This window comes from Daucus carota, chromosome 9 (assembly GCF_001625215.2).
Source record: "Daucus carota subsp. sativus chromosome 9, DH1 v3.0, whole genome shotgun sequence".
Lineage (NCBI taxonomy): Eukaryota > Viridiplantae > Streptophyta > Magnoliopsida > Apiales > Apiaceae > Daucus > Daucus carota.
In genome coordinates this window covers 30,464,766-30,536,854 of record NC_030389.2, presented here as the reverse complement: position 1 = coordinate 30,536,854, position 72,089 = coordinate 30,464,766, and the positions used below count along the sequence as shown (strand labels likewise).

General features: G+C 34.9%; 5 protein-coding genes and 1 pseudogene across 6 annotated transcripts; 5 read left to right on the top strand and 1 right to left on the bottom strand.

The window, feature by feature from the left end:
* The first annotated feature begins 30,358 nt into the window (after positions 1-30,358).
* On the top strand, positions 30,359-35,134 carry LOC108202434 (pentatricopeptide repeat-containing protein At4g21065). Of its 2 annotated transcripts, XM_064084507.1 has the most exons (3): positions 30,359-32,990; positions 34,231-34,413; positions 34,500-35,134. In XM_064084507.1, the coding sequence occupies exon 1, from the start codon at positions 30,421-30,423 to the stop codon at positions 32,689-32,691; it is 2,271 nt and encodes a 756-aa protein (XP_063940577.1). In that variant the 5' UTR covers positions 30,359-30,420; the 3' UTR covers positions 32,692-32,990; positions 34,231-34,413; positions 34,500-35,134. The 2 variants fall into 2 exon arrangements, with proteins under 2 accessions (XP_063940577.1, XP_063940578.1); XM_064084508.1 differs by lacking the exons at positions 34,231-34,413; positions 34,500-35,134 and adding an exon at positions 33,695-34,195.
* A 427-nt stretch (positions 35,135-35,561) lies between these two features.
* Positions 35,562-37,834, top strand: LOC108201388 (uncharacterized; annotated as a pseudogene).
* A 5,939-nt stretch (positions 37,835-43,773) lies between these two features.
* LOC108202435 (putative F-box/FBD/LRR-repeat protein At4g03220) lies at positions 43,774-46,624 on the top strand. Its single transcript, XM_017370816.2, has 3 exons — positions 43,774-45,004; positions 45,148-45,315; positions 45,844-46,624. The coding sequence occupies exons 1-3, from the start codon at positions 43,871-43,873 to the stop codon at positions 46,489-46,491; spliced, it is 1,950 nt and encodes a 649-aa protein (XP_017226305.1). The 5' UTR covers positions 43,774-43,870; the 3' UTR covers positions 46,492-46,624.
* A 1,978-nt stretch (positions 46,625-48,602) lies between these two features.
* Positions 48,603-50,990, bottom strand: LOC108201387 (G-type lectin S-receptor-like serine/threonine-protein kinase RLK1). Its single transcript, XM_064085355.1, has one exon. The coding sequence runs from the start codon at positions 50,988-50,990 to the stop codon at positions 48,603-48,605; it is 2,388 nt and encodes a 795-aa protein (XP_063941425.1).
* Positions 50,991-52,819: 1,829 nt separating this feature from the next.
* LOC108202436 (beta-amyrin 6-beta-monooxygenase-like) lies at positions 52,820-54,687 on the top strand. The gene is made up of 3 exons (XM_017370817.2): positions 52,820-53,852; positions 53,946-54,133; positions 54,235-54,687. Exons 1-3 carry the CDS (start codon positions 52,889-52,891, stop codon positions 54,532-54,534), a joined length of 1,452 nt encoding a protein of 483 aa, XP_017226306.1. The 5' UTR covers positions 52,820-52,888; the 3' UTR covers positions 54,535-54,687.
* A 1,894-nt stretch (positions 54,688-56,581) lies between these two features.
* LOC108202438 (probable protein arginine N-methyltransferase 6) lies at positions 56,582-62,057 on the top strand. The gene is made up of 13 exons (XM_017370819.2): positions 56,582-56,830; positions 57,424-57,492; positions 57,674-57,742; positions 57,987-58,022; positions 58,333-58,398; positions 58,481-58,555; positions 58,672-58,749; positions 58,906-58,984; positions 59,723-59,817; positions 59,947-60,031; positions 60,588-60,787; positions 61,603-61,724; positions 61,816-62,057. The coding sequence occupies exons 1-13, from the start codon at positions 56,696-56,698 to the stop codon at positions 61,856-61,858; spliced, it is 1,152 nt and encodes a 383-aa protein (XP_017226308.2). The 5' UTR covers positions 56,582-56,695; the 3' UTR covers positions 61,859-62,057.
* Positions 62,058-72,089: the final 10,032 nt, after the last annotated feature.

The following is a 72,089-nucleotide window of genomic DNA, read 5'->3' as shown; positions in this document are numbered from 1 at the left end:
TAGAAGGTGAAGATATGGACTGACACACTCAAGATTGGGCTTGGCAATATGTGGGCGCGCCCACGTATCTGACCACGCCCAGACGGACCTCCATGAGGGCGCGCCCTGATTGGAGGGAGAAGCCACCTTTCAGCATCATAAGTAAATGATTTATATGAAGACCGACTTCATGGGCCAAACCCATGAAAGAAGACTAGGATGGGCTGACAGCTTCAAAATTGGACCAACCCCAAACTAGTCATGCTAGTCAGAAGAGACCACTTAGGGTGCAAAATTATGAAGATTAACTAAATGGGCCGGGCCCACAAAAGAAGGCCTATTTGGGCCAGGAGAATCAAGATCAACACGACTTCAAAGTGACCCTGTTAAAAGATAGGGCACGCCCTATCTTCTGGGCGCGCCACTCTGCCGAGGACAGTCTAGTTAACAGTAATTTAGAAGAACAGAAGGAGATACTTCTTGTTTAGGGGGACGCCCTTAATCATAAGTAAATCCTACTGTTGAATCATCAAAGGCCCTACCTTGTAGTCTGAGGAGTTGTCCTCCTTGGGAGGTAGAGGTTAAAGAGAAGATGCGCCCTGGAAGGCTCTATCTCTGTAGTCTGGCGGGTTGTCCCTGTCGGGGAGTAGAGTAGTGTCCATGCATTTGGGGTAAGTCTTGGGTGCTCGAGAGTCTACAAGGCCCAAGACTAGGCCTCATCGTATTGGGCCTCTTTCGGGAGGAAGATTCTAGAAGGGGAGGCCCAGCCCACATGGGTCTCTTAGGAGAAAGAACTACGTGCCGGCTTGATCCCCTATAAATAGGGGTACGTAGGCAGATTGTAAGCATCGATCATTCTTGAGAGCTATTCCAGTTAGCAATCTTGAACCCTTTGCTTACAATTGCAGCCACCTCCATAACAAACAACTAACCACTTCCTATATTCTCGCCAACAAGAATCTTGATCCACGCCGCGAACCTCAGCTTTGTTAACCTACCAGTTTTCTCCGTTAACAGGTACGATGGGACGTTTGGGTACGATAATATTTTTTTCAATTAATTATATATATAATCTTAAATAAAATATACATTGTAATTAATTTTATAAATATTTATTACAAAATTATTGTGTATTCATTATAAGTTTAATATGATTATTTATGATCTGTAACATTACTAAAATTGAATGATCCAATTGGTTGAACTCAGTGTATATAAAACATTAGATGAGCTTACATAACACTAGTACTGGACTGTTTATAACTTTAAAATAGAGTTTTGGGCCTATACAAGGGCCCAAATTAAGCAGACATTGTTAAAACTAATTTCAACCGCTTATGTAACATAGATACAGATATATACAATCGTTCTCCGTCATGCCCCTCGTCTTCTCTTCTTCCTTTCCCTTCGCCTGCTTCCTCCCAAATCAGTGCAAATCATTCATATCCGTCGGTTCGTCACTACGAGCGAACCGATACGCGATCCCCAGCGAACTGAGACGTGTTTGTTCCCGAATCGGGGACGAAGTATCCGGATCGCAAAACGGGGCTACGTCCCCCGTTCCTTGTTTCTATGGTCTGGATAAGGCCTATGGTTACCGCACAAGTGGTGCTGCCAGTTCAAACTGTATAAACTAGCAAACCTTTTTATTCAAGATCTCCGACAAATATAACGCAAACTATAACAAATTAACATTCATACCTCTGGTTGACCAAAGTTGGCAATCTTGATGACCGCAAGCTAGGAAACACAAGCTTGTCATTGAAGACAGGATTGGCTTCAATAATCTTCTTCAGCTCCGTCATCATTACACCACGAGCTTCTACCATGTCACCGTACTTTGATAGTTGCTCATTCTCCCTACAAACACAAAATACATATTTATTAAAATAAATTAAAAAATCATCAATGTTAAAAATAATAAAAAGCCACCAAGCGAGTACGAAGAAAATAATTTTATATTACCTGAAATTATCAAGAGACATCAGGTGAGTCATTTCTCTATAAATCATTTCTAAGCTGAGAGAATATTTTCAACTTATTCACGAGTATATGAAGAGCTTCTGCCTTGTCTTTCCTGTATATCAAAGCACAAGTACAAAATCTTTAAGTCTGGATATGGCCTATGGTTTCTGCACAAGTGGTTGTGCCACTTCAAACTGTGTACACAAGTAAACCTTTGTTTCAGATCTCCAACAAGTATAACAAAATCTATGAAAAATTGACAGCCATACCTCTAGTTGATCAAAGTTAAAATCATTAATGTTAAAATAACAGAAAACCACAAGGAAAATACCAAAAAATAAAAAATCATCATAATGCTAATAAGAGAATACAATAACATATAGTAAAAGAAAGAGTGATTGACACTTTGCGCCCCTTATGTTTAGGCACTTTTTCAATTTGGTCTCAAATAATTGTTTTTGGAAGTATGCACCCTAAAGTTCGAAAAGCGCTTCGCTTTGCACCCCTTTGACCACTCTCCGTTTAATTGACTGTTAAAGTTAACAGATGTGGGGTTCGCACTTTGCACCCCACAATTTTAATTTTTTTTCATGAGTATTTTGAAATATTTTTTTTCATGAATGTAAGCCCTCACCCTTTGAAGCTGATGGCGCAGCTGTAACTGCTGAAGTAGTGACGGAAGGTAGGGTGGTGGGCTCTTTATAAAAGTGCATCCCTGATCTTCAACTCCTAAACTTATGTTTGAGTATGTATAGAGTAATATAACTATAAGTGTTTAAATGTAAATCGCTTAAACAAAGTATGAGAACATAGAAACTGATCTCTTAATTGCTGAAATGAACTACAAGGAAATGTTTGAATACACCAGTATTCAAACATATGGTGATGAGACACCACATACACAGGATATTGATGTGTGAAATAAGTTATTAGAGGTCGCTGATACTGTTGAGTGGATTACAGAGGCAATCAATTGACTTAGTATAACTCTGGAGTATAGTTTGTTTCTTTAGATATATATGGATTGAGAAGATTCTTTACAGAAGAAAGTGAAAACTTCTATATCCTTCTAATGCAACACCGCAAGCCACATGAGAGGTGAGCAACAATAATATATAATTAAAAACAACGATTGGGAGTGGAGTCTAAAGGTACCTTGATCACCTACAAAAGCAGTTATGTATATGATAAAGTAATGAGCATGCAGCTAACCTTGTTCAGAAGTAAGCAAATCTAATATACTGGCTAGAAGGTCCTGCATATCATAAAACAAATATTTAATTAACATAAACAGCTAGCCATGCATATGCAAAATTATTAGTTCTTGAACACTAAGTTAGTACCATAAAAACAGTAATTATGGAAGTACGCCTATAAAAAGGAAAGCAATATATCTTGGCAACAACAGAAGATAAACGCACCTGAAAAAATATAATTAAACTTATGGGCTGCAAAGTGTAAACCCTACATCTGTTAACTTTAATGGTCAACTTGACCGAAGATGGTCAAAGGGGTGCGTATACTTTTTAAATATTCGGGTGCATATTGAAGAAAAAAATTGTTTGAGACCAAATCGAAAAAGCACCTAAAATTCTGGGGTGCAAAGTGTCAATCACTCTAAAAGAAATTATCAAGAGACATGTGAGTCATTTCTATATATAAATAATTATTGTGCAGCCCGACTACTTTCAACTCAGTCTGTATATTATGAGTTTCGGCCTTGTCTTTGCTGCATATCAAAGCACAATTAAAGTTCACTTAGAAAACCCTAACTAAAGTTCAATTACAAAAAAACCCAAAATTATAATATACAAAACCACAATTAAAGTTCAATTACAAAAAACCCAAATTACGATATTGAAACCTCAATTACAAATCAAACAGAAAACATCCAATTGACCCCAATTTTAAAAAAAACCCAATTAATCCTATATATAAAAACTCTATTTACAAATTATAAGCATGCATAAAAATATGTAAATTAAAAAAACCCATAAAGACATAGATAAATAGACTACAACTATACCTACAAAGGGAAACCCCAAATAGAAATTTAATATTCCTCCAAAATAAAATAGAACATGCGAGTTGACTATTTAGAAAATTGGAGTCGAGACGTGAGCTTCAAGAGATAAGAGAGCATCAAGAAAAGAGAAGCTTCGAGAGTTCGAGAGATGTGATAGTTTCGAGAGTGAAATGGATGAGAATGAAATTTTTATTTAAAGATACACACACACACACACACACACACACACACACACACACACATATATATATATATATATATATATATATATATTCATAATACATCTAATTTTTGTAATTGTTAAATGATCGTCTTTTGCAACAATTTGAGGTGGTGTTTAATGTAATACTTGCAAGTGAAGTTGCATTTATCTCTAATACAATAGTGTAATCATGTCAAATACAGTACTATTTTGTAGATTTGTAAAAATAAAACTCAGAGATGTACTACACTAATTTTCGTGCCAAAGCCAACAATAAATATTGCCTATGAACACTTATGACGTAGAGAGAATGTTGTTTTAAACGTACCTATAACCACTCCAAGGAAAATGGAGGCAGAGATATATCAATCTATTTTGGAGCAATTTCTTCATTGTTTTCTGCAAATATTCCCATATATATATATATATATATATATATATATAAGATTTATACAACTTTATTTCAAGAATATCGTCAAATAATGAATTATTTCAAATGTGCATCGAACGATTGAAGAAAACTCAGATTCAATTAAACAAATATGTCACATGCTATCATGAACCATCGGTGCATCCAAATCATAATATAATAATTATTTATAATTTAAGTCGAACCATAATATTGGTTAAATTCAAGTTCATATAAACGTTAGAAACCATATTCAAAAAAAAAATTAGGTCCAAAATCAAAATATTTGGTTGGGTTTAATCTAATCAAAATATTTATAATACACACCATCCAACTTGTATAAATATTTGATCATTTTTTTATATTTGTGCATTCAGTGTGTAGATTTGTATGGATACAACTTACCGATCCAACATGAACAAAGTGTTTGTATTAATCACTTGAACAGAACGAATAAAATAGTGGAAAACCAATATGAAGAGATCAATCTATATATCAAGCGTAAATTGATAAACAAATGGACATACCCGGGGAAATTATTAGCAATAATATAACATCCTAATTTGAAGTAGTGGATGATTATATTCGTATCGAATTTGTGTAACTGGAAGATTGTTAGGAATCAATAATTTTTGATGATAACATAAACATTTTGTAACATGTCTTACTTAGAATCTTTATCAAATTTCAGTTGTAATTGTTACATTTCTTGTCTTTGGGAATTATCAACGGATGGGTAGAATAGGATGGCTAATTGTAAATATCCAATGCCATGTAATTTTATCTAAGTGAAGGATATTCAACTGATGAGATGTAACTGTTCAACTGATGAAGACTGGATGATGTTCAACTGATGAAAATCAAGCATTCAACTGAAGACAAAGTGTTCGACGGATGATGCTGAGGAATTCAACTGATGAGACTGGAACAGCATTCAACTGATGGAGTTTGTAATTCATTCAACTGATGAGCCAGGCATTCAACTGATAAAGTCAAGAGCAGTTGAAAGCAACCAGAACTTTCAACTGATGAAGCAAAGAGCAGTTGAAAGTGACTAGAGCTTAAGTCTGACAAATCACATGGATCGAATTACACTAAAATAGACATGGAAGCCTAATTAGGAAAATAAAGAAGAAGCAGAAACATACTTATCTCATGCAGTGCAATCTGGATCAAATCAAGGTGATGGTCAAAGATGAAGACATCTTAGAAAGCATGCATAAGACAAAGTTGTGCAGCATTGTTTTTAGATTAGAGTGCATTTTGTAATCTAGCTAAATGCTTTGTAAAACTTGGAGTATATAACCAAGTTAGAAGCATCAGTTGAACTTGTTCAAATTACTTGAGAGAAAAATCTGAGAGTTAGAACTTGTTTGAGTGATGAACCAGCAGCTGTGCGAATTGTAAAACAATCCACAGATTCTTCTATATAAAATCTCACGGGTGGATCATTCAATCCACCCGTATTTTTAATACTTGGTGTTTTTCTGTTTATTGTGTTCTTAGTGTATTGTTCTTGAATCTTTTAAATTTGTAAAAGATTGTATTCAACCCCCCCCTTCTACAATCTTTCTCATAGCTGGTGTAAAATAACAATTGGTATCAGAGCGAGGTTCCCAACAAACAGGGAAAAAGATCAACACTGCTAGAGAAAGATGGGAAAGAAGGATGCTGGAGTGAAGATTCCTGTTCTTGACAAAGACAACTATTTTCACTGGAAAGTGAGAATGCATCTGCATCTGTTGTCCATTGATGAAAGCTATGTGAACTGTATTGAAAAAGGACCTCATGTCCCCATGAAGGTCTGCACAAGTATGGGAGCTGATGGTGAAGACATGGTAGGTAAGATGATTCCAAAACCTATCCATGAATATTCTCAAGAAGATACTGAAGAAGTGCACAAGGACAAGAAAACCATGAATCTTCTGTTCAATGGTTTGGATCAAGAAATGATTGATAGTGTTATTAGCTGCACAAGTGCCAAAGAAGTTTGGGACACCATCAGGACCATCTGTGAAGGGAATGAGCAAGTGAGAGAGAACAAGATGCAGCTTCTGATTCAACAATATGAGTCATTCCATTTCAAGGCTGGTGAAAGTTTGAGTGATACATTTAACAGATTTCAAAAACTGTTAAATGGTCTAAAGCTCTTTGGAAGAGTATATCAAGTTAAGGATTCAAACTTGAAATTCTTAAGAGCTCTTCCTAAAGAATGGAAGCCCATGACAGTCTCTCTCAGAAATACACAAGAGTTTAAAGACTATACTCTAGAGAGACTGTATGGAACCTTAAAAACGTATGAGCTTGAAATGGAGCAAGATGAAGAAATTGAGAAAAGCCAAAAGAAAGGGCATTCATCTGTGGCTCTAGTTGCATCTCTGGAGGATACTGTCAAGGACAAGGGAAAGTCTCAAGTTGAAGAAACTGAGAAGTTGGTCAAAGAGGAGAGCTCAGAGTCAAGCAAAGGAAGAAGAAAGGAGAAAGAAGTAGCTGATTCTGGTGAAGAAAGTGATGGAATTGATGAACATCTAGCCTTCCTGTCAAGAAGATTCTCCAAACTGAAATTCAAAAAGAATCTTAATTCTGCAAAATCTTTTAAAGGCAATCCCAAGTCTGATAGAAGCATGGTAGACAGATCAAAATTCAAGTGCTTCAACTGTGGGAATGCAGGTCACTTTGCAAATGAGTGCAGAAAGCCTAAAGTTGAGAAAAAGTCAAGTGAAAACATTGACTACAAAAAGAAATATTATGAACTTCTCAAACAAAAGGAAAGAGCATTCATCACAAAGGATGATTGGGCAGCTGGAGATGATTCTGATGAAGAGGAGGAGTTTGTCAATCTAGCTCTAATGGCCAACTCCACAGATCAAGAAGAAAACACTGGAAGCAGTAGTCAGGTATTCACTACAAACCTAGTTGAGTTAACTAAAGATGAATGCAATGCTACCATTAATGAAATGTCTACAGAATTGTATCATTTGCATGTTTCTTTAAAATCTCTCACTAAGGAAAATAGTAGAATTAAGGAAGCTAACACCTTTCTTAGTGATAGAAACAGTGTTTTAGAAGCTCAATTTATTGAGTTTGAGAAGCTGAAAATTGAGTGTCAGACAGCCAAGGATGATCTCTTGGTTGTTCTGAAAAGAGAAGAGATCATAAGAAAGCAGCTTGATAAGGAACAAGAGATTATTGCCAAATGGAAATCTGGTAGGGATGTTTCCACCAATATCATCAACATGCAAGGTAGAGAGACCTTTGTAGAGAATGAGTGGAAGAGGAATAAGAAAGTGCTTGAGAAATCTGGGAGCAGTTCAGGTGATGAGAATACTGATGATGATCATCAGTTGAAGAACAAAGTCTCAACTGATGAGAGTCATCAGTTGAACAAAAACTCATCAGTTGACAAGAGTGTTCTCAAGAAGCTTAACAAGAAATATGGTCCTGTTAAAAAGAATTTTGTTAAAGGTGAGAATAGTTCTTCTGAGACCAGTGATAGTGTTAATAACACTCTTCACTCCAGTAACAAGAACAAGAAGAAGTTGGATACTAGTGAGCATAAATCTGAGGAGACTAAAAAGAAGAAAGGAAATAGAAATGGGAAAATAGGAGTTAACAAGCACACCAATTACACTCCCAATGCTAGTGCTCTTAGGAAAACCTGCAGTAAGTGTGGTAGTGTAAATCATTTATCTGCTAATTGTAAAACTGTGGTTGCTCCTAATTTATCCTTGCCTATTCCTATGACTTCTGTTCCTCACATGAATTTATCTTCTATGAATATGATGCCTGGTTTATTGCCTCACAATCCTTATTCTCAGCCTAACATGCCATATATGTTCAATCCTTATTTCAATGCCTTTAACATGCCTCAATTTCATTCAAACTTGCATGGAATGAATAATTTATGCATGTCTCAAAGGCCTGTGTTTAAAAACAGAGTTGATGTTCCAATTTCTCAACCAAAACCAAAGATTGAACCAATCCAATCCAAGGAAAAGGTTGAGAAAGTGGAAAAGGCTGCTAAGACTAACAAATCTGGACCCAAAGCAATTTGGGTACCAAAATCAACTTGATCTGTTTGTAAAATGTGTGCAGGGAAACCACAAGAAGAATTTGTGGTACTTGGATAGTGGATGCTCCAGGCACATGACTGGTGATTCCTCCCTGCTCACAAAGTTTGTGGAGAAAGCTGGCCCTAGCATTACCTTTGGAGATGACAGCAAAGGATATACTATGGGATATGGCTTGATTGCAAAAGAGAATGTCATCATTGATGAAGTTGCATTGGTGTCTGGTCTTAAGCACAACCTGCTTAGCATCAGTCAGCTCTGTGACAAAGGTTACAAAGTCAATTTCACTCCTGCAGCCTGTGTTGTCACCAAAGGAGATGACAACAATGTGGTTCTGATTGGACAAAGAAAAGGAAATGTGTATGTAGCTGACTTCAATTCTGTCAAGTCTGAATCTATCACTTGCCTTCTCAGCAAAGCAAGCTCAGATGACAGTTGGCTATGGCATAAGAGATTGTCTCATCTAAATTTCAAAACCTTGAATGAGTTAGTAAAGAAGGACTTGGTAAGAGGTCTACCAAAGCTGGAATTCTCAAAAGATGGACTTTGTGGAGCCTGTCAGCTAGGAAAGCAAAAGAGAAGCTCTTTCAAAAGCAAGACTCTTTCATCAATTGTGAAGCCCCTTCAGCTCTTGCATATGGATTTATTTGGACCAGTCAACATAATGTCCATTTCAAAGAAGAAATATTGCTTAGTGATTGTTGATGATTTTTCAAAATTTACTTGGACTTTCTTCCTACATTCTAAGGATGAAGCTGGGAAAATCATCATCAATCATATCAAGGCATTAAACAACAATCCAGATGTCAAAGTTGGAAGGATAAGAAGTGACAATGGAACAGAATTCAAGAACTCTGTGATGAAAGAATTTTGTGAAGAAGAGGGAATTATTCATGAGTTCTCTGCACCAAGAACTCCACAACAAAATGGTGTTGTTGAAAGGAAGAATAGAACTCTTATTGAGGCTGCGAGAACCATGATTAATGAAGCTCAACTTCCAACCTATTTTTGGGCTGAAGCTGTGAACACTGCTTGCTTCACTCAAAACATTTCACTAATTACCAAACCTCATAATCTAACTCCCTTTCAACTCTTCAAAGGAAAGAAGCCAACAATTAGCTTTCTTCATGTATTTGGATGCAAGTGTTATGTTCTAAGAAATCAAGGTGAAAATCTTGGAAAATTTGAGGCCAAGGCAGATGAAGCTATTTTTGTTGGATACTCTGATGGAAAATCATTTAGAGTATATAATCTGAGAACCAACATTGTTATGGAATCAATCCATGTGGTTTTTGATGATAAGAAGATTCAAGGATTTTCAGATGAAGGATTTCATGATAATCTCAGATTTGAAAATGAAGGTGAAGGTGATCTGTATGACAGTGATGATGATGATGACATTATTCAAAATGTTGGAATTAATCCTGGAATTAATATTCCAACTGATGACCCTCTGGTGCAAGAAACAACTGCAATTGGAAATTCAACTGAAGCATCAGTTGAAACTACATTGGAGGGATCAGTTGAAACACCTCAAGGATCATCAGTTGAAAGAATGTCTCAAAGTTTCAATCAGTCTAGAAATAATGAGATGACAAATTTAGGGGGAGCTTTCCAACATGGAAACCTGAACTTCAATAATGAAGCCACATCATCAAGACAATCACTTCCACCACAAAGAAAGTGGACAAGGGATCACCCTTTTGAGCTAATTATTGGAGATGCAAATGCATCTGTACAAACAAGAAGAGCAACTCAAGATGAGTGTTTGTACAGTGCATTCCTTTCACAGGATGAACCTAAAGTCATAGAAGATGCTCTCAAAGATGCTGATTGGGTTCTTGCTATGCAAGAAGAATTAAATCAATTTGAGAGAAACAATGTATGGAAGCTGGTACCCAAACCTAAAAACAGAACAATTGTAGGAACAAGGTGGGTATTCAGAAACAAGGTGGATGAGAATGGAGTTGTCACCAGAAACAAGGCAAGGCTTGTTGCTAAAGGATACTCTCAATCTGAAGGAATTGATTTTGATGAGACCTTTGCACCAGTTGCAAGACTGGAAGCAATAAGAATCTTCCTGGCCTATGCTGCTCATGCAAACTTAAAGTTTATCAAATGGATGTCAAGAGTGCTTTTCTAAATGGTGAACTGGAAGAGGAGGTATATGTCAGTCAGCCTCCTGGTTTTGAAGATCCAGAATTTCCAGAGTATGTTTACTTTTTATTAAAAGCTCTCTATGGACTAAAGCAAGCACCTAGGGCATGGTATGACACTCTGTCTCAATTCTTGTTAGATAATCATTTTTCCAGAGGAACTGTGGATAAAACACTATTTTACAGAAATGTAAATGGTGCCTTTATTCTGGTTCAAATTTATGTAGATGATATAATCTTTGGTTCTACAGATGAGAAACTTTGCAAGAAGTTTGCTAATCTAATGAAAAGTCAGTATGAGATGAGCATGATGGGAGAGCTCACCTACTTTCTTGGTTTACAAGTTAAACAAGTAAAGGAAGGTATATTCATAAATCAAACTAAGTACATTTATGATCTACTTAAAAAGTTTGATTTATTGGATTGCAAAGAAGCTAAGACTCCCATGCCAACAGCTACTAAATTAGAATTAAGTCCTAATGAGAAATCTGTGGACATTTCTAATTATAGAGGCATGGTTGGTTCTCTTTTATATTTGACAGCTAGTAGACCAGATATTATGTTTTCTACATGTCTCTGTGCTAGATTTCAATCTGATCCTAAAGAATCACATCTTATTGCTATAAAAAGAATATTCAGATATCTTAAGGGAACACCAAATCTTGGTATTTGGTACCCTAAAGACTCTGGATTTGATCTAATTGGATATTCAGATGCTGATTTTGCAGGATGCAAAATTGATAGAAAAAGTACAACAGGCACCTGTCAATTTCTTGGTGACAGATTGATTTCTTGGTTTAGCAAAAAGCAAAATTTTGTATCAACCTCTACAGCTGAGGCTGAGTACATTGCAGCTGGAAGCTGTTGTGCACAATTATTGTGGATGAGAAATCAATTACTTGATTATGGATTAAATCTCTCAAAAATCCCAATATTTTGTGACAACACCAGTGCTATTGCTATAACTGAAAATCCAGTACAACACTCAAGAACCAAGCACATTGACATCAAATACCACTTCATAAGAGAACATGTGATGGCTGGTACTGTTGAAATGCATTTTGTTCCAAGTGAAGAACAGATTGCAGATATTTTCACAAAGCCTCTTGATGAATCCACATTCACAAGGTTGGTAAGTAAATTAGGTATGTTAAATTTCTCCTAATTTAGAGTGAATTTTTCTGTAATTTGGCAGCCAGAATTTGATTAATTTTGATTTATCAAAATTGAATTAATTCTGGATGAAGTCTATAATATTTCAACTGATGAACTAGTGAAATTGTTTCAACTGATGCTTGAAACAATATCCTCTTGCGTTGTTTTTCATTCAACTGATGACACCAGTTGAAGACGCCTTCAACTGATCTTCATCAGTTGAATAGGAAGTTTAAAGAGGCGCTTATTTCATCCGTTGAAAGTATTATCAGATCTGAGCCGTTGAAATTTCTTTTGTCTCTCACCTACTTTATACACACGATCGTGTGTGTAATTTTTGTAGAGATAAATAAGAGTAATTTCTTCTCAACGGTAATTTCTCAGCCAATCACAGCAATTTTCTGAGAAAGTATTTAAGTGTTTTCATCTATTTTCATTTCTTTTCATCTCACTCTTTCGAATTCTCAAAGCTCTCTTCTCTCTCTGTGCAAAAACAAGTTCTAATTTCTCTTCAAGCTTTCTCTGTAACTGCAATGGCACCAATGAAGAAGTATACTGCACCAAGTGGGTTTATTTATGAGAAGAACAACTTTGCGTCATTTGTGGATACCAAGGCTGTGGAGGAGAAGGAGTATCACAGGATGATGGAGTTCATCAAGTCAAGCCAGCTCTCTTATGCTATGACTGAAGCTCCCACCATCTACCATGAAATAGTGGAGGAGATGTGGACCTCTGCAGAGTTTAATAGTGAGAATGAAATTCTAACTTTCTCTATTAAAAATGAAACTCATTCTGTTAATGCTGATATTATGAAAGCATGCTTTAAGATTCCTGAAGATACTGTTTTATCTTTGCCTAGTGATGTTCAGTTGGTTAATTTACTTTATGCCATGAATTATGTTTTACCAACTGATGCCTTAGGTAAAATAGAAAGAAGGGGTCTTAGGAGAGAATGGAGTTACTTATGTGATGCATTTATTAAAGCATTTTCTGGTAAAATTAGTAATTTTAATGCTCTTACTTCCCAGATTTTACAAATGCTTTACATGTACCTGACTAATGAATATTTCAACTTTGGTGGTTTGATGATCCAAGAAATTGGGGAGAAACTAGGTGATAAAACTGATAGACCTAGGAATATTTATTATGTCAGATTTCTTATGATGCTAGCTAATCATCTCAATGATAAGCTAGTTGTTACTAACAAGGAAGCCAAGCTTCCCAGTTTTGTGCAGGAAAAGAGAGTCTTTAAAGACCTCTTTAGGATGAATTTATACCCCTCCTTGGAGGTGGTGTACCTGCCAACCATGGAGGCTGGAAAGCACAAAGAGGTACATGGCTTTCCTACTACTCTTTCTCAACCCTCACCTTCTTTGCTTTCTGCCATCAGGGCTGTTGAAGAGGCCCATCAACAGTCCACACAAGTGGCAAAACCTTCTAAAAACAAGTCTTCTAAACCAACCTCAGATGCCTCCCAAAAGACATCTGTTGTAAAATCCAAGAAACACAAACCTGAGGGGAGTGTGATTGGAGGTTGTGAGGGGGAGGGAAAGGGTGAACATAAAAGAAGCCCTAAGAATAAGGATGGAGAGATGTGTGTTAACCAGCCAAGCCACTCTGCAGTCTCCCAAAAGACTGTAGATGTTAATATGGAATTAAACTCATCCCTAGCAGCATCCTCCCAAAAGGATGTTGCTATTGAAAATAGTCCTCAACCAGGGACACAGTTAAAAAGGGGGAGGGACACCACTTCTTCACCAGTAAAAGCCTATGGGAGAAAGAAGCTAAGAAGTGACAAACTGAAGCACTCTGCACACACACAGGCATCCATTCTGGATTTTATGCCTTTAACTTCTCAAAGTCAGATTGATGTGACTCCAATAAATGTGGAGTCACAGCCCCCTTCTTCATCTCAACAAATCACCCATATTTGTGATCTTACCATTTCTACTCCTCAAACACAATCCCCAACCTCTTCTGTGGATGTGGAATTAATTCACACCACACTTGTAAATTCTCCATCTTTGGATTTCATGGAGAAGCCCCCATCTGAGATTGATCATCATTTTGATGATTTGTTGGATCTTTCTCTTCCATTTCCTTCTTCTGTGACAGTGTGTTCTGTGGATTTTCCTTTAAAATCAATCACCACAGACTCAACTATCACAGCTTCTAAACCTATTTCTTCATTTTCTTCAACTGATCTCCCTCATCAGTTGACAAGTGTTTGTCCTTCAACTGATCTGCTTAACAGCTCTCATCAGTTGAATGCCTCTTCTACTCATGTTTCAACTGATGTCTCTCATCAGTTGACAACTGCTGCTACTTCAATTAATTTACCTCTTTCTACAGCAGTTGATCACATGGTAGCACAAACATTCTAGGATTGAGTGGAGTGAGCTATGGAGTGGAGAGGCAGCCTAGTGAGCTGGCAAAAGGAGAGGGTGTGGAGAGTCTGGCATTTTCTTCTAGCCAGGAAAAAGGAGAGGATAAGAGTGACCCTTTAGTAAGGGTAAGTGAGGGAGAGGTGAGTGGTGTGGTGAGCCAAGGGGAGCCCTTGATGCAAGAACAGAGAGAAATTGAGAGAAATGCAGGTGTCAATGAAGGGTTTAGTGAACAAGAGTTTCAAGCTGAATACAGATCCATATTGGATGGTGTTTCACTAGACCCTGAGACTTTTACTCATGGGATGTCCTCCATTCAAGACTTTGCCAGATTGGACAATCAAGCAGCTGAGAGGCACCTCAATCTGATTCACACTACATCTTCAATGCTTAGAGCAAAGGAGGCATTAACAGCTCTGCCTGCCAATGCTGGAGATGATTTTCATTATGATGATAGTGATGAAGACCTCAATGATGCTCTTGAGGAATCCCTTGTTGAACAACCTACAACTTCTCTACCTTCATGGCTCTCCATGCAGTCTGCCAATGCAATTGTTGTTAGCATGGAGCTGGAAAGGCAAGCCTCCACCATTCTTCAATCACAACCTGGAAGCTCATCCTCCTCTCCAGCCATCTCTGCCACCATTGCCAGTCAAGCTCTAGAAAACCTCAAGCTTCACAAGTTTCAATCTCTTCATTTTCAGCATGAGATAGAGCATCTCAATTCTCTTATTGCCTCTGTTAAGACTGATCTGACCAAGCAAATTGATGAAAAGCTTCCAGCTCAGGTCAAATCAGCTCTTTCTGCATCTGAGCAAAAACAACTACAATTGGAGAAGCAAGTGGAAGCTCTGGAAGGAAATGTCTACACCTTAAACTCTAGAATGGATGAGATGTTGCAGCATCAAAGAATTCAGACTGGACTGCTTCAACATCTTCTTCTTGCCTCTGGTGTTTCACTTCCCAGTCCATCCCCTACACTTGCTGCTAACAAAAAGGGGGAGAAAGAATTACCAAGTCCTGCAGAATTGATCAGTCAAATTCCTCCCCCTTTCCACACTGAAAGGGAAAAGCAGAAGATTGCAAGGATGAAAGAATTGGACTCCATTGCAAAGAGAGTGGCTCAACTGGGCAAGAAATCATCTACATCTTCTACAGCCACCACAGCTCAAATCTCTTTTCCAACCACAACCACAATTCTCAGGGTAATTACACCTGAGATTGTTATTCCCTCCAAGACAGAAAAGGGTGAGCCATCATTTCTGAATGAGTTCAAGCCAATTCTGTTTTCAAACAATTGTGGTTACTCCAGGCCTGGAAAAGACTCAAGCTCAATCTACTTTCCACTAGCCAGGCCTGACAAAAATGAGTACAAACTTTTGGGCCAAGAAATCAAAAGTTATAAAGATTGTGCAGATGTGGCCTTAAAGGCTCATTTTGCCATCATCTACAGAGAAGGCCAGAAGCTGTTTATTGGAACTGGCCATCCTCACTACTCATTTGCAAAAGCTGAAGAGGTGGCCAGAGAATGTGAAAAAGAGGAGTTTGAATCCCAACTCTCTTTGAACCAAATAGAGGTGGATGAAAGGTATGCTATTGAGCTGGAAGAGGAGTTGGCAGCTGAGCTTTTAAATGAGAAAGGATTGCCTCTTGAATCTTCTCCAAAGAAAAAGAGAGTCAAATCTAAGACTAAGATGCCTGAGGCAGCCAAGAGAAGAGAAGAAGTGCCAGAAAAGCCTATCTCAAAGCCTTCTTCTCCAATCAAGGATACCACAGTAGTACATCCAGATGTCAACTTCCATGATGAGCCAATAATGCCAAAGGAGGAGCCAATTGACTTGGAAGATATCCCAATTCCAGCTTTTCTTGTTCAAGAATCTTCCAAGCCAAAGAAGAAAGTCAAGTCTGTGGCTAAGAGAATGGCTAACCCTCCTAAACCTCCAAAAGAACCTGAAAATCCTGATGACTATCTGATCATTGCTAACATTGAAGAAATTTCTGAGTTGGAGCTGGAGCTGGATGATCTTCAAGAAGTAAGAGGAATAGAAGCAACTTCAAAGTTACCTGAAAGATTGGTATTCTCTTAAAAAAACAAGGGTGATGTCATCTGGCCTCTTCACAGAGTTCTGAATTCTGAGGGATTCAGTTCTCTAACAAAAATATATGGATCTATGAAGAGGACTGGAGGATTTACACCACCTGCAAAGCAAATGGTACTAAAGAGAATCCTTGAGATCAGGAAGGAATGGAACTCAGATGCTAGTCTACAAAGAAGGCTGAAAATTCCCTACACTGGAAAGAAAATTCATCATGAACCTACTCCAGTCATGGAATTTAGGGACAATCAAGGTGTTAGGAGATTTTTCAGACCTAAAGATCAACTCAAGGTTGCTAGCATGAATACTCTGAAGACTCTCCAATCCAAGCTCAACAGACAAGATAGTGATGAAGAATGGTTCTACAGGATCTTTCAGAAGCAGATTAATATTCTTGAAGAAAAACTTAAGTCCAGAAGAAGAAGATCTTCTAGGAACAAGTAACTGCTCAGTCTAGAGGAGCATAATCATCTGTAATCTTTTCTAACTCTTGTATTTAAATTCTGCATTTTATTTTATTAATGTTTTGTTATCATCAAGTGTAGAATTTATGTCTGCATCTTCTCCAGTCATAAATTGGGGGAGATTGTTAGGAATCAATAATTTTTGATGATAACATAAACATTTTGTAACATGTCTTACTTAGAATCTTTATCAAATTTCAGTTGTAATTGTTACATTTCTTGTCTTTGGGAATTATCAACGGATGGGTAGAATAGGATGGCTAATTGTAAATATCCAATGCCATGTAATTTTATCTAAGTGAAGGATATTCAACTGATGAGATGTAACTGTTCAACTGATGAAGACTGGATGATGTTCAACTGATGAAAATCAAGCATTCAACTGAAGACAAAGTGTTCGACGGATGATGCTGAGGAATTCAACTGATGAGACTGGAACAGCATTCAACTGATGGAGTTTGTAATTCATTCAACTGATGAGCCAGGCATTCAACTGATAAAGTCAAGAGCAGTTGAAAGCAACCAGAACTTTCAACTGATGAAGCAAAGAGCAGTTGAAAGTGACTAGAGCTTAAGTCTGACAAATCACATGGATCGAATTACACTAAAATAGACATGGAAGCCTAATTAGGAAAATAAAGAAGAAGCAGAAACATACTTATCTCATGCAGTGCAATCTGGATCAAATCAAGGTGATGGTCAAAGATGAAGACATCTCAGAAAGCATGCATAAGACAAAGTTGTGCAGCATTGTTTTTAGATTAGAGTGCATTTTGTAATCTAGCTAAATGCTTTGTAAAACTTGGAGTATATAACCAAGTTAGAAGCATCAGTTGAACTTGTTCAAATTACTTGAGAGAAAAATCTGAGAGTTAGAACTTGTTTGAGTGATGAACCAGCAGCTGTGCGAATTGTAAAACAATCCACAGATTCTTCTATATAAAATCTCACGGGTGGATCATTCAATCCACCCGTATTTTTAATACTTGGTGTTTTTCTGTTTATTGTGTTCTTAGTGTATTGTTCTTGAATCTTTTAAATTTGTAAAAGATTGTATTCAACCCCCCCCTTCTACAATCTTTCTCATAGCTGGTGTAAAATAACAAAGATGATAGAAGATTTGAATTTGTATGTGATTTCACTAATCATAGATAAATATTGATTTGATTTGATTTGGGTCAGAACGAAGATTGAGATGGCAGTTTGAGAGGGGGGCGGCGGCGGCTCTAATGATGTAAAGAATGAAAATGAGGGTTTTGATTTATTTATAAAAGATTTAGGGAAGATGTGAAACGACAATGAATTACAACAGTTTGAAATAAAAAAAAAACAGTAATTTACACTTTACACCCCATAAGTTTAAGCGCTTTTTCAATTTGGTCTCAAACAAAATTTCTTGTCAATGTGCACCCTAATGTTTAAAAAATGATTCGATATGCACCCCTTTGACCATATTCCATCAAGTTAACTGTTAAAATTAATCACTGCAGGGGTAAAATAGTATTTTTGTATGGAAAGAATCAATAGAAGGAAGTCTACAAAATTACTATTTTACCCTACTACTTACAGGATATCATCATTTCTAACTATATGTCAACATCAACTTTTTAAATTATTGATTGTCATATTATTAACATTATTATATAAAAGCGTCATAAATTTGTTTATTTATATAATCACATTATGTTCGTTTCTCAATTGAAAATTTTAAAGTAGGCATAATAACTATATTTCTATATAGTAATATAATAATTTGAATAATCATTTGACAAGGTTTTGGCATTTCTATCAAATAATAAATCTCTAATAAAACCTTTTAACTATATGATATTGTAAGTTAGAGTCATTTTCCACAGAACTGAGGTTAGAAATGTCCACGTTCATTTTTTTTATTTTTCAAAATTATTGCAAAATTGGATCTCTCTTTCAATCTGGATTCAGATCGAATAAAAGTATAAAGTTCCGTCCACGTCGAAAGTTTTTCAACTTCGACCTGAGTGAAATCTTCGACCTGGATTGAGGTGAATTAGGTCCTCTTCGGATTTTTATTTTCAACTTGAATCGAGGTCAAGTTAAACCGAAAAACTATGTTCCACTGATATTATTTCGACTTCGACCTGGATATGATTTTAATGACTTAAATCGAGGTCGACCATGTCCTTCTAGGATAAAATATTTTTGTTTGGTTTTGACGTGCAATTAGGTCATATACACCTTGAAAACTAGTCGAGGTCGATGTGATTTCGACTTTGACCTAGTCTGAAAAAATTGATCTACAACTAGATCGAACTAATCCTTTTAATAATGGGAAAATTAAATTATAACTCCCTTTACTATTGACGTTTTATAGTATATTTCCCTCAACTAAATTTTTTTGTTTTTTTGGATCACTTAAATTTTCCATTTTTTGATCTAAGTCTTTCCGTCAAAAAGATACTATCGGCGTTATAATTAGAAAACTAGTGGTTGTTGACGTTTATACGAATCAAAGTAATTCTGAAGGTGTTAGTGAAACTCAGAATTAAAATTTAGGTAATAAAATTAAAGCTTGAATCACTAGCAACACCCACATTTCTAAAATTTTCACAAACTAAGTTTAATTCAAAAAACTCAAAATTGGACTGTAAATTTAGGATTCTTGATCGAATTTAGAAAACTAATTTTTTGAATTTTTGAATTGAACCTAGTTTGTGAAAATTGATGTCACATGAGTGTCGCTGGTGATTCAAAATTTCAATTTGACTACTTGAATTTTAAGTTCCGATATATCACTATAAATAAATTGAACTTTAATTTTAATTTCATATGAGTAGAAGCAGTTGCGCCCGCTATAGATACTTGGCTGGAGTATATGAACCAGCCAAGTATATTATATCACCATTGTTAAAATACATGGCCGGGAAGACAAACCATGATTAGGAGAACAACAATGCATGCATTGTTATTTTTGTATTTCTTATTTTTAATTTTGTATCGCATCACTAAGAAACAACATCTTTTCAATCATATATTTACATGATAAAAAACCAAAGAAGAATCGTAATTCAAAGGGTCCTCTCTAAAGGGGAAATGTTATGGGGGTGAGATTCGATTTAATTATGCATATGATTGGTACTGAATATGGTTAAGTAATAAGTATATTATATATATGATAAGTATAAGTAATAATTGGAACTTAAAAATTTCAAGTAATCATGCTGCATCATCAACTTATTAAATTTTATTAGGTGTAGGCCATAACATAGGAGTACCTTATGATAATTCAGTAGATAGTCCAAATTTTACTATAAATATGAACTAGTGATTGTTAGAATTTGAGCCAATGTGAGTACATTTGCAATGGATTAATGTTTACTACTTATTACAAAAGCTAACTACTGCTCTGTTATGTGTTATAAAATAAAACAAAAATATTATACATAATAAGTAAATTTAGTTTATTGCACAAAGTACTCATAATTTCTTTAGATAATGCCTCATGAAATAAAAAATGTATTTGACTATATCAGGTCAGATATTCCCTTAGTTTTATATGGTCAATTCTTGCATATTAGATAGTGTGCTCACATATTTAACTCGCCGATCAAAAAGAGAATTACACAATTGACTAATTTATTGGAGCCAATTAAAAAAGTAGTTAAACATTTTTAAAAGTCCAAATTGATAAATATACTATGATTTCAAAAATGGAAAAAAAAAAATCTTTAAAAATCCTAAAAGACACAGAAACTAGGAACAACATTAAATTCCAAAGATACTTAGTGATGAAGATCAAGGAGATGTTTGAATATGGTTAATGAGTCCAGTTAATTAGAATCGGAACCTCAAACCCATGAATGGAAACCTCATTCCCATTTAGTGGTTGAATTTTTTTCTTCACGGCTCATGGAATACGCATTCCCATACCCGATTCCCATTTCCACCCACAATCCAAAGGCCCCTCAAGTGTTCAAAGTCCACTTAGTTAATGCACATCACTTTCATAGAGTAATGATGTACCTTCTGCGAAAGTGTTAGTTCTTACAAGGTCTGCTTAGAATTAGCTAGTCTACCGTTAGTGTACCGGAATCACTATGAACACAGTCTTACTATGGCCGTGTTTGGAAGTTAGCAGTTTGGGGAAAAATTAGAGGTTTGTGGAGATTTAGAGCTAGGTTTGACCATTTCAATCTGCTCATGATAGTGTTTGATAGTTAGCAGATTGAAATAGCGGTTTGGGCTCAAAAAGCTAATTTTCAAAAACTAGTTTGAGGAGCTTTTTGAGTTAGAGATTTGGGTATGTGTCATAAAAAGCTAATGAAATAGTTATTTACCAAACAGTTTTACAAGAAACTGCTAATTCAATCCGCTAGTCAAAACATCTATTTCAATCAGCTATTCAAATCATCTAATTCAATCCGCTAACAGCTAACCGCTAATTCCGAAACAGGGCCTATATCTCTGAGTCCGAAGTAAAAATTATTTCTGTAAACTAAAATAAGTATGCATGTGGTGAACAAATAACCTTAAAGAACAGTGCGGTCACGTGAGGATCCAAAAAAAGATTATGACATTTTTCAATACTAAAAGTAAAAACAAAATTGTCATTTAGCAAAAAAAAAATAATAATAAAATTGTCGTCATTAAATTTAAAATTATATATATATATATACATATATATATATATATATATAAAAAAAATATAATATATACAGTGTTTCAGAAATTTCCCTGTTTGTGAAATCATGGGTAGGTAATTAAATCGGGCAAAAGACTATACAATAAATGTACTGAAGGCAGAAAATTCTGTAAATCACACATGATCAACTGTAAAACCCAGGGTGCATTGTGTGCTTTGAGGACCCAGCACTGTGAACTTGAGCACACATGCGTTCGACAGTACTCCAGCTGTTGAATTCTGGGACCAGTTTTAGTCAGGGGACGGACTTGTAATTGTTGGCCTACATATAGCAAGTCTGTAGCAGGTATAGATTATAAGAATATAGATGGAAAACTTTGTGCCAATCATCTCAGACTCTCAGTCCCGATGCTGATAAAAAATTCTCCAGTCTGTAGAAGGTATTCCTCTTCCATGGTGAACTAAATAGTAATTCTGGGGAACTTAAAGACCAAAATTTGTCCAAAGTTACATATGCTGAAGGATAGCATAAACGATGTACATTAAGCTTCCTCTTCCATGGTTATATTCTGTGTTACTTGAGGAGTTTCCTGCTGGTGACATGAAGTAAATTTATGATTAGGTTAAGATTATGAGTTCACTAAACATGGTATATATAGTTTAAATAAGTAATAGTTTAGGGCCTACCAACTGATTTGCAGGTGATGCAAGACCTGCTGTTTCTGAACCATACATCATCCACCCTTTTTGTCCACTGCTTACATGCTGCAGACTACTGGCAGTATTAACCCCATTACCTTAAAGTTTGTCTTAAATTCTAAAGTAAAAGTCTGATGTGAAATTGAATGAGAAGAGCACACGTTCCTCGTAAATCACAGCCATCTGATCAAAAGGTCTGAAGTATCTCCTCAAAATCAGAGTCAAAGTTCTGATTGTTGGTGGGATCCTCATCAACGGGTGCAAATTCTACATAGTCAAACTCGACATTGTTAGTAGGATTTTCATTAACTGGTGCAGTCCAATGGTTGTAGTGGCGATTCGGACTTTGTAAAATTATTCGAAAAAATCATTATATATACTTTATGGATACTGCAAGAAAAAAAAGATATAAATTTCTTTATCCCACCTCAGAGAGCTTTGATGCATTCTTTCATGCTCTGGCATGCCTGATTCAAAATTTGTCATAATAGCATGAGCCTCACTATCTGAAAATTGTGGAGTAAATAATAAAAAACAAAATTAACAAAATTAGTTACAAGGGGATCCCAGGACAGACTTCGTCTATAAGAGAATAGTCATTTCTATATATAAATCATTATTGTGAAGCCAATCTACTAATTTCAACTCAGTCACTAATATTTAATGAGTTTCGACCTTGTCTTTTCCGTATATCAAAGCACAATCGAAGTTCGCTTAAAAAACCCGAACTAAAGTTCAATTATAAAAAACCCCCAAATTATAATATACAAAAACCATAAATAAAGTTCAATTACAAAAAACCCAAATTACCAAATGCGAGGAAAAAACCCCAATTAATCCCAAATATAAAAACCCTAATTACAAATTAAAAGCACGCATACAAATTTGTAAAAAAAAATCATAAAGAAAGAGATAGAGAGACAACAACTATACCTACAAAGGGAAACCCCGAACAAAAAATCCAATATTCCAGCAAAATAAAAAAAACATGTGAGTTGACAATTTAAAAATGGGAGTCGAGACGTGAGCTTCAAGAGCATTAAGAAAAGAGAAGCTTCGAGAGTTCGAGAGATGAGAGAGTTTTGAAAGTGAAATGTATGAAAATGAAATTTCAATTTAAAGATATATGTTTTCATAATACATCTAATTTTTATAATTGTTAGAACAATCAAGTCTTTTGCAACAATTTGAGGTGGTGTTTAATGTAATACTTTCAAGTGATATTGCATTTATCTCTAATACAACAGTGTAATCATGTCAAATATTATACTATTTTCGTAGTATTGTAAAAAATAACTCAGAGATATACTGTAATAATTTCCGTGCCAACATCGATAAAAAAATGCCTATGAGCACTTATGGCATAGTCAATATTATTTTAAACGTACCTATAAGCACCGCAAGGAAAATGGAGGCAGAGATTAATCTATCTTGGAGCACTTTCTTCATTGTTTTATGCAAGTATTCCTTGTATACACCTGATTCATACAATTTATTATTTCAAGAATATAATTAAATAAATATTTCAAATATGCAATTGACGATTGAAGAAAACTCAAATTCCATTAAACAAGTATTTCACCTGCTATCATGAACCTTTGGTGCATCCAAAGCATAATACATTAACTACTTGAACAGAACAAATAATATAGTGGGTATTCAATCTGAAGAGATCAATCTATATATCAATCGTAAATTGATAAACAAGTGGACATACCGGGGAAAAACTATTAGCAATATAATATAACATCCTAATTTGAAGTGAATGATTATATTGGTATCCGATTTGTGTAATTGAAAGACGGTGGAAGATTTGAATTTGGATGTGATTTCAATAATCATAAGTTATTGATTTGATTTGGGTCAAAGTACGAAGATAAAGATGGGAGTTTGAGAGGGGTGCGGCGGCCGCTCTAATTATGTAAAGAATGAAAATGAGAGTTTTGATTTATAAAGGATTGTTAGAGATAAAGTTCGAGAAACTTCTCTCAATTTCCTAGTGGTTTTGCACTTTGTGTACACTGTTCACAACATTGGGCCTCGAACGACGAACGTCCATGATCCATGATACTGGATCATGGACCTTACGATTCATGGGCGCAATGTAGAAAATTAAGTAAGCCTTTTTATATGACTTACAAAATTAATTAATACGCCATGGATCAGTCATTGTCAGCACGACCTTCATTTCTTGGATCCATATGAACATCAAAAACATCAAGAACCCTAGTTTTCTGATTCTAATGTCGTTGGTATCTTTTTGATGAAAGGACTTAGATCAAAACGTAGAAAAGTTGACCTAAAAACAGAATTTTTAGTTCACAGAACTAGACAATAAATCATCACTAGTTCAAGGATCTATAATTTAATTTTCCCTTTAATAATTAATTCATCATGTTATTTGACGTGATTTGAGATCGAATTAAACGCAAAAGCTTCATCCAGTTTGAAATCATTTCGATTTTATTCCGGGCCGCTTTTTCAAGTTAGATTCAACTCGAATTACCTGATGGACCACAGATCGTCAAAAACTAATTCTATTTTAGAATTCCCACAAACATTTTGGGATTGGGCCTTGGCCTTTATATATCCTGTAAGTTTCCAAAATTGGGCCTTCTTGAGCTCCCAAGGTTTTTAAGCCAAATTCTAGATGATTTTTTCGAGAAATAGTTCATTTTTAAAATATCTTTCATGGATTTAGACAATTCCACATTATTCTTTTGTAAAAAACAATTTATGTTTGAATTATTTTCTAGGATTCTAGAGAATTCTACAAACTTCACTAGGCTGATTAAGTGAGAGTTTTGTCGACCATTCCCGGTCTTTTGACCCATTTACCGGCAAAAACTATATAAATTTTGAGTGTAGTTTTCGAACATTATTCTTCACTAAGGTTGAGGTGTATTATGTATATAGTTATAATGGTAACTACAGATTCCATATAAAAGAGTATGTTCCAGATTCCCTATAGGTTGCACCTTACAAAAAGAACAAAGAATACTATCCTTATACTTAATTTTTCTTAGGAAATATTTTTTTACATTATAATCACAGAGTTAAACAACAACTAAACTTAATATATCGAATATCACATTGAATCTCATCCAAATTATTAAAATCAAATATTATAGAATCGTAAATAGAATCCCGTAGAATGAAGGATATAACGATATATATATATATATATATATATATATATATATATATATATATATATATATATATATATATATTGGAATAATAATTCATTTAAAGCATAATATTGAAGAACCTTTGAATGGTAAACCAGGATTAACTTACACATATATTAATAATAAGTAGTAAGAGGTAAGTAAATCTATTTAACCACAAATAATGCATGATTATTTTTTGCTTTGTCTGCTGCTGTATATAGCTCCTGTCACTCTTCCTCACAGATACAGTTCAAAAATTGATTTCTGGCGCAATGTCTATGGAGAGTGTGCAAATGAAATCGCCTATAATATCTTTTTTGCCTGTTTACTTTCCAATGTAGTTTCATTTGTCCTTGGCATTATCTTGCTAGACATCTCGAGCACAATTAATTTCATTTATGCTCGAGTCAACATATCAAACTATCAATGCTTAAGTGACTCGCAAGTCACAATCTTCTTTCAGGGGACTTTCCTAACATAAAGTTTTCATACCTGGAGGCTGTAGCAGAAGTTAAGTAGTTCTCAATGTTCTAGAATCCTGCTATAGATAAAGAAATCGCAAAAGTTGGCCTCTCATAGCGACTCCTTACGCTCATCAACATTTTTTCACAGTCGTTAGAGTATGATTAATGAGGAGACATTCAGCGCTTTGCTTCAGTGACATCGACATACATACGCATCAAAAGGAACTGAGAAATGTTTAGAGCTAGGAATTACATACACAATGCAGAAACTGATTCCAGCAGAACCGTCAGACTTTTTTTTTCGGACTGAACATTCCAAATGGTTTTAGTTGTATGACTTTCCAGTGGGATGAGTCTGTTTGAAACGCTATACATTTTCAGTTTCTAATGCAACGAACAAATCATCTGTGGGCCTCGGCAAAGTGGTTTATGATTATGCACACATTTACCAAAATGAAAACCTGATAAAAGGTGTACCTAGGGATCACCAAAATTGTTATCCCAAGTGTGCTCAAGTCCACCCTGGTTAGTCCACAGGATTAATTTGACCGGCTTCTACTTTAATTTACAGAATAGATTTTGAAAAATATCTTCTGTGTCTGTAATACTCTGTCCGTGTATACCTTGTTTACATTTTTAAATTGATGAGATCTGTTTTTTTATTTCTTGATTTGAACACTGAGTTGGAATTTTTTGTGCGTATTGTAGTGTCTGCTATGGTACCTTGGGCAATACAAGATGCATACGAAGACCTGTGTCTGGAGAAGATTACGAGTGAAAGTCTTTTAGCATTGCCTCAACTGGTTTATTTCACTCTCTATGAAGCCGTAGGTAGTCTGCATTCCAAGGAGATATTACTGGTTAAGTTCTTGGCAAGTGTTATAAATACTTTTTGCAGCTGGTAGAGGTACTTTCAGAGCAACCTAGAAGAAAGAGCAGGGTTCTGAATTCTGATTCTTTTTAATGGATTTGTTATACGAGGTTGATTAAAAATAATACATGATAAAAAAAGTGAATAAAAAAAGTAGCAATACAATTATTCTTTTATTAGATATATCTTGTCATCTTGTTATAAGGAACATTTTTGTATAAGTATTATATGTGTATTGTATTATGATATACGATAAATTTATAATATTGGGTTCGGTCGAGTTTCGGTTTGGTTCGGATTCGAATCGGGTATACACAATACACGTATAGCCGTTGTATCGGCCACGTCACAGAGTTAGTTCGGTTACATTCCGTTCTGTCTAAGTCAATGAAGCCACCTAATCTTTCTCGTTAGGTCAACAAAATAAGTTAACGACTCTGTCCTTACTCGTTACTAGAGTGGTGCATTTGAGATGCCAATAACTAGACTGAGTAAATTGATACTTGCCCTTCAGTTTAATGAGCTATTAACCACATACGAATTTTGTACTTATGTTTTAATAACAATGAAGTTAAAATTGTATGGACTATATCAAGTTGTCCAACAACTGAGGTAAATGATCTTCTAAGTTAAATTTTCTGAATATTTGCCAGAAAGTAACTTGATTTTGGATATATTAAGGAGCTAGGACTGAATGCCAGAAATCATGCAGAAGTATTTATCACATTCACCAAGAACTTATCAAAACATAGAAATGACAGACTACCTGCATACACAGTCCTGCCTAACAAATGATACAATCAAATAGAATATGGATAGTATTGGTCGAGGTACAACTGTTTGCTTTAATGTTGTTTTATAATCCACACCCATCAACTGGAATTCTTGCAACTTCAATGAGTCCAATTTAAGTGTGTCGAAAGGAATGGGTTGTAAAACGCTGAAATATAAAACATCATTCTCAGACTTGAACCGTAGGCGGCTGCCAGGTGCTGTTGACTGCAAGATTGGTGGAAACAGCAGGGGATGTCACAGGGTCACTGAATTCGACATAGGACCAAAAAAGCAAACCAGGAAATTTATCTGTCTGTGAAATCATGGATGGGCAATTAAATTGGGCATAAGACTATACAGTAAATGTACTGAAGGCAGACAATTCTGTACATCACACATTATCAACTGTAAAAGACCAGGGTGCATTGTGTGCTCTGAGGACCCAGCACTGTGAACCTGAGCACACATGGGTTCGAGAAGCTAGCTGCTGAATTCTGGGACCAATTTCAGTCATTCCATAGTAAACTCAGCTCAAATGTTATTTTTATTATCTTCCTCGAGAATAGAACTAAATAATCATTTCTAAATGATGGAGAAGAACATAAACTTTAAAATAGTGAATTAAAACAAAATAATATGACAAATAATAACTAAAAAAATAAATGATCCTAAAATGCTCATGATGAATTGAATTACTAATAAACTAAATCTTTTTGTACCAAGTCAATTAATACAATAAATTAGAAATAAGTAACTACAAATATATATCGAAGGTAAACTGTTATTTCAAATTTATCCATAGCGCTATAAGGAGAACTGAGGCCGAGATCAATATATCGGAGTACTTTCTTCATTGTTTGGTGCGAATATTCTATTTTATATACCCTTTTTGTCCACTGCTTACATGCTGCAGACTACTGGCAGTATTAACCCTATCACCAGGTGTATGAGTTGATGCTGGGGAGTTTGGTGAAGGACCCACAGTATTTCCCGCACCAGTACTATTAGCTGGTCCAGAAGACGAGTGTTGTTTTCTTTTTCGGTTATTATTCTGCATGGCGACAACAAGTCAAAATTGTTAACAGACATAACCACAAAAGCAAACGACGAGGGGAGAACAATAGTTGAAAATTGTGCCTCATCACAACTAGCTTCTATGGTAGGGAACTGGAAAGTTTTGCTGGTATATGTACATCTTAGTTATGGCTCTTAAAATTTCTATTAGAGATATAGAAAAGAATCAAACCTGCTGTTGTGATGACTGGTCATGTTGAGAGGATGATTGTTGCATTTGAGTCATCATCTGAGATGCATAAAAAACTGAATCAGATATATATTTAGCTACTACAATCCGGTGATTATCTCATTCTTGGCATGTATTCTAAGCAAGTTGAAGCAGTTCATGCACATAGTTAAGCAGTGAGTTTATAATTTTATGATGAAGATCGTAGGGAAAATGATAAAGAAGTAGAATGGAGCATTCCTTTTAAAATTAGATTTCTAGTTCACATAGTTTAAAATAGAATTTCTAGTTCAAATAGTTTGGAATGTAATGGAATGATTGAAGTAGTGAAATTTATAGACAACCCTAAATAAGAGTACATATTTCATTTTATTCTCCTGAGGTGTCATTTCATTCCATACTAAACCCAGCCCAAATGTTATCTTTATTATCTTTCTCATAATAATAAATTTATAATAAATATAAGCTAGTTTATAGTTAAACACATGTCATATACTTTTATTATTCATAATGAAAGGTTAAATCTTATTCAAATTTTAGATGAGATTTTATAATATATTTTGTGTAATGGTATTCTGCTTTAAGCATGAGTTGCGTTTTATTGAGAACTGTTTGTGTGTGTGGTGTCATGCTTAGATATTTTTCATCGAGAGATCTACTCTTGCATGGATGGGTTTCTGGCCAATGGATTCGGTTCGGAGCTCTCTATAATACTTGCACACGAAAAAGATGGGTCAGCCGGATAAAAAGGTAGTATCTTTTATCCGGCTATTATTGAAGTTTATGTTAATATTACTGCTCTTTCTTTTGTTTGGTCCTGTCAAGTGAATAGTTAAAACGCGGATGCAACAGAGGGGGGCGGCGAAGGGGGGCTGGAGCCCCAGACAGGGAAAAAAAATCAGTAGAATTTTGTTTTTTAAGCGATGTTCTGTGAAAATGATATAAAGAAATTTTTTGAGCCCCGGGTCAATTTCAAAAATCTTTATATTAACTGATATTTTTCTCTCAATCAAATTTTGTTAAATATTTGAGTCCCGAATATTTTTTGAGCCTCGGGTGAGTTTGTCTCCTGGTTCCGCCCCTGCTCTGTACTACATCTAGTGTAGACATAACAGGTGTACTTGAACCAGCCAAGTATATCATATCACCATGTTGTACTCCTTGACATAACAACAGACAATAAGTCAAATTGAGGTTAAAAAACATGGTCGGGAAGACAAACCATGATCAGGAGAGATTATCAGGTATATATGGGCTATTATGGAAAAACATTAATGCGTTGTCATTTTTGTTTCTCTTATTTTTAATCATGCATCACAATATCACATCACTAAGAACAGCATATTCTCAACCATACATATTAAAAAAAAAAAAGGTCGCGGATGGCTGTTGACGAGTTATATAGCACATGTGATGAATATCCGGCAATCATGATTATAATTTACTTTTAATACGTACAGCGCTTTTTAACCGTTGCACGGGGAAATGATCTCATACGGCGATTTTTAAGCGTTAAACGAGTCCCATACAGTGGTTAAAAAACGTTGTACTTGTTTAATAAATGTTATAATCCTGACCGCTAAATATTCATCTAACGACCTAAAAATCATATGCCGTATAACTCGTCCCGGGCCATCCGCGATCCTGAAAAAATATTAGCCATCACGGTCGTATGAATAAAAATTCTTCAATATGCAAAATGCAATTTAGTCAAAAAAATACTAATACGATTTCAAAAATAATGTGGGGCATTGTCTTGCGCTCTCGTATCGAAAGAACAATACCATTTCATTCATTCCATTTGCGTCACTACTCGTCATCACATTCTCAACTCCCAAACTATGTTCATGCCAATTTACTCAAGAACGGGACTTTTGGGGAGTTAAGTGTCACTAATTATGTGCTCAGTCTTTATATAAAGTCTAAAGATTTGGTCTGTGCGTTTCAAGTGTTTGATGAAATGCTTGACAGAGATGTTCGGTCATGGACAATGATCATTTCAGGTTTGGTGCAAGTTGGCTCGTGTCGAATGGCATTAGATATGTTTACTGACATGCACAAGGAAGGCATTGTGCCCAATCATTTTACGTTTTCCAGTGTTCTCAAGTGTTGTTCGACGTTGAATGAGGTTCGAATGGGGAAGTCGGTTCATGGGTGGATAGTGTGTAATGGAGTTTTCGTAGATACTGCATTGGAGAATTCTGTTCTTGATTTTTATGTGAAATGTGGGTCTTTTGATTCTGCGAAGTTATATTTTGAGTTGATGACTGATAAAGACATTGTATCATGGAACATTATGATTAATGCGTATATGCAGATTGGCGATATGGAGACTGCCCTTGGTGTGTTCCGAAGGTTGCCTGTTAAGGATGCTTCAAGTTGGAATACAATCATTAGAGGGCATCTACAAAATGATAACTATGGTATTGCAATGGAGCTTCTGTATGAAATGGTCAAAAGTGGAACTGCTCTTAGCAAAGAAACTTTCTCCATAGCCTTTGGTTTAGTAGCTTCGTTAACAGCATTGGATTTAGGAATGCAAATTCATGGCCGGCTGCTGCGCAGTGGAATTCATCATGATGGCTTTTTGAGAAACTCACTTGTTGATTTTTATTCCAAGTGTGGGGAAATGGAGAAGGCTTCATTTGTTTATCAGGGATTTCCTAAATGTAATGCAAGTGACCGGTGCTCCAAAAATAATAACAAGTCACTGCCTCATTCTTTTTCACAAAGTTTGGTTACTGGTTATGTTCAAAACGGAAAGTTGCAAGAAGCTTTAAAGATGTTCACTACAATGGTCACTGATAGGTTTGAGGTGGACAAGTTTACACTTACAAGCATTGTTACCGGTTGTGCTAATGCTGGTCTTTTGGAGCTTGGCCAGCTGATTCATGCTCAGATCGTGAAAGCCGGTCAACCTTTTGATATTTTCTTAAGTTCCTCGATGATTGACATGTATGCTAAATGTGGAGAACTAGATGATGCTTGGTCAATATTTAGAGAAACAAAAGTTCGGAATACTGTGTTGTGGACCTCAGTTATATCTGGTTATGGCTTACATGGGCGTGGGAGGGATGCTATTCAGATGTTCAATTGGATGTTAGCTGAGGGTATAAAACCAAATGAAATTAGTTTCGTTGGACTCTTAACTGCATGTAGTCATGCAGGTTTGTTAAATGAAGGCATGCACTATTTTATGGTAATGAAAGAAGAATTTGGCATCAAACCTCAAGTTGAACATTTCACTTGTATGGTAGATTTGTTTGGGCGTTCTGGCCGTTTAGACGGCATAAAGGATTTCATTTCAAAGAATAAGATCTCAAATGTCGCTTCAGTTTGGAGATCATTCTTGTCCTCCTGCCGAATTCACAAAAATATAGAGATGGCAAAGTGGGTTTCTGACAAACTCTTTGAACTTGAGCCACCAACAGCTGGATCTTATATTTTGTTATCAAACACGTGTGCTTCTGGTGACAAATGGGATGATGTTGCTCAAGTAAGAGGTTTGATGAAAGATATGGGACTTACGAAGCACCCTGGTCAATCTTGGATCCAGTTGAAAAATCAAGTCCACAGTTTTGTCATGGGGGATAGGTCACATCCAGAAGAAGCTGCAATTTATTCTTACTTGAGCGAGCTAATTCAAAGACTAAAGGAAATTGGTTATTCAACTGAAGCCAATATTGTGATGCAAGATGTTGAAGAAGAACAAAAAGAATTACTTCTTGCATTTCACAGCGAGAAACTTGCTATAGCTTATGCCCTCATGAAAACTAGCACTGGATCACCTATTCGAATTATGAAAAACCTACGAGTTTGTACCGACTGTCATAGCTTCATGAAGTGTACGTCTTTACTTTTAGAAAGAGAAATTGTTGTTCGAGATTTACGTCGCTTTCATCATTTCAAGCACGGTCACTGTTCTTGTGGAGATTATTGGTAAGGTGAGGATGATCTACAATGCGCGTGAACTTTTTCATAAAGTTTCTCAATATTTGGAAACTTGTGGATTTTATTGTCACCAATAAAAACATCTCACCTTGTTCTTGATCTGAGCTGCTACTCAATCTTATGTTTCCGTTATCTGGTGAGCATCATCTGACATATACTTCCATGTAAATTACAACACCAGACGTCGTTTCCCACTAAAAGGTTAATTACCAGCAGTCCTCTGTGGCTCCACTTGACATTTAATGAGTTCAAATTTGATCTTTCTCCAGAGCCACGATTCGATTTCGAGAGGTATGCAATTTCTTAATGATCAAGTGCTATAATATATGTATATTTGCTAGTTCTGAATTGCTCATTTTTACCACCACATATTAGTTTTCTACTTTTCTGCCATGTATATTCTGCTTTCAAAGTCTAAGTATTCTGAAATATTATTGCTTTAGATTCAATTTTCATTTTAAAAATATCTTCGAAATCAGAACTTCTTTTATATTATGTATTCTATTAAGAATAATCACAATATATTTCGAGCATCTGAAAATCTCGGCCTTCTATGATCTATCGAGCTAATTGTAAACTGTTTTTGTCATTTTTACTCATAAAGCATGTGGATATATAACATAGCCCTGATTTTATTTGTCTAATAAGAATAATCCCTATAGATATGCAGTTGTATGCTTCTGAAAATATATGATTTGGAAAAGTTGAATGCACTTTGGGCCCAACATCCACTTAAAAACACATATGTTCTATACCAAACGATTTATTTTTCATTTGAAACTTCCATACAATTAGTGAGACTAGAGACTCAAGGTGTGTCTTACCCTGTCTTCCCAAAGTCGCGATATTAAAGTTATCAGCAGTTAAAACTTAAATTCTTAATGTCAATAAATCTTTCTGTTTATATAGTAGCCAGCAGGATATTTCATTATTGAGCTTTCATATTATTTGTTTCTTAGGGTGTGTTGACTAAGAGATATTTTATTTACCAACAGCATGAAAATTTTGTACCTTACACAGAAAGGGAGGGGACAAGGGGTAAACACAGGCAGTAAACAACTGGCAGTTACAGGAGCATGGGCCTAAAGGACACTAGAAGAGTTTGATAACAAATGGGTTATGTTGGTGAATTTAGAGCTTTACTGTCGGCTTCAGAATCACAACTATATTGGTCATACTTAGTATTGAGTAAATAGTCCTTAATGTTGTCTTAAATAGAGCACTTGGTGCCTATAGAATCACTTCTCGTGTAGTAGAACTGCCTGGCGCCAGACAGGTTTTAGCATTGTTGGAAAGGCTTGCATCCTTGTTAAAAGATGACATCATCAACATGTTTTTCTATACTATGAAAATACAGTATGGCCAGTAGGATATGCTTTTCCACTCTACTTTGTTGGAAAGAACATTTAAACATTACTACATGCTTTTTTTTTTCCTTTATTATTTGCTAAGTTTCACTTATTTGTTTAATTATCATCACAAGCACATCATTTGTTCCTCTTATTTATGTTTCTATAATTGTTATTTTCAGGTAGTTAGTTGTTGATGGGAAGTGGACCACTGATGCCTCTCTAAACCTATATTTTACTTGAAGTATATCAAGTTCAATAATCAATAAGAGCGAAAAAGATTTTTAAGTTGTAAACTCTGTAAATACCTCTCTCGTCTGATCTTTGCAAGACAATGCTTTCTCATGCAACCAAAAACTTATGAGGTTAATCTTTATTCATACTTATAATCCAGTAAACTATTTAAGATATTATGGGTATCTTGACATTGACATTTGAGCTCATATCTCAGGTTGCTCCGGCAACAATGTTCAGAGCTTCAGTAGTTGATCCCCGCTGAGTCCTGAGACTTTTACCACGGGCTGTAAAGAGAATTGAACTTGTTGCAGGAGATGGGGAGGAGGAAGCATTAACCAGATTTACTTTGCCAAGGCAAAGACGACGAAAGATATGTAATACGTGCCTACCTATTTAATAGTCACTTGAAATCATGAGTTATTGTGGAAGCATTATATATGACATACGGGCTAGTTTGCCAGCATGCATGAATCGAAGTTGGAAGTTGGTTATACACCAGATTCACAAACTCATCAAGAAAAATTATGTGTATGAATACACTCTGATTGTAGGAGAGAGAATGATGGACCAGATTGACAAATTATCCTACAAGGTTGATGTTTGAGGCTTAATTTTGTGGTGGCACCATCTTCAAGAAGACGGACCAAAGTGTATGCTAACTTGATAAGGATAATGTTGAGCTCAATGAAAAGGAAATATATACTGTGAATGTGTGAGATTCTGGAAGCCTATGTGTAGTTTTCTTAACTATGCAAATATCACTTTGTAAATTTATTATGTAAAGACAAACTTCCAAGAAAAACTATGCATTCTTGCTGATTTCTTTCAACAAGTTTAGCTATTTATATATAGTTGCTTGTTGAACCAAAGTCAATAGCATAACTCGAGCTCACCCAATCGAACCTGATTCTAACACATACAAACCTCAGTTCGGTTTGTTAAAATTTGTTGGACGAAAACTTGGAGCATACTCAAACTCCATAATTTATTTAACTGATCTTTTCAGGGTTCTAAGTGAGCTGAACTCAAGCTTTTTATTTAACTCCACTGATTTGATTCTTTACCTAATTATCATTCCACTCAAGTGCAATAACAGAACTCAAAATAAAACATGCTATTAAATGCTTATGTGAATTGTATAAAACTTTTAAAAGTACCAAGGAAAATGCTACATTATGTAACATTTTGGTTTGAAAATGTTAGACAAAGTTGCGTATTACCTGAAAACGCTACATAAAGTAGCGTAGCGTTTAGTGTTTTTATTTTTACTGAGAACTCAACACTGGATGTAGAAGAAAAGTTCTACTCTGAGAAGAATAGTGAACTTTCGATTGATGAAAGAGTGTCCTTAATGTACTCAAGTTGGAGTACTTTCCTGAATAAATCAATTGAGGACTTTGAACTTCTAAATAGTAATGGATCAGGCTTACCTAATCCCCCCGATCCCAAAGCTCCTCATTTAGAAAATTGCAAACTGAATGCGGAGGTAAATCAGCAACTTGATAAACGCATGGAAAATGAACTGCTACCACCATGGACAATTTGGAAGGGGACGTTACACAATTACCTACTCTCGTCTGCAGAAGAGCAACTGAGGAATTACAACTTTCGACCAGTACCTGGAGCTTCCTATCCTCCATGGGTACGTTACCAGTTAATTGTGCTAATGTAATATGCTTTTTCTTCTTCTGATATGCAAATTCGGGTGAATATACTACAGGAAAACATGCCAGTAATTACGTAGATATATACTGAGGGAATAAATGTGTGCTGATCTCCTAAATCCTAACTATAGCTACTTTTCAATGTCTCCAGCTAATAAGCAAAGTGGAAGAAAGCCACAGCATATGATTTTAACAGAAAACTATGGTTTATGAACAACTCTTTGCAATTGACTTCTATTTAGTTATTCCTTTTCTTTAAATAGACTAGAGGGGGACCAGAGGTTTTTTCTGAAGTTGGGGTTGGTTGGGGCAGTATATCATAATATTTGGGATATAAATGTTGAAAACTGCTACAGTTAATCAGCAAAAAATGAAAAAGGAAAAAACAGCCACATTTCAAGACATTTAAGGTGTGAATCCTTAACCTGGGCAGGTAGATATCATATACAAGTTAGTTACATATAACATATAAATTATTTGTTGGCACACAATGTTATCTCGATTTTTACTCAAGAATCCCTTTAAGGGTTGGACACACACACACGCACACACATATTTTAATTTTGAATAGTTCATTTGGGCATCATAACTGTCTAATATCGAGAGTAAGGTAGAAGAAAGCATGCTGCTTTTGTCTTTCATGTCGATATTTATCTATATTTTACTCTTAATAACTGTTTCTTTCTCGGTCCTTATTAACGTTGATCATTGAACAAAACAAACTCCATTTACTTTTTTAAAAGAGAGATACTCTAAGATGAGTTGGCCTATATCTATATATACTATGAGATTAAATAGTGTTAGCATGATTACTGATTGTTTGGTCTATTGCACTGGTAACATGAGGTTATGGTTTGGGAACTGTTATGTCCTCGGTTGTTGTATGTAATCTCCTGTTTTGACCTTTATGTTACGAGGCTCCACTTATTGGTATATACAAATTTGTGACTTTGGCAGATCACAGGATCAGATGAAGAAAATTATCCTCTAACTAGGAGAGTGCAAAGTGACATTTGGTTCCGCCAACATCCCTCAAACTGCAGTGATCCTAGCGTAAAGTTTCTTGTAGCTGACTGGGAAAGACTTCCTGGGGCTGGATTTGGGATTGGAGCTCAGTTCGCTGGCATGTGTGGGCTTCTTGCTATTGCAATTAATGAAAGGAGGGTACTTGTCACAAGTTACTATAATCGTGCTGACCATGATGGTTGTAGTGGTACTTTATGTTTATGATGATTGCTGAGTATGCATGTAAGAATGGGTGATAAGGCATGTGAAATGAAGGTTGTCGAATTTGAGGAATACATGCATGCGTCTTGCACATCGCATCAGAAATCGCTTTCCCCATCTTAATAGTATCTGGTTGTCCACCGAAATGCAGGTATAAGTTTAGCATTTTAATTAATTTCATTGTAAATTCTACTATTCTAGTAACTAATGCTTACTTGATATTCATCCAAAAACTGGAAAAAATTAAAAAATTCCAGGAAGTTGTTGACAAGTCCAGGTCATATCCTCATTGGAAGTTTTACTACACGAACGTTACACGGCAAGTAGGAAACATGACAATGGCGACATATGAAGCAAGTCTTGGCCGGCAAATCAGCACCAACTACCCTTTAGTTAATTTCTTGATGGCTGCAGAATCCGACTTTTTTATTGGCGCATTAGGTTCCACATGGTGCTTCCTCATTGATGGCATGCGGAATACAGGAGGGAAAGTAATGGCCGGTTACTTGAGTGTCAACAAGGACCGTTTCTGGTAGATCTAAGATAGCTGCTGCTTATTGTATGTAAATAATAAGTAGAACTGTATAAGCACATCAAGATAGCACATGTATATAAATAGCATTCAAAGTTTATACTACATGCTTCTGTTTCTGCTTCAGTTAGCCTGAATGGAGTAGTCAGCTTGCAATGGAGCTCAATATTGTATAGCCTGTCCTATTTAAATTAAATATTGAATCATAGAACTGTTGAATTTGCTTTGAAAAACAGACACTACAAACTCCTCACTTCAACAAAGCTGAAGCTTATTACTCTGTGAACATCCACCTGTTTCTCTTGTGTACCCTTCTAGTTTTCATAATTCTAAGAATGTATATTTTTAAAATTTAACGGGTCGTTTGGCGACTTACAAGAAGTCTTTATTATTTATAAATGATAAGTTAATTATAAGTGAGAAGTAACCTTTTTTTTATGTGTTTGGATAATTTTTTTGGTCTTTACAACCTATTCGGTATAAAAATTATTAATATAATAATAAATTATATTGATTATCTTTTAAGATGGTCCTCTGTATATTTGTAAAATCAAATTTCAAAAAAAATAATTTTAGTCACAAAAAAAATTAGTATTATCAACTTTTCAGATTCTCACTTATAACTTATACTCCCTCTATTTTTTATTATTTGACGTTTTGACTTTTGACACACATCTTAAGGTGAGCTGACCAGATAGTAAAAGTTATTATTTTTGATTGATTTTTTTGTGAATTAAAATTTTAATTATATTTTTTTATTCAAAAAAAGAAAATTTTAAAAATTATATTTTTAACAACTGAGTCAAAACACTTAAAAGTACGTGTCCAAAATCAAAACATCAAATATTAAAAAACAGAGAGAGTACATAACAGTATGAATAAACTGCTCCTGACTTAAAAGCCCAGCGCTAGCCAAACATTCGCTATTGATCCTGTTTGTTTTCAAGAAGCAGAAGTTGTTTCGGGAATTCTGTTTTTCTTGACACGTTTATATAATAAGCATATATATTTTTAAAAGTTGAGTGTTATTTTACACCAACTATAAAAAAGATTGTAGAAGGGGGTTGAATACAATCTTTTACAAATTTAAAAGATTCAAGAACAGACACTTTTAAAACAATAAAACAGAAAACACCAAGTATTAAAAATACGGGTGGATTGAATGATCCACCCGTGAGATTTTATATAGAAGAATCTGTGGATTGATTACAATTCGCACAGCTGCTGGTTCATCACTCAAAACAAGTTCTAACTCTCAGATTTTCTCTCAAGTAATTTGAACAAGTTCAACTGATGCTTCTAACTTGGTTATATACTCCAAGTTTTACAAAGGTTTTAGCTAGATTACAAAATGCACTCTAATCTAAAAACAATGCTGCACATCTTTGTCTTATGCATGCTTTCTGAGATGTCTTCATCTTTGACCATCATCTTGATTTGATCCAGATTGCATTGCATGAGATAAGTATGTTTCTGCTTCTTCTTTATACTCCTAATTAGGCTTCCATATCTATTTTAGTGTAATTCGATCCATGTGATTTTCGATCCATGTGATTTGTCAGACTTGAGCTCTAGTCGCTTTCAACTGCTCTTTGCTTCATTGAAAGTTCTGGTTACTTTCAACCGCTCTTGTCTTCAGTTGAATGTTGCGCTGGTCTCATCAGTTGAATGAATTACAAGCTTCATCAGTTGAACGTTGTTCCAGTCTCATCAGTTGAATTCCTTAGCATCATCAGCTGAATACTTTGTCTTCAGTTGAATGCTTGGCTTTCATCAGTTGAAACATGATCCAGTCTTCATCAGTTGAATAGTTACATCTCATCAGTTGAATGTCCTTCACTTAAATAAAATTACATGACATTGGATATTTACAATTAGCCATCCTATTCTACCCATCCGTTGACAATTCCCAAAGACAAGAAATATAAAAATTACAACTGAAATTTGATAAAGATACTAAGTAAGACATGTTACAAAATGTTTATGTTATCATCAAAAATTATTGATTCCTAACATTGAGAATCTTTCTCACTCACAACTTTTACTTTTTTCGGTTTTTCTATGGTGTGCTCATGGACACACAATAAGCACAAAATTTTATTGTTTTTCTATGTTTTGATTGGGTTACACTCCTTTAATAATGATGGCCTCTCTGTATTCACACCAATGAAAACATACCAAAATTATGAGTTTTCGTGCTTAGCACGTGCCCATGGGCACACACTAGACAAATCCGACTTTTTTTTCTCAAATAATTTATTAACCTATGTACTTCTCATCTCAATTCTACTCGACTAGTCGACTTCTTTACTTTAAGCAAAGAAATCACTTTTTTTACATGATTGCTAAATGCAATTCAGTTTTGCCTAATGCAATTCAACCAAATTAGTACTCCCTCCGTTCCTAAATAATAGTCGCTTTAACTTTGTGCACGAAATTTGAGGTGTACAAAAAATATACTTCTACATATTATTTTTCAAATTTTCTTTCTTTTTTATAAAACTTTGATATCTATAATTTAATTCAAAAAAAGAAATTTTAAAAAATACCATATAAAAATACGTTTTTATTGCACCTCAAAATACGTGCAAAAAGTCAAAGCGACTATTATTTAGCAACAGACTTTGCTAGCCCCCGTTGTATTCTGTGCAACAATGAACACACACTTACCGAGTTACCGGTGTTCGAGCTCATCACTTGGTAGTTGATATTGCTTTAAATGTGTTCATTGTTTTATCTTTTCTTCGGCAAAAATGTTTTATCTTTTCTGCTTACGGCAGTTCCTTTTTCTTAGTTTTAGTTTTGTTAGGTATGGCAACTTTAACATGTTTATCATTATAAAATTAAATATATTAATATTTTTCTCAAAAAATATTTTGACTTGTTTAATTCTTTTCTATTTATTTAACTAAACAGTAGGAACTATTCAATTCAAGATTACAACAATTCAGAAATAAAAAATAACAATTACTCCACTAATTATTTCTTAAAATTTATTTCTAAATAAAATTTGAATTCCAAACCTTTATTTAAGATAATAAAATTGAAAAAAAATAATTACTATACTATATTTGGATCATATGTATATGTTGAATCTATTTAATTTTCTTTTTTTTACTTAAAAAAAACTAAATAGATTCAACATAAATTATTTTTACTTGTTTTTCTGAAAAAATAGATTTTCACAAAACAAAATTATACACAATAAACAGGGAACATGAAAACAAGCATTAACGAAGTAAAATATATTTTTTAATAATTGATTGTATGAGATTATTTTTAAAATAATAAATAGTCGAGGATTTGGAATATATAATTTAAAATTTTAGTTAAGTAAAATTTTTAAATACTACACTTGAAATAAAAAAATACGATAAAAATTATTATCAAATTCAAACTATACAATTATCTAACGATAATGTTGCAAAACGGTAATTCCACAAAAAATGACAGTGATTTCACGTGCTGATTCAATATGAATAGTACTTGGCCGAAAGGACTGCATTTAATATGGGGTCAATGCGTTAATACATGTTAATTGTGGTAAAAAAATATGAGGATAATTTATGTGAATTGCACCGAGACCAAGTCAAATTGATTTGCATTTAGCGCCACCCTTTTTTAACATGGTCAAAAGGCCCGTTGCCACTAATCACTGTGTGAACTCTCACACGCTTGACCGACCCTCAACTTGCTTCAAAAAGAAGCTGAGGACTTCTGAAGCGTCAAAAAGAAGCTGAAAAATAAAATCGACTTGCATTTCATTCATGGGTTCTCCATCGCAGAAGAAGCCGCTTGTAAATCTTTGAATTTCTGATTCAAAGCCGGTTTCTTCTCAACTACACATGTGGGAATGTTCTTGATAATTACTTTTGCTTGTTGATAATTGGTTTCACTGCTACTATCCATACCTGTATAAAATCGATAGAGAAAAGTGAAAAAAACCTTTTTATGCCGTTTTTTAAAATGATCATACTGTGTATTTCTTCTGCTGATCTTCTATTCCGAAGCGAATTCTACAAATTATACTATCAATATTACTAACCTTGAGTGACGTCAAGTTGTTCATCTTCCATGGCTGTTATGCTTGTAACTGAAGCTATTAAAAAGTTGTTCGTAAGGATGTAACGTGCTGTTCTTATTACGTCTATATGTCTGTATATGTCTGATTGAAGATAGAAATTATTAACAAAAATAGAAAATCTATCTAAATATGGAATCAATCTCTGATTGATTATGTGAAATTCTGTATTCCTAAACTACCCTTTATTAACTAGATTTCATTGCTATTTTTATAAATTACTGATTAGATAATGATTATAAGATCAACGGTAGATAGACGGGTTCCTCAGTTTTCTTGATAAGCTGGGTTTTCTTAGGATCTTCCCCCTATATATATATATATATATATATATATATATATATATATATATATGCTAATGATCAAATAGAAACCAATTTTAAAATAAAAACTAGAAACCAATACAAGTTAGTGATATTCTCAGTACAATTTAGTGATATTCTCTTTAGGATTTAGTGATATGTGTTGCAGGAATTAGTGAAAATTTAATATCCAGATATGTTCCAGCTTAAAATCTCTAGATCTGTTCATGTTTTCAATTCAGATGGTGGTGATAGTGGTGGAGATGGTGGAGGTGAAGGTGAAGATGGAGGAAGGATGATTGTAGCGGAGGTTTGAGCGGCTTGAAGTGGGGGTTGGAGCGTTGCCGGATTAGTGGCGGCTCCGCGTTTGAAGTTGAGTCGAGTGGAGAAAGAAGTATGAACATGGTTGAAGGAGGTTGAAGTAGCGATTAAGATGGGGATGGTGAAGATGGAGGTGTGGAGGTTGTGTTGTTAGAGAAATAATGGAGGTGGAGGTGGAGGTGGAGGTGGAGATGGAGGTGGTGGTTATGGAGGGAGCGGGCGGCATAGAGGTGGTAGTGGTTATGAAGGAGGCGACGACGGAGGTGGTGGTAGTGGAGGTGGGTTGGTGAAGATGGAGGTGGTTTTGGTGAAGATGGAGGTGGAGATAGGGTTGTTTAAAAATCTAGTGGTATCTGCTTTAGGATTTAGTGATATTTCAGATTGGTTTTTAGTTTTTAGGATAAGAAGGTTTCTATTGGAGTAAAACTCTATATATATATATATATAGAGGGTTACTCCAGTGAGAACTTCTTAAAATGAGAACCGTGAGAACTTCCTTAATTTATCATATTTTGGCTAATCTAAACATCAAACTAGTGGGTACCCAATATAAAAAATGTATATAAAACTAGTCTCTTCCTAGCTAGTCAAAAAAAAAAAATTCAAAAAAAAAGTCCACTGCCACGTCATCAGTGATTTTTTTTAAATTTTTTTTTTATTTTTTTTTCGGCTAGCTAGGTGGAGACCTTAATGATATGCATTTTTTGTGAAGGTGCCCCTGGCGGGGCCCTTCAAATGAATGAGATTTTGATAAATTAAGAAAGTTCTCACGGTTCTCATTTTAAGAAAGTTCTCATTTGAGCAAGTGCCTATATATATATATAATATATATATATATATATATATATATATATATATATATATATATATATCGATTCCGAAAATGAGGTCGAAAATGACATTTGAAAACTGGAACTTGAAATCAGGAATTCAGCTGCATATGAAGTTGCAAAAGAGGTTGCAACACGGCTGGCGCCGCCTGTAGTTGCAAATGAGGTTGCAAAAGTTGCAAACAGTATTTTTGAAAAAAAAAATTTATGAAAAGGTATTTTTAAAAATAATTCTGGAAGGTAGTATTTTTGAAAACAATAAAAGAAAAGGTAGGTAGTTTTGTAGATTTCCCTTTTAATAATGATGACCCCCTGCATTCACATCAACCACACTAATAAAAACATACTAAAATTATGAGTTTCCGTGCTTAGCATGCACTAGACAAACCCTACTTTTTTTTGTCAAATAATTTATTAACCTATGTACTTCTCATCTCAGTTCTACTCGATTTCTTTACTTTAACCAAAAGAATCACCTTTTTTTAACATGGTCAAAACGCCCGTTGCCACTAATCACTGTGTGAACTCTCACACGCTTGACCGACCCTCAACTTGCTTCAAAAAGAAGCTGAGGACTTCTGAAGCGTCAAAAAGAAGCTGAAAAATAAAATCGACTTGCATTTCATTCATGGGTTCTCCATCGCAGAAGAAACTGAGGGCTCTTGAAGCTGGCGATGAATCAGACAGAATCAGCAGACTGCCTGATGATCTAATCCACAAGATTCTCTCGTTTCTAGATGCCAAAGCAGCTGTTCAAACCACTTGTCTCTCCAAACGTTGGAAGCCTGTCTGGACCACTCTCCCTTTCCTAAACTTCGGTCGGTACCACAACTCTTCGCCTAAAAATGTTTCTGATTTTATCTGCAATGTTTTGCGTAATCGAAACCATCATTCTCATGTTTTTAGTCTCAACTTCCGTGTTAAATGTAAGGATGTTTCTCCTAATTTGCTAGAAGAGTTTGTTGAGTATGCGATCTCGCACGACTTGCAATCCTTAAGACTTGAATTATTAGATGATCATAAGCCTTTTAAATTATCCACTTTTAGCTCTAAGTCTTTAAAGAAACTTGAGTTAAATCTGAGGCTACAAGAATGTGCATTGGAATCGGATTGCTGGGATTTACCTGCCTTGACAACTCTCCGTCTCAGTTGTGTACGTGGACACGAAAGTCACAGCCGTTTGAATTCATGGCTTAAGGATTCAGTGTTCACGTGCTTGCCTGCGTTAACGAGGCTGAGTCTTCATAATTGGGATTTATCACAATTGTTTTCTTTCAGCTTGCCAGCTTTAACAAGGCTCCGTCTGTCTCACTGTACGTTGCCCACGACAGTTTGGGACTTCCCGGATTTATTAAGTCTACAACTGGATGGTGTGGGTCTTCCTGATGATATGAGTGACATACTCTTTGCACTTGTCAAGTTAAAAAATCTCACATTGATTCTACCATCAACTCAGCGAGATTATTTCATATCTTGTCCTCCTCACTTGTTGAACCTGAGTATCACAGGCAGCTTCTGCCACCATGGGAATATTTGGAGTAACATTGTGGTTTCGGCGCCAAAACTCTGCAACTTCACTGCTTTTGGTATATTTGCAACCACAATTGGAGTTCCTGAGTTGGAGAATGTTAATATAAGTTTACAGGGTTGGTTTCAGAACATGGAATTGACATGTAGGAAACGGTATTATCGGCGGTTGACAAATATGCTTCCAGGATTTTGTAATGCCAAGAATCTCACTTTTGACGCGGAGAGTATTGAGGTATATATTATTGATTCACTTTTTTTAACCATGGCTGTTACATATTAAACAATTCGTATTTACAGTTATTTCGTCCTGGTTTTTAATTTATTTTGTTGTTTCATATTTTGCTCAATTTTCCTTCCTCATATATGTTTTTCTAGGCACTCAATGAGATTTCCAACCTTCTTCAGAGTTTACCTTCTCCATTCTCTGAGTTGAAGTATGTGAAGTTACCAACGGGATGCAAAGAATCAAGTATATCTAGCGCTCTTAGAAGCTATTTACTTGGTGGCTCTCCTAATGCCACGTTCGTCACAAAATTGCCCCAGGTATTCAAGAATTCATTATCCTCCTTGAAAATTCAGAGTTATATTTTCTGTCTTCTTTATTGTAAAAAATATGTCTTCTGTCTTGCTAATTTGTATTGCACAAATCAATTGCTAGACTCCAATATAATCAAATACTCCCTCCGTCCCCCTCAATTGTTTACATTGGAGGGGGACACGGAGACCAAGACAATGTATAAAAAATGAGTAAAGTTAGATGAAAAGTGGGTAAAGTGGTGGGACCTACCAATATTTAATAATAGATTTGAGATAGTGGAGGAAAATAGTGGGTGTAATAGTAGTTTTTATTGTTAAATATGAGATAGTGGAGGAAGATAGTGGGTGTAATGATGGAAAAAACTTACTATTTATAGTAACGTAAAGAAATGAGAGGGACATCCCAAAATAGTAACCGTAAACAAATGAGAGGGACAGAGGGAGTATGTTGTTTCTAGATTGAGAATGCATTACAATTTTAATTTTCTGAATTGATATTGTCTATAATGTGAACTGATTATATGCACCTGACAGATTCATGGAGTGGAAGATTCCATGCTAGATGCTTCAGTTGAAGGTACAGACAAAGATCAGGCGAGCTCATTAGGAGGGCAGAGAGATTCTGGTTTATGGCGAGGCCATGAGGTTAATTCCGAGTTTGTGGGCCTGCTTGATCGCATTATGCATAAGTACCCAGAAACCTTTAAGCACTTTACCACAAAAAACAAGAAGCTATGTACAATGAATCTGAATATGTTGTGCACCTCACTGAATGACCTTTTCAAAATATCCATGACTAATGTGGATTCTGAGATGATGTTTGCGTACAAGGAAGTAATCTCTTACTTGCAGAATCAGGGATTCAACTTAACTTGGGTGGTGGACCGCCTGACCTATATAGAACATCTCCGGTTTTCAAAGCCCCTAATTAATGAGCTTTACTCAATTGAATGTCATATTGATGATGCTAAAACTAAACTACAAGACCTGCAGTCTCGAGCTGCTGATGCCAAAACTAAACTACAAGATCTGCTAGCTCACGTTGATTATGCCAAGACTAGATTGCAAGCGAAGCAGTCTCTTCGCACGGAGAAGTTGTCAGAAATTAAGAAAGCTTTTGGAACTACGGATGCTAAACTTGTTGTTGGTTTCATTGGAGATGATCTACTATCTAATCCCTGAAATTTGTGGTATGGTTTTGCTTTTGAAAGTTGTGTGGATTCGTTGGTAATTGTCAGTTATCTATCCCTGAACTATTTAGTACTTTGGAAGTATTTTAAAGCTTATAGACCTCATATCAATCAGTTCATTCGTATTTCGTTTCGAACCAATTGACATGTTTTAGTGCCAATATGCATTCTGTATCCTCCAACTAGTCACATATCTTGTTGTCTCTAAACTTTTCCATACTCTTGGTACCATGAATACAGTTTTAAACCTTTGTGTTTTTAAAATATCAAAACAAAGTTATCTCTCCAAATAGAGGCAATTGGCATGGACCAACTTTTTAAGGTGACAAGTTAGCTTATTCAAGAATGAATGTTTCTAGATATACAGGTGACAGTTGGATTAAGTCAGATATCCTTCTCAAAATACATGTCTCATTTGAATTTTAACTAGTCAAATTTACTATACTTTGACTGTAATTTATATGCATTATTGGAAAAAATAAAAGAATATATCACTAGAAAATACAACTAATTTATTTTAAGATGTAACTTTTTATTTTTTGAAATAATAAATAAATATTGTTTTATGTATAGTCAAAGTGGGTCAATTTGACTTCTAAAAAAACGAAAGGAACATGTGATTTGGGACGGAGTGAGTATTTAAATATTACTCCCTCCGTCCCAAAAAACGTTTCCCGTTTGTAATGTCGGCACTGTTCATAACATGAGACAAATTACTAATTTACGTCTAATCTATAAGATAAAATATAGTCATGAGTGATCTTGTTGAATTCATATTTATGTGTATTTTAATACGGTGAAGGTTTTATATTTAATACAAATATAAAATTAAAGATATTAATGATCAAAACTGTGTATTGGCAAACGTGATAAGTACAAATGTGAAAAGTATTTAGGGACGGAGGGAGTAATAATAATAGCTACAGCCTACATGGACTAAATATTAGAAGCTCTCCTGCTCTTAAAAGGTAGTTCATGCCGTCACAACAATAAACTTTCTTAATTTCTTGTAAACTTTCTTATGAATTAGTGTACTGTGTAAAATTTTATTGATAGGAACGTATTCTAAATTTTTTGTCGCCATTATAATTTAACACACTGGATTACATGTCCCAGCTGAACTCCTGGAGAGACAAATATCTGCTGTGGAAAAAGTTAGGAAACCCGGCTCACCACTTCACTTCAAAATATCTGCTATAACCGCGGTTATAAAAATATTTGAATAATTGTGATTAATTTTTAAATTTGTCAATTATATTCTGATTCAATTAATTTTTTTGATTTATTTCAAAATTTTAAATGAATCTTGTATAGATTTTGAATCAATAAATCAGTAAATCTCGATTTTTTGAATTATAAATATAAATAGTTATAATTATTTCGGAGCCAATAAAAATTGTTATTTTATAATCTTAAAAATACAGTCAATAAAAATTGCTATTTCAGAAGTACAAAAGACAATCCAGAAAACTGAAAAAACTATAGAATATATCCATCCATGGAAATTAAGGCCTAGACTTTAGAGGACTAGGCTCTAAACTTCATAGTCCAATGAATCCAATGAATCCAACAAGAATATGATGTAAATTAAGGACTAGGCTCTAGACTTTAGAGTAGATAGTCTCCAATGAATCCGACAGCAATATGATGTAAATTAAGGACTAGGCTTTAGATTCTAGAGTAGATAATCTCCGATGAATCCGACAGCGATATTAGTACCCATAGTTCCAAAATCTTTCTCAATCTCTCATCTTCTTCATGCGAAGGGCATGCAAATCTTGCAATAGTTCTTAAAAAAATCAAAAACTTTGGTTTCTATTCTGATTATTTTGTAAGATTAGCTTAGTCTGCTTGATTGCATGATTCTTGGTACGCCAAGTTTCTGATTGTATGGTGAAGCCATTCTCTTTTCTTATTTAGCAAAAAAAAAAAAAACCTTTGGACCTTGAAACAAACTACAATATATTGAATGGATTACACTGACATGCAAGAGTAATAATTCAAGGCCTGCCCCTTTCCACTAAAAGTTATTATTGGTAGATGAAAATGTGAGTACACAATACACAGGTAACACAACAACTGCAACAAACTTGAAGTACTAGTTCAATGGAAAGGAGAAGGGCAAGTGGGATCAGGAACATCAACAACTCCTTCGAGCATCTGTGTAACTTTCTTCATGGTTGGCCTCAGAGATGGATCTTCCTGAATGCACCAAATCCCCACCATCACAAATCTCTCTACTCTCTCCCAGTCACTCAAGATGTCCTCCTCATTGTTTTCAACAAGGTCAACCATCCTACCATCCCGAAAGCAATCCCAAGCCCAGTCTGTTAGGATGGCCTTATCTCCAAACTTTTCCTGCAACAAATAATTTCTCAGCAAAACACCATAGCTATAAACATCAACCTTAACAGTTACCGGAGTATTTCTAAACCATTCAGGTGCAACGTAACCTTTGGTGCCTCTAATTCCTGTGTTGGTCCTACTCTGGTTGAGCATCAAGAGTTTTGCCAGCCCAAAATCAGAAATCCGAGCATTGTAGTGTTCATCGAGAAGAATGTTCTGAGGCTTGATATCACAATGGATAATTTGCGTGCTGCATTCTTCATGGAGATAGGCCAAACCTCTTGCAATGCCCAATGCAATATGGTTCCTCAGTGCCCAACTAGGCTTCACACTGCTGAAAAGCAAACTTGCTAAAATTCCATTGACCATATATTCATAGACTAATAGGTGATGCTCCTCTTCTTCACAGTATCCAACTAACCTCACCAAATTCTTGTGATGAGTTTGTGCAATAACATTAACCTCTGTTTTGAACTCCTTTGCACCATCTTGAATCAGGCTGTCTATCTTCTTTACTGCAACAATAACTGAAGACGACATCTGGATCACTCCCTTATAAACTATGCCAAAAGAACCTCTTCCCAGTTCTTCCTTGAACCCATTTGTGGCTTCTACTAGCTCATGACTGGTAAAATGACGGACATTCGTTTCAACACTACTCTTGGCAGGTTGTAAATGTTGCATTTTCTTACTGTAGATGTAGAAGAAGCCGAAGCAAGCAACAATAATCAATACAAAATTGACAAACACCGAACTGCCTAAAAGCACTGAACCTACAAGGATCAAAGTACCTTTTCCCTTCTCTCTATAAGGTAAATTATCTCCAACTCTTGGAGTATTGGGCCGATTCTTTGTTGAGAGATCTACTTTACTAAATTTGAGAAAAGCTTTACCATTTACAGATGGTTCCTTCTTCCCATACGAGAGAGGTAGCTTCTTTTTCCAGCAGCTGTCTTCTCGGTGAATTGCAACAGCACAGAAGCAATCATTTAGACACTGGTTTTTACACTCAAGTTCTGAAATGGGCTCTAGATGCGCATAATCATTAAGTGGCCAATTGGTATCAGAAATCTCCACAAAATCATAAACATCTTCTTGAAAACCATTATTGTCACAATTTTGGCTGACATTCGTCTTGCAGCTGCCATACTTATCATTAAGATCAAGTAATGAGTAGCTTTCCGGGCATTCACAGACTACTCTTCTAGAATCATTAAGTCTGCAGACATTATTGAACCCACAAGCCCCACTTCCACCCATTCCCAAAATATCAAGACATATATTTTCTGGAATTTGCCACACAGGAGTCCACTTTGTCCCTTTAGTTAACTCCCTAGGGTGGTAATACTGGACAAGAATACCATCAAAGTGCAGAATTGCTCTGTGATAATAAGCTTCTGACAGAATGATCCCCTTTGTAGTAAGGTTCTCCGTAGCATCATTTCCTTTAACAATATACATGTAACCCGCCGTACTAAATTGTATCTGGTAACCTTGAGTATCATTTGTGCTAGGACTGACATCTCCATAGTAGGGATAATAAGCATAATTAGTAAGTAAATCTCGGCTGTTGAGCACAAGATTCCCATTATCAAGGAAGCGTAACTGAAATCTCCCTTTCGTGAAGTTAGTTTCACTCAGGCGAGAGTAAAGTGTACCACCTATCCCCAGAGTCTGAGTAGGCAAAAGGGTATCAGTTGGATTGCTGAAGCTATCCCATAACTTTTCTGAATGGCTATTAAAAATCATGAAATTGCCTGTATCATTAAGAACAGCTTTAGAAGCTGTACCAGCCAGCATTCCGGATCTCCAAAATTCTTTGCCTTTAGAATCACTGAGGTCTAATCCGTGGTCCGCAGTCAGTTGCACTTTGGATCCAGCAGGAACGGTAGTACCGCCATTTACAAACCAGACTACGGTTTTATCAGGTATATTCTCATACCAAATGGAAAGCAAATACTGATCCTGGACTTTCTTAAACCCGAATGCAAAATCACCAAAAAACGAATACCATGAGGTTGCCTTGTCCTTGTCTGCTGCTGTGAGGGACGAGCCTACGGATACTGTTTCAATGCCTTGAGCAAGTGCTAAATACGGTAACACAAACAAAATTATGCATATTATATATGGGGAGGAATAAGCCATTGTTGAGTTGATTCAGTATCTGCAGTAGCACACATATATATATGCTAATGAAATGCAGGTCAACCAGGAAGTCTCCTAAGTCCTGGGAACATGTCTGAAAAGTATTATCGGTCAAGAGTCGAGGTCTTGTGGAAAATTATTGGAAACAAGTGTGGAATAAATGCATTGCAAATTTGTGGAGCAGCCGATGACAAATAAGAGGTGCTAACTGCATTGCAAATGTGTTCCGTGTAATGCATGTAATTCATGATAATGATGGCCCTGCGTGTATTTTCCGCGACACTGGTTTCCTCAACATTGAAATTTTGAGAAAGAAAGTTATGGAGCAGGAGCTCCATCAGGACTCGGGAGTGACGATTTCGGGTAAGAGGTCGTGTTCGTGTCAACGATCGGGTGGGGTCATTTCGGGCCAATCAGGTGATTTTGGGTCATTTTCGGGTTTTGTCGAATCGAGTTCGAGTCGTGTCTAATATTGCTACCCCTCCATAGTATTTCCTCCTTCCTTGGATTGTTAACATCTTGGAAAGTTTATTAGCCTCCAGACTTTTACCACAAACATTTTTGTGAAAACATCCATAAATCACAGCCCTGAGGAAGGAGGGATCCATAAATCCATAACAAATTCATCTGACACTTAACAATGTCTAGTTTGAATCAAGAAAAATACTCCCTCCGTCCCACCCATTTCTTTACACTTTCCTTTTTGGGGTGTCCCATCCAATTCTTTACATTTCAAAACTTACCAAAAATAGTCAATGGGTCCCACCACTTCTCCACTTTTCTTTCCTTTTTACACTACTTTTACTCCACTATCTTCTTTTTATACATTAAAAATCGATGGGTCCCACCACTTTACCCACTTTTCTTCCTCTTTTCCACTACTTTATACATATTCCTTAACCTCCGTGCCTAACCCATTTGATAAGAAATGGGTGGGACGGAGGGAGTATAATTTACCAAGCATCCTCCGGTAAATTGCACTAATAGCAAGAACAGCCCTAAGGGCCTGGCAATCCAAGAGCTTCAGCAATTACTTGGAACCCAACTTGAAAACTATGAAATTATACACTACAGTGGAAAGGTGCTGCAGCAGCAAGTGTCCCGGTTGTTGACAGGGGTGTACACGATTCTGCAAAACCGACCAAACCAACTTGAACCGATCACTTTTCGACCGAACCAACCAACAAGAATACTTACTTGAACCACTTTTCGACCGAACCAACCAATAAGAATACTTATCGACCTGTTACCTATTTACAATATATATTAATATTATAGAAACTAAATCTCTAAAATAAAATATATTAAACTTGTTAATAATATTTAATCAAATTTTAATATATTATCATAAAATTTTTCACACAAAAAATTCAAATTTTAAATATAAAATCTTAAATTACATTCTTAATCTGATATTAATCTATATAAAGAAGTTCTAAAAATAAGGATCTCAAAGTGTCATATAGACCCAGTTCGGTCAAATCAGTTCCATAATATATTTTAATTATTAATTTGTTGATTGTATGTATGTGATGGTCTCAAAGTTCATCCTTTTTCACGTTTCCATAAAATAAATTGTAATTTTATATACTCTGTAATACAATACGCTAAGCATGAGAATTTAAACGGTAATCTGAAGAACACAACACTACAATCATCTGTTCCAAAGAGAGGAGTCAAATACTTCTGCAAAATAAATGATTTAATATATTCTTCATCCTGTCTTAATTAAGCATGCTCATATGCTGAAAATTAGAATAAAGATTCTATCCAATAATACCTTATTTTGTTTTTTTCAGTGAGCTTTTCTATTTAAACAATCACAATTTATATGATTTAGCATAGAGAGGTACATACTACAGAGCTTTATACAAATCAAGAAACTGAAATATTTAGCTATGGAAGCACTAGTTATCAGCTCATTCCCATATATGTTGTCATTACTCATCATTCCAATATCACTGTACCTTTTCTTGATTCTGCGAAAACCGAATTCTCAGGGCTCAAATTTAAATGTTCCACCAGGATCAAGTGGATGGCCATTAGTTGGAGAAAGTATCAAGTTTGCATTAGCAGGGCCTCAAGAATTCATCAAAGAAAGAACAAAGAAGTACTCTTCGGATGTGTTTCAGACGTCGCTACTAGGGGAAAAAATGGCTGTGTTCTGCGGAGCTCAGGGGAACAAGTTCCTCTTCACAAATGAAAGTAAGCTACTTACTTCCTGGTGGCCACAGTCCATGAAAAAGGCCTTGCTTTTCCCTGAGTTTGTCGAGGCTTCTTTGAAGGAAGTTTCAGCCCTCAAGCGTAGTTTCATGCATGACATTCTGAAGCCAGAGGCACTAAAGCAGTACATACCAGTCATGGATTCAATGGCACGGGAGCATGTAGATTCTGAATGGGCTGGTAATGAAGTAGTCAAGGTGTTTCCAATGTCAAAGAAATACACCTTTGATTTAGCGTGTAGATTGTTTATGAGTATTGTTGATGCTGAGCATGTTACAAAGCTAGCCAGGCACTTTACTCTTGTTACGTCTGGAATGTTCTCTGTCCCAATTGATCTGCCTGGTACTGCTTATAATGGTGCTATTAAGGGAGGAAGGTTAGTACGTAAGGAGCTTATGAAGATCATCACCGAGAGGAAAAGGGAAATGCAGGAAAATGAATCTGGAGCTCAAGCCCGTGATTTATTGTCTCGAATGCTGCTGGTGACAGATGAAAATGGAGAATGCATGAGTGAAATGGAGATTTCAAACAACATTATTGGCTTACTAGTTGCAAGCTATGAGACCACAAGCACTGCTGTAACCTTCGTTCTGAAGTACCTTGCTGAGCTTCCACATATCTATAATAAGGTTTACGAAGGTATATTTTTTAAATTATTATACGTAATTTGGTTCTGCTATGTCCAATAAGTATTGTGATTAATCACCGTCTTCTGGCTAAAATAACGTGCAGAACAAATGGAGATAGCAAAAACAAAAGCAGACGGGGAGCTGTTGACGTGGGAAGATGTTCAGAAAATGAAATACTCTTGGAATGTGGCCTGCGAGTCTTTAAGGTTGGCACCACCTGGCCAAGGTGCCTTCAGAGAAGCAGTCACTGATTTTACGTTTGCTGGTTTTACCATTCCCAAAGGATGGAAGGTATATAATTACAGCTGAGCTCATAAAAGACTCCTAACTCGACTACTACCAGATTTTGTGAATTAGATTTAATCTAATACTATGTCTTGTTTGTTTTGTAGACATTTTGGATGGTGCATACAACACACAAGAATCCAAAATACTTTGCGGATCCAGAAACATTTGATCCTTCAAGATTTCAAGGGAGCGGACCTGCTCCATACACTTTTGTACCTTTTGGGGGAGGACCTAGAATGTGTCCTGGGAAAGAGTATGCTCGACTTGAAATACTAGTGTTTATGTACAACGTTGTAACCAGATTCAAATTGGAGAAACTGAATCCCCAAGAAAAGATAGTCTTCCATGCCTCCCCTGTCCCGATGGAAGGTCTGCCAGTTCGCCTCATTCCTCACCAAACATAACTAGCCCTATACTTTGACAAACTTATTATGTAGTGGTTCCCTTTAATTTGATATTTGTATTTATTTTACGAAGCAGGTTCTCTGGCAGATTGAGTTCTGATCTCTGTAAAATGTATTCTTCTATGTAATAAAACACCTTTACATTTGTGTTCACCTCATTTAGTGGCTAGCTAGTTGGATTAGCTTTAATATTGCCATTTGCTTAGCTGAATCCTAGTGCATGTTTCTGTTGATAAATCAAGAAAATTATGATCATTGATCCAGCTATGGATGAAACAGAGATCATCATGAATTGTATATACTTCCATATTTTCATTACTAATTCTTCCGATATCACTCATTTTCATTTCCTTATTCTGCAAAACCAAAAGAATAAATGCTAGAATGTAAAGTTTTACCCGGGATCAAGGGGAAGGCACCGGTTAGAGAATCCATCCAGTATGATGTATCTTGTAAAAATCTATTAACAAAAGAACAGAGAAATTCTCACCAAATGTATTCAATGGCACGCTATATGGGGAAAAATGGCTATCCGGACCAGAGGGGAACAAGCTTGTCTTCACGAATGATAACAAATGAGTCAGGTCCTGGTGGCATCTGTCCGCGAAGAAAGGCCTTATATTCCTCTGAGTTTTCAGATGCTTCTACAAATGAAATTGCAGCTTTGTTGTTGACTTTCATTAAGAGCAGAAAATAACTTCGCGAGGAACTTATAGAGATCACTAAAGAGAGGAAAAATGCAGTTTTAATGGAGAATAATGAGAAATCTGTAACAGTTCAAGACCTGCTGTCCCGGTTGCTTGGAAGATGAAATACTCTTGGAATGTGGCTTGTGAAACTCTAAGGCTGCTTCCAACTGGTCCAGGTGCCTTTCGAGAGTTTAACCGATTCCAACTTCGCTGGTTTCACCATTTCAAAGGGAATGGAGGTCTTATTCACTTATTTTTTACATTCTGCTCATTCAAGAACCCGAGGAATATGTAAACTAATATCTGTGCTTCAGAAAACAATGTTCCATACCTGAAAAAATCTACGTTCTGCCAAAAGAAGCAGCAGAAAACAGTGACTAGCACTCTTCTTTCAATATTTAACTGAACCAACCTATATAACTTGCTTTAATGGTAAGCATATTGGACGACGAATACAATGCTGATTACTTTTCTGATCGTGAAAATTTTGATCCTTTAAGAATTGAAGGAAATTTTGTATCTTTTGGCTGACCTAGAATGCGTCCCGGAAATGAGTATGCTCGACTCGAAATTTCAGACCCTTGTCTTTGTGAATTATTAATGGACTCTAAATAAATTAGAGAGCTGCTTGAACTTCCAAAAAACTTCTCAAATCATGAGATGTCATGTTGTTATTAGTAACTTCTTTGTTAATAAGACATCGGATAAACTTCACTAATTAGAACATGTCATATACAATTTGTAAATATTTTTGAGGAAATTTTCATGAATCATATAACATACTAATAGCACAAGGGGAGCTGATAGCAGTTTGTCAGGGCTAAATGCCCTTTTTACTCTCAAATTTTGAGGGTGTGTACCGATACAGCCTCATTGTTTTACCTCGGCCGATTCAACCCTTCAAGTATTCGATTCGATATGTTCCGATTAACTCTCATACCGGTATGAAGTCAAGAAACGGTATATAATAGATGGACAATAATAACATTTCACACGTGATAGTTATAAAGAACATTAAATATCAAGGCTTAAAAGGAACATCTAATGTATTCTCGAGGGGTTAAAAGGAACGAGATGAATACTTTAGGGGTTAAAAAGAACGAGCAAACCTTTTACCTCTAATAATAAATGTCAAGTTTACCCTTCGTTACATGCCCTTTTTTAACTTCATACCGGCATGGGGGATAATCAGAACTAACCGAATACTTGAAGGGTTGAATCGGTCGAGTTAAAAGTTAATACATTGAGACCGCATCAGTATATACCTCCTAACATTCACATTGAGGGTTAAAGGGTTAAAAAGGCATCAAGCCTTTGTCAGGAGTCCAACAAAAAAACTTAAATATAATTCTGCGGTCTGTGAATTGTGAGTTGAATAGTTGAAAGCCCGCGTGAAGTTTATTTACCAAATTGCCACCCACATCTCTCAAACTCTCCATTCTCTCTGCTGCTTATTTCTCTTTGCTTTCTTGATGGAAGGAGCAACTGACAGTGGCGATGACGGTGATCATCAACGCCAAGTTTCCGACGATGACGACGAAGAAACAGAAATCGAAGAAACTGCATATGATTTCCACGATTTTAACATTCATCAGGCAGTGATTAAGGTGCTGTTTCACCCTGCATTAACTTTATTCTTGCGTCTGTATTATTTGTAAATATTGCTTTACTCTGTTTATATTTTGTTCATATAAAGAAAACAAGATTCAAGAAGCTGTGTAGATATTTGAGGCAGGTGAATAGTTGAATCTTGGATTCAAGAAATGTGTTTGCTACATTGTTTGAAAGAATTCTTGCAATTGTATGTCCTAGCAATGTGTAATTTCCAGCCGAATCGTGTTCTTCTTGGTTCGGAAATATGGAACTCTGCTGTTTTACAGTCACCCCAGAAGGTTTACATAGAATTATGGCTACGGTAAAAGGCTTACGTGGTATACTAAAAGTTCAACCTGATTCTGATTTTATCGGTGTGACAAAACTTGTGTCTTACTGTGGTTAATTGCACTATATTTGTATTATCCCGATTTCTGAACGCCAGAATTCATGGTCATTGTGTACCTTTTACTTAATTTTAGGGTAGGTCCGTCAGGCGTCAGCCTTGACCTTTGCTAATGAAACACTATGCATTTAGTTCCTTTCTTTGTACAAAAGTATAATTTAGGCTCTTGAACAATTTACTGAGATTCCTTAAACTGTACAGGACAATGTGCGCAATGAAGCTTATAGGGCCGCTATCTTGCATCATCAGGATAACTACATTAAAGACAAAGTAAGGCGATTGTACTGCTTTAGATTTCAGAATATCAATATAACAGCGTATTAGCCACTGGAAACTTATTGCACTGAGCTGACCTTATATATTCGGAAAATTAGATCTAGGACGGGAAATATGATTCTATTTACTGCTCTTTTTTCAAGTAAGATGATATGTTTTATAACCACGCATTCAGGTTGTGGTTGATGTTGGTTCAGGAACAGGGATTCTTTCTATATTTTGTGCTCAGGCTGGTGCAAAACGAGTAAGAATTTCTGTCTTTATTTTCATAAATTTGCTATGTTGATCTATTCACACATACACACACATCACCTATTCACATATATTAAAGCTACAATATTTTTCGAAATAGTAATAAAAGCAGCACATATTTAAGGCTGGTCATGGCTGAAGTTGGGACACAGTAGTGTAAGTAAAAACTTTCTGAGGAGCACCGGTTAGAGCCATATCTTTACAAATAATATACTTCTGCATGAATTGTTTACCAGGTTTATGCTGTGGAAGACACTGAAATAGCTTTGCAGGTAATTTTTTGCACAATTTCCTATTTCATTCGTTAACAAGATGCTACATTGTTCTATTATTTATATCGTGTACTGTGTTATCCAAATAGCTAGTTTCATGTCATTCTTCGTCCTTTAAAGGCAATTTCAGTTTTAATGTATTTCCAACTGCTGCTAAGAAACTACCTTTGCCTGTTGCGATAAGTTCTTACTTTCTGATATATCTAGAAATAGAGATTCATACCCTGGTTAAGGATCTATCATATAATATGAAATTTGTGAGAATCAACAGTAAAATGGTAAATTTCTCCTTTTTGACTGTATTTATCAGGCACAAAAAGTCATGGAGGCCAATAATCTATCTGAAAGGGTCATCGTTTTACATGGATATGTGGAGGTAGAATTCTCTTTGATAATTCAATAAGATCCTTGTGCTAAATCAACTTACTCAGATTCATTGCTCACACTATGGACTGCAGGATGTTGGGATTAATGAAAAGGTCGATGTTATAGTTTCAGACTGGATGGATCAGTTACTTCTCTATAACTATGAGGTTATTATTTTATTCTGGGATTCATATGGATTTTGGTTTCTATATCTCGTTCTACTTTAGGTTTCTGGTATAACTGTTATAACCATTCCTTTTAACTTTTATTGGCTACTTTGCAGAACATGTTGGGGAGCGTCCTTACAGCCAGAGATCGCTTGCTAAAACCTGGTGGTCTTATTATGCCTTCAAATGCGACGGTATTGGAATAATAATTTTTTTTAAGCATAATATTGAAGAACCTTTGAATCGTAAACCAGGATTAACTTACACATATGTTAATAATAAGTAGTAAGAGTTCAAGTAAATCTATTTATCCACAAATAATGCATGATTATTTTTTGCTTTGTCTGCAGCTGTATATAGCTCCTGTCACTCTTCCTGACAGATACAGTTCAAAAATTGATTTCTGGCGCAATGTCTATGGAATCGACAGTGAGTGTGCATATGAAATCACCTATAATATATTATTTGCCTGTTTACTTTCCAACGTAGTTTCATTTGTCCTCGGCATTATCTTGGTAGACATCTCAAGCACAATTAATTTCATTCATGCTCGAGTCAATGTATCAAACTATCAATGCATAAGTGACTCGCAAGTCACAATCTTCTTTCAGGGGACTTTACTAACATAAAGTTTTCATACCTAGAGGCTGTAGGAGGGGTATTTTCTCCGCACTCATCTTGTATAAAACCTTAAGCAGAAGTTAAAAGTAGTTCTCAATGTTCTACTATTCTAGAATCCTGCTATAAATAAAGAAATTGCAAAATTTGGCCTCTCATAGCGACTCCTTACGCTCATCAACATTTTTTCACAGTAGTTAGAGTATGATCAATGAGGAGACATTCAGCACTTTGCTTCAGTGACATCCACATACATACGCATCAGAAGGAACTGAGAAATGTTTAGAGCTAGGAACCATCAGATTTTTTTTTTAGACTGAACATTCCAAATGGTTTTAGTTGTATGACTTTCCAGTGGGATGAGTCTACTTACCCTCAGGATTAATTTGACCGGCTTCTACTTTAATTTACAGAATAGATTTTTCAAAATATCCTCTGTGTCTGTAATACTCTGTCTGTCTACATCTTGTTTACATTTTTAAATTGATGAGATCTGTTATTTATTTATTAATTTGAACATTGAGTTGGAATTTTTTGTGCGTATTGTAGTGTCTGCCATGGTACCTTGGGCAATACAAGATGCATATGAAGACCCGTGTGTGGAGAAGATTAAGAGTGAAAATCTTTTAGCATTGCCTCAAGTGGTTTGTCTTTCACTTTTAGATCCACAGTGGATATCCTAGAGTTTCAGTCGGTCAAATGTTTTTTAGAGTTAACAAGCGATGCATGACAACTTTACCTTCTATGATAGATTACTTATGATTTTGATGCAGGTGAAGCGTGTGGACTGTTATACAATTAATATACAGGAGATAGAATCATTTAAATCAAGATTCGAGTTTCAGTGTCTGACCCGAGGTAATAGAATTTTCTATCTAATTGCTGGTCTGGCTTTAAGAATTTCAGATGTTCCACATATCACATAAGCTAAGGGCCTGAGATCATGTCAATCCTTTTGTGTAAAAATAAATGTGACAAACCTGAATTAACTAGTTAAAGAAGCATAGTGATTCAAAAAAAAAAAGAAAAAGATTATCTGCGAGATTCCACATGAATGAAGAATCTCTGTAGAAACCTCTATTTATTTATTAAATTTTTTTTTTTTTTACTTCAGTTAGCTTGTTTTTCTTGTGAAAGATGATGTAAAAAGTATATCATCTTATGTTCTCTGTGTGCCAAAATGGAAAAAGTGTAAAATCTAAATGTATCTAGTCTTAAATAGTGATCAGTATTTTTTATCAATATGGGAAGACTTAACTGTTTGCACTGTCCTTCGCTATCCCACTTCATTGATTTAATTAATTTTTCTGTTCTCATGAAAACTGACATTTGAGCATGTGTATTTCACATATTTTATTCTCAGAATTTGCTTTCTGAATCGAATTTAATTAGTTCGTTATAATTTCACTGCCAGCAACCTTTCATGGATTTGCTTTCTGGTTCGATGTCGAATTTAGTGGCCCTGTGACATCTCCTGCTGATAGCAATGCACCACCCTTGCAGTCTTCAAGCAATCATCTTACTACGAGTGGTCAAAAGAGAAAGCGTGACGATCCCATTGAAGCTATTGTACTGTCAACAGCACCTGACAAGCCACCAACACACTGGGAACAAGTATGAGAATAATATTTTTATCTTTCAGTGTTTTACTACCTTCTCCTTTCTTTAAATTCTATCACACTCATGCTTAGTGCTTATCCCCCATCCAAATTTTGTACTACTTAATCTAAGAAACAAGTGTTATTATGATTTTCCAGAACTAGCGTCGTATGAAAATAGTTTCTGCTGTCAGTAAATTACTTGTTGTGTTGTCTTTCTGACATTAATATGAGGTGGACATAAACCACATACTAAGAAGTTCTTAGTATTCTTAACTCTCTTGCTTCACACTAAATAACTTCAGTTCCTTGTTATGATAGGACTGAAGTTACGTTTCTAATTACTTGCAGTTATTTCCTTCACATTTATGGAACATTCTCCGTAAATATCCCAGTCCTAAATTTTTCTTATAAAAATAATATTCCCTCTGTTTCTTAATATATGAGGTTTGATTTTTTGGCACACACTTTTAAGTGTTTTGACCGGATAGTTAAAAGTATTATTTTTGAATTTTTCTTTTTTTGAAACCTCATAGGCTCACAATATTTCTTTGGAGTATATACAGGGAATTAGGTATCTGAAAAATTCCTTTTCTAAAGGTCCACAATCATCTCACATGAGTAATTAAGATTGTCGGTTCACCTAACTATCAAACTTTTGGGCCAAATAACATTTTAAATTAGATATTGTCATCTCTTTCTGGTCTCTTATTCTTAATTTTCTTGACTCAGTACTTCATTTCCTTGCTACGTACACTGTGAAGTTCTGTTTCCACTTTCCACATACTTATAGTATTTTCTGAATCTTAAAGCAACCATTTATATTTGCAGATGGTGGTCTACTTGAACAATCCAATAGATGTTGAACAAGGTCACCGGATTGAAGGTTCTGTGACATTGACACCTAATCAAGAAGAAGATGGTCCCAACGTGCACATCCGCCTTGAATACAAGTGAGAAAATTCACTTCCTTTCTTCAGTCCTACATCTGGAATTATTATTCCCGAAGTAGCTATGTTCTTACGAAAATCTTTCCTACTGCAGGTCAGGTCACCGTTCCTTTGTGAGAGAAGCAGTAATGCGCTGATATGATTCTTGCTCTTCGCAAATTCATTCTCGCCTTTTAAGTAACAAAAAAAATCCATATGTTAAGTTCCTAGTTTCTGTTGTGAAGTATGCTGATATAAATACTTATTTGTCTGGTAGAAGCATGTAGACTTTAGAACAACATTGAAGCAAGCAGTAGTATTCAAACTAATACTATCCATATTCTGTTGTTTGTATCACTCTCCATGTAACTGTCATTCCAAGAATATATTAATGGTTAAGTTCTTGGCAAGTGTACAAGAAGCATAAGACATAGAACCAAAAAGCAAACCAGGAAATTTCGCTGTCTGTGAAATCATGGATAGGTAATTAAATTGGGCATAAGACTATACTACAATATATGTACTGAAGGCAGAAAATTCTGTAAATCACACATGATCAACTGTACAAACCAGGGTGCATTGTGTGCTCTGAGGACCCAGCAGTGTGAACTTGAGCACACATGGGTTCGAGACTCTAGCTGTTGAATTCTGGGACCAGTTTCAGTCATTCCATTGTAAACTCCGCCCAGATGTTATCTTAATTATCTTCCTCAAGAATAAGTCTAACTGATGGTCGAGTGGAGTGTTAATAAGTTCATGGTACAATTATAATAAATTTCTAATATATAAATTAATATATATATTTAGACTTTTGTCGTATATGCTATACATGTTAAATTCATATGACATTAACATCTCCCAATTATAAGAAAGAACTAGATAATCATTCTAAATGATGGATAAGAACATAAACTTCAAAAAACTGAATTAAAACAAAATAATATGACAAATATTAATTAAAAAAATATATGACCCAAAATGCTCATGAATTGAATTATTAATAAACTAAATCTTTTTGTACCATGTCAATTACAATAATTTACTCATAGCGCTACAAGGAGAACTTTCTTCATTGTTTTGGTGTGAATTCCATTTTGTATACCCTTTTCGCCCACTGCTTACATGCTGCAGACTACTGACAGTATTAACCCCATCACCAGGTGTATGAGTTGATACTGGGGATTCTGGTGATTGGTGAAGGACCCGTACCAGTACTATTAGCTGGTCCAGAAGACGAGTGTTGTTTTCTTTTTTGGTTACTATTCCCAATTCTGCATGGCGACCACAAGTCAAAAGTGTTAACAGAAATAACCACAAAAGCAAACAACGGAGGGGAGCACAATATACAAGTGCCATAGTTGAAAATTGTGCCTCATCACAACTTCTATGGTAGGGAACTGAAAAGTTTTGCTGGTATATGTATATACATCTTAGTTATATATGGCTCTTAAAATTTCTTCTAGAGATATAGAAAAGAATCAAACCTGCTGTTGTGATAACTGGTTGGTTAGAAGTTCAGCCCATGCAACTTTTACATGCAAAATCTCCACAACATTTTGCAGAGATTGTCTTCTCTTTTTTTTTTTAAAGTTGGAGTAGTATCTAAAATGTTGATCATCTATAGGTCTCCACTGACGATCCACACCAAGAGTTAAGACAAAACAATTTTCACCGAGAGGGCCACTATAAATATGCACAAGCTTGTATATTCCAGTATTACGATCCTGTGCAAATCCTGAAAACATAAGACTTGCACCTGGTTTTGGTGAAGGGGGTAGGTTCAGTTTTTTCCCACCTGGTTTACTGGATGGATGGTTACGGCATTAGTGTCATCACGGATCTCAACGAAATAGGACTGTGATGGATAAGTTTTACCATGTACAAACTTTTGAACCAGAAACCCTCCACTTGGATCAAGTGTGGAGTGATCTCTGACGAAGACTGAGTCTGAGATTATGTCATTCCATTCTTTACAAACGCGTTTGGTCATACTCCTAAGGGTCATGGCTGGTATCCCAAGAAATATCTTATGCAATAATGATCTGGGGATGTTGAATATAGTGGTATTATCCGCCTTTTTCTTCTTATTTCTGCAAGCAATGAAGGAAGTGGTACCACCCACAGAGGAAAAAGAGAAGTGACAAGGGACCTCAACCTTCTGCAGATTTAATAACAACAACAAACAGAAAATTTGTAAACTAGAATATGTGTTGATACATTGATTCAATGTCATTGAAGTTACCCATAAAGCATATACATATTAAGAAGTATACTGGTAATAAAGTAATTTCATTTACAGAATGAAATTTATTTACTGCAACATAAATATTTCAAAAACAGAATCATGCATTCATACATGACTCAACATCTAATCATACTTCTACTTTGTAATTTTTTAAAATCACAATAAAATTTTATGAACCCATTATTATAGAAGCCTAAGTTTCATTCTTTATAAAAATTAAACTTTAACATGGCTATATAAGTAGTCCTATTCACTGGTTGGGGGCAAGAGAGAGGGGAAACCCGGTACTAGATCCATAGATAGTTATCATAAAAGAGAAAATATTACTCTTTAAAACAATTACAGAAAAAAAATTTGAACTTCTAATTTTTAAAAATATATTTGGGATTACAGTCTAATCCCATGATTTCATGACAAACTTCGTCTATAAGAGAATAGTCATTTCTATATATAAATCATTATTGTGAAGCCAACCTACTTTCAACTTGGTCACTAATATTTAATGAGCTCCGACCTTGTCTTTTCCGTATACCAAAGCACAATTAAAGTTCTCTTAAAAAACCCGAACTAATTAAAGTTCAATTACAAAAAAAACCCCAAATTATAATATACAAAACCATAAATAAAGTTCAATTACAAAAACCCAGATTACCAAATGCGAGAAAAAAAACCCCAATTAATCCCAAATATAAAAACCCAAATTACAAAAAATCATAAAGAAAGAGATAGAGAGACAAAACAAAAATTGAATATTCCAGCAAAATAAAAAAAAAACTGTGAGTTGACAATTTAAAAAATGGGAGTCGAGACATGAGCTTCAAAAGCATCAAGAAAAGAGAAGTTTCGAGAGTTCGAGAGATGATAGAGTTTTGAGGATGAAATGTATGAGAATGAATACAATACTATTTTCGTATTAATGTAAAAAACAAAACTCAAAGATATATTGCAATAATTTCTGTGCCAACACCGACAAAAAAATTGCCTATGAGCACTTATGGCATAGTCAATGTTATTTTAAACATACCTATATGCACTGCAAGGAGAATGGAGGCAGAGATCAATCTAACTTGGAGCACTTTCTTCATTGTTTTATGCAAATATTCCATGTATATACCTGATTCATACAACTTATAATTATTTCAAGAATATAATTAAATAAATATTTCAAATAAGCAATTGACAATTGAAGAAAACTCAAATTCCATTAGACAAGTATTTCACCTACTATCATGAACTTTTGGTGCATCCAAAGCCTAATACATTAATCACTTGAATATAACAAATAATATAGTGGATATTCAATCTGAAGAGATTAATCTATATATCAATCGTAAACTGATAAGCAATTGGACATACCGGGGAAAAACTATTAGCAATAATATAACATCCTAATATGAAGTGGATGATTATATTTGTATCGAATTTGTGTAATTGAAAGACGGTAGAAGATTTGAATTTGTATGTGATTACAATAATCATAGGTTATTGATTTGATTTTGGTCAATGTTTTGAGAGGGGGGCGGCGGCCGCTCTAGTGATGTAAAGAATGAAAATGAGGGTTTTGATTTATAAAGGATTTAGGGAAGATGTGCAAAGACAATGAATTACACAATTTGAAATAAAAAATTTAGATGGAATAATTATGTGAAATTAATCATTTTATTTATTAGTGTTCGAAATATCATTTTACGTATAAAACATATTTTTATCTATTTTTAATTTAGTTAAAATAACTACCCTCCAAATAATTTTAAAAGATTTCACCAATTTCTAACTATATATAAACATCAACTTCTTAGATTATTATTTGTTATATTATTAATTTCATTGTATAAAAGAGACATAAGTTTTTTTGTTTATATAATCGTATTATGTTAGTTTCTCAATTGAAAAATTTACATGGAAGATTATAATTATATTGGTAATATGATAAGTTGAATAATTATTTGATAAGGCACTGGCATGGCTATCAAATAATGAATACATAAAATATATAATAATTAATTTATCATGTTATCTCGCCCGGTTTGAGATTGAATTAAACGCAAAAGCTTCATTCAGTTTGAAATCATTTTGATTTTGATCGGGGCCGCTTTTATTTTTTGAATTATATTCAACTAAAATTACCGGATGGACCACAATTCGTTAAAAATTAACTCTATTTTAGAATTTTCACGAACATTTTGGAATTGGGCCTTGGGCCTTTATATTTTCTATAATTTTTCAAAATTGGGCCTTCTTAAACCCACAAGGTCTTTAAACCCAATTATAAATGTTTCTTTCAAAGAAATAGTTCATTTTCTAATTATCTTTAAAGGTTTTAGACAATTCCAAATAATTCATTTGTAAAAAATAATTTATTTTTGAATTATTTTCTAAGATTCTAGAGAATTCTATAAAATTCTCTGAACTTCACTGGGCTGATTACGTGGGATTTTTGTTGACCATTCCGTGTCATTTGACCCATTTACGGGCAGTGGCGGAACTAGAAATTCATGCAGGGGTCAGGTAAATAACATAATATTATAATGGTCTAACTTTCATTACATGAAAATTATAATACTAATTAATTTCTAACACTTGATTGGTTCTATTAGAAGATGGCAATTGAATCCTACAAGATGCCATATTTTGGAAGAGACACAAAATGACATTATTATCAATTTTTGTAAATATTTCTTTCTCGATGTACACCACCAAACTATCATTCATCCATTCATCTCTCATCCTGATATATTTGTAGCTATTTGGATTTCTGATCGGAGCTTGCAATTCCTCTTCTTGCGCGGTGGACAGTGGACAACGACAGGGGGTTTGCTCTGTTTATTTTAATCTGCTCTGTTTCTTTCCAACCCCTGTTTATTTTAATCTGCTCTGTTTCTTTCCGCTTAAAAACAAACTTAAACCCCCGCTTAAAAACAATATAATACTATCCATATATATTCTGTTTACAGGGACACAACTTAAACCTATAAAAAAAAGGTCACTGGACCCCACTCTCAAGGTTCCTTCCGCCTCTGTTTACGGGCAAGAACTATAGAAATTTTTGTTGACCATTCCCTGTCACCGTTCTCTTGTGAGAGAAGCAGTAATGGCTGATATGATTCTTGCTCTTCACAAATTCATTCTCGCCTTTTATGTAACAAAAAAAAATCGATATGTTAAGTTCCTAGTTTCTGTTATGAAGTAAGCTGATATAAATACTTATGTGTCTGGTAGAAGCGTGTAGACTTTAGAACAACATTGAAGCAAGCTGTAGTATTCAAACTAATACTATCCATATTCTGTTGTTTGTATCACTCTTTGTGTAGCTGTAGGTAGTTTGCCATTCCAGGTTTGGACTTCAGATATTACTGGTTAAGTTCTTGGCAAGTGTTATAAATACTTTTTGCAGCTGGTAGAGGTACTTTGAGAGCAACCTAGAAGAAAGAGCAGGGTTCTGAATTCTGATTCTGATTCATACTATTAGCATTTCTTACGACCAACTTCCCATGTTTGTGTCAAATGTTTGGAATGCACTCTTTTATCATAGTTTTATTAGTTTTCATGGTGGATATTTTTTCACCGGTATAAATTATCCTAATATTTTGTCAAAAAACTAGTTTCGTTAGAGAATATAATATTTTTAAGAAGTTAGTAAGTTATATATGCTCGCATTACAGTGCTAAAATCTCATAATTTTTTAAATTTAAATTAGTTTTTACACTTTTGATTTATTTAATATAATTAGTTAATTTTTGAAATAATATAATCATATTAGGGCACAAGAAAACTATATGTGAATTGATTATTGTTGTGAATTGGTCCATGGTACAATAATAATATTATAAAGAGAAAGTTTTATGTAGTAATCAAAAACGTTGGAGTATTAGAGTACAAAACTCGATAATTGTAATTTAGTCATCTAAATTTTAACTTTTTTTTGTTCTAAAATTTTTGTAAACATTCGACAACCTGCAGATTATGTTCTACAACATAAACATTAATCATAGTAGAACGTAGAACAATTACTTATGGACTTTTATCGTATATGCTATAGATGTTAAATTCACATGACATTAACATCTGCCAATTATAAGAAAGAACTAAATAATCATTTCTGAAAGAAAGAGAAAAAGATAAACTCTAAACAGTGAATTAAAACAAAATAATATGGCAAATACAAATTCAAAAAAAAAATGATCCCAAAATGCTTATGAATTGAATTACTAATAAAATAATTCTTTTTTACCAAGCAAATTACAATAATTTAGAGAAATGTAACTACAATATATATCGAAGATAAAGTGTTATTTTAAATTTATCTATAGCGCTACAAAGAGAACTGAGATAGAGGTCAATATATTGGAGCACTTTCTTCATGGTTGGTACAATGTTTTTATAATGTATGGATAATGCCTATAGTTGCCCCACAAGTGGTGCTGCCAGTTCAAACTGTATACAAGCTCGTCATTGAAGACGGGATTGGCTTCAATAACCTTCTTCAGCTCCGTCATCATTACACCACGAGCTTCTACCATGTCACCATACAACTATTATGAACCTTTGCTTAGGTTCAATAAAAATTCAAATTATGATGAAAATGGAAGAATTTATGGAAGACATTAAACTTTAAAAATTGTCTTAAGTTTTAAAGTAAAAGTCTGATGTGAAATTGAATGAGACGAACCCACGTTCCTCGTAAACCACAATAGGAAAAAAGTTTCTCTAGTACGGGAAAAATAAAAGGTCCGAAGTATCTCCTCAAAATCAGAGTCGAACTTTTGATTGTTGGTGGGATCCTCATCAATGGGTGCAAATTCTACATAATCAAACTCGACATTGTTAGTAGGATCTTCATTATGGATACTTTATGAATTACTGCAAGAAAAAATAAGACATAAATTTCTTTATCCCACCTCAGAGCATTGATTCATTCTTTCATGCTCTGGCATGCCTGATTCAAAATTTTTCGTAGTATGAGCCTCACTATCTGAAAATTGTGGAGTATATAATTAAAAACAAAATTAACAAAATTAGTTACCAGGGATTCCATGGACAGACTTCATCTATAAGAGCATACAATAACTTATAGTACATGAAATTATCAAGAGACAGCTGAGTCATTTGTATATATAAATCATTACTTCCTCTGTCTCAATTTACAAGTCCATTTTAAGAATTTTTTTGTCCCATATCACATGTCAATGCACTAATTAATGACATATAAGATAAAATCATATCTAACTAACTCTTTTCTTAATATGCGTGTTTTTTCAAGGGACTTGTATATTGAGACGAAGGGAGTATTGTGGAGCCAACCTACTTTCAACTCAGTCACTAATATGTAATAAGCTTCAAAATCTTGTCTTTTTTGTATATCAAAGCACAATTAAAGTTCGCTTAAAAAACCCGAACTAAAGTTTCAATTACAAATAACCCCAAATTATAATATAGAAATCCATAAATGAAGTTCAATTACAAAAAACCCAAATTACCAAATGGGAGAAAAAAAACCCAATTAATCCTAATTACAAGTTAAAAGCATGCATAAAAATTTGTAAAAAAATCATAAAGAGAGGGATATATAGAGACATGGCAACTATACCTACAGGAAACCCCGAAAAAAAAATTCAATATTCTAGCAAAATAAAAAAACATGTGAGTTGACTATTTAAAAAATGGAAGTTGAGACGTGAGCTTCAAGATAAGAGAAGCTTCGAGAGTTCGAGAGATGAGAGAGCTTTGAGAGTGAAATGTGTGAGAATGAAATTTCAATTTAAAGATATATATACTTTTTCATAATACATCTAATTTTTGTAATTGTTAAAACGATCGAGTCTTTTGCAACAATTTGAGATGGTGTTTAATATAATAATTGCAAGTGATGTTGCGTTTACCTCTAATACAAGAGTGTATTCATGTCAAATACAGTACCATTTTCGTAGTATTGTAAAAAAAAATAAAACTCAGAGATATACTGCAATAATTTTCGTGCCAACACCAATAAAAAAATATTGCCTATGAGCACTTATGACATAGTCAATGTGGTTTTAAACGTACCTATAAGCACTGCAAGAAGAATGGTGGAGGCAGAGATCAGGGTTCAATCTATCTTGGAGCACTTTCTTCATTGTTTTATGCAAATATTCCATATATATACCTGATTCATACAACTTATTATTTCAAGAATATCATTAATAAATATTTCAAATATGCAATTGACGATTGAAGAAAACTCAAATTCCATTAAACAAGTATTTCACCTGCTATCATGAACCTTTGGTGCATCCAAAACATAATACATTAATTATTTATAATCAAAGTCGAATTATAATATTGGTTGAATTCCAATTTATATAAAAGATAGAAATCAAATTCAAAAAAATATTTTAGGTCGAAAATCAAAATATATGGTTGGGTTTATTCTAATCAAAATATTTATAATACCCACCAACTTGTATAAATTGATCACTTTTTATATTTGTGCATTCAGTGTGTAGATTTTGTAAGGATACAAACTTACCTATCCAACATGAACAAAGTGTTTGTATTAATCACTTAAACAGAACAAATAATATAGTGGGAAATCAATCTGAAGAGATCAATCTATATATCAAGCGTAAATTGATAAACAAGTGGACATACCGGGGAAATTATTAGCAATAACATAACATCCTAATTTGAAGTGGATGATTATATTTGTATCGAATTTGTGTAATTGAAAGACAGCAGGAGATTTGAATTTGTATGTGATTTTAATAATCATAAGTTGTTGATTTGATTTGGGACAAAGTATGAAGAAAAAGATGGGAGTTTGAGAGGGGGGCGTCGGCCGCTCTAATGGTGTAAAGAATGAGAATGAGGGTTTTGATTTATAAAGGATTGTTAGAGATAAAGTTCCAGAAACTTCTCTCAATTTCTTAGTGGGTTTGCCACTTTGTATGGACTGTTCACAACATTGGGCCTCGAACGACGAACGTCCATGATCATGATACTGGATCATGGACCTTACGATTCACCGGGCGCAATGTAAAAAATTAAGTAGGCCTTTTTTATATGAATTACAAAATTAATTAATACGTCATGGATCAATCATTGTCAGCACGGCCTTCATTACTTGGATTCATATGAACATCAAAAACATCAAGAACCCTAGTTTTCTGATTCTCATGTCGTTAGAATCTTTTTGATGAAAGGACTTGGATCAAAAATTAGAAAAGTTAGTGACCTAAAAACAGAATCTTTAGTTCACGGAACTAGACAATAAAACATCACTAGTTCAAGGATCCATAATTTAATTTTCCCTTTAATAATTAATTTATCATGTTATTCGACGTGATTTGAGATCGAATTAAACGCAAAAGTTTCATCCAGTTTGAAATCATTTCGATTTTGATCTGGGCCGCTTTTTTGAGTTAGATTGAACTCGAATTACCTAGTGGACCTCTAGGATTCTAGAGAATTCTACAGAATTCTACAAACTTCACTAGGCCGATGATTAAGTGGGATTTTTGTTGACCATTCCTTGTCTTTTGACCCATTTACCGGCAAGAATTATATAAATTTTGAGTGAAGTTTCAAACATTATTCTTAACTAAGTTTGAGGTGCGTATTATGTTTATAATTATAATGGTAACTACATATTCCATATAAAAGAGTATTTTCTAGAGTGCCTATAGGTTGCACCTTATAAAAAAACAAAGAATTCTATCATAATACTTAATTTTTCTTAAGAAATATTTTAATAACAACGAAGTGAAAATTAATATACAGGAGCCAGAATCATTTAAATATTAGAACTGCGAAAAGGAGAATCTGAAATCCTACCTATAAACCACATACGAAATTTGTACTTATGTTTTAATAACAACGAAGTGAAAATTGTATCGACTAATATCAAGTTGTTGTCCAACAACTTAGGTAAATGATTTTCTAAGTTAAACTTGCTGAATATTTGCCGGAAAGTAACTTGATTTTGGATATATTAAGGAGTTAGGACTGAATGCCAGACATCATGCAGAAGTATTTACCACATTCACCAAGAAATTATCAAAACATAGAAATGACAGACTACCTGATCTGATACAATCAGATCAGAATAGTATTGGTCGAGATACAGTTGTTTGCTTCAATGTTGTTTTATAATCCACACCCATCAACTA

Excerpts from the sequence above, each read along its gene's own strand:
- LOC108202434 (XM_064084507.1), top strand. The coding sequence starts at position 30,421 with ATGAATAAAAATTCTTCAATATGCAAAATGCAATTTAGTCAAAAAAAT.
- LOC108202435 (XM_017370816.2), top strand. The coding sequence starts at position 43,871 with ATGGGTTCTCCATCGCAGAAGAAACTGAGGGCTCTTGAAGCTGGCGAT. Across the intron at positions 45,005-45,147 it reads TTGACGCGGAGAGTATTGAG|GCACTCAATGAGATTTCCAA; the intron begins GTATATATTATT and ends ATGTTTTTCTAG. Across the intron at positions 45,316-45,843 it reads TCGTCACAAAATTGCCCCAG|ATTCATGGAGTGGAAGATTC; the intron begins GTATTCAAGAAT and ends TGCACCTGACAG.
- LOC108201387 (XM_064085355.1), bottom strand. The coding sequence starts at position 50,990 with ATGGCTTATTCCTCCCCATATATAATATGCATAATTTTGTTTGTGTTA.
- LOC108202436 (XM_017370817.2), top strand. The coding sequence starts at position 52,889 with ATGGAAGCACTAGTTATCAGCTCATTCCCATATATGTTGTCATTACTC. Across the intron at positions 53,853-53,945 it reads CTATAATAAGGTTTACGAAG|AACAAATGGAGATAGCAAAA; the intron begins GTATATTTTTTA and ends AATAACGTGCAG. Across the intron at positions 54,134-54,234 it reads CCATTCCCAAAGGATGGAAG|ACATTTTGGATGGTGCATAC; the intron begins GTATATAATTAC and ends TTTGTTTTGTAG.
- LOC108202438 (XM_017370819.2), top strand. The coding sequence starts at position 56,696 with ATGGAAGGAGCAACTGACAGTGGCGATGACGGTGATCATCAACGCCAA. Across the intron at positions 57,493-57,673 it reads ATAACTACATTAAAGACAAA|GTTGTGGTTGATGTTGGTTC; the intron begins GTAAGGCGATTG and ends CCACGCATTCAG. Across the intron at positions 58,399-58,480 it reads TTTTACATGGATATGTGGAG|GATGTTGGGATTAATGAAAA; the intron begins GTAGAATTCTCT and ends TATGGACTGCAG.